At 31.9% G+C, this 72089-nt stretch overlaps 5 protein-coding genes across 9 annotated transcripts; 3 read left to right on the top strand and 2 right to left on the bottom strand.

Moving 5' to 3' along the window:
• Nucleotides 1–29275: 29275 nt before the first annotated feature.
• Nucleotides 29276–30953, top strand: LOC133672666 (cyclin-dependent kinase inhibitor 1-like). The gene is made up of 4 exons (XM_062093147.1): nucleotides 29276–29951; nucleotides 30068–30123; nucleotides 30294–30494; nucleotides 30655–30953. The coding sequence occupies exons 1-4, from the start codon at nucleotides 29619–29621 to the stop codon at nucleotides 30722–30724; spliced, it is 660 nt and encodes a 219-aa protein (XP_061949131.1). The 5' UTR covers nucleotides 29276–29618; the 3' UTR covers nucleotides 30725–30953.
• Nucleotides 30954–33968: 3015 nt separating this feature from the next.
• LOC133672955 (uncharacterized membrane protein At3g27390) lies at nucleotides 33969–38707 on the bottom strand. 2 transcript variants are annotated; one of them, XM_062093528.1, is made up of 10 exons: nucleotides 38401–38707; nucleotides 38165–38299; nucleotides 37886–37994; nucleotides 37512–37713; nucleotides 37270–37403; nucleotides 36630–36918; nucleotides 36445–36551; nucleotides 36158–36323; nucleotides 34892–35340; nucleotides 33969–34301 (listed from the first exon to the last, which is right to left on the bottom strand). In XM_062093528.1, exons 2-10 carry the CDS (start codon nucleotides 38253–38255, stop codon nucleotides 34148–34150), a joined length of 1701 nt encoding a protein of 566 aa, XP_061949512.1. In that variant the 5' UTR covers nucleotides 38256–38299; nucleotides 38401–38707; the 3' UTR covers nucleotides 33969–34147. The 2 variants fall into 2 exon arrangements, with proteins under 2 accessions (XP_061949512.1, XP_061949513.1); XM_062093529.1 differs by having other exon boundaries at nucleotides 38415–38707.
• A 10244-nt stretch (nucleotides 38708–48951) lies between these two features.
• LOC133673480 (B3 domain-containing protein Os01g0234100-like) lies at nucleotides 48952–53004 on the top strand. 4 transcript variants are annotated; one of them, XM_062094326.1, is made up of 7 exons: nucleotides 48952–49205; nucleotides 49376–49456; nucleotides 50304–50335; nucleotides 50442–50598; nucleotides 50697–50903; nucleotides 51814–51904; nucleotides 52007–53004. In XM_062094326.1, the coding sequence occupies exons 1-7, from the start codon at nucleotides 49092–49094 to the stop codon at nucleotides 52768–52770; spliced, it is 1446 nt and encodes a 481-aa protein (XP_061950310.1). In that variant the 5' UTR covers nucleotides 48952–49091; the 3' UTR covers nucleotides 52771–53004. The 4 variants fall into 4 exon arrangements, with proteins under 4 accessions (XP_061950310.1, XP_061950309.1, XP_061950312.1 ...); XM_062094325.1 differs by having other exon boundaries at nucleotides 50436–50598; XM_062094328.1 differs by having other exon boundaries at nucleotides 48953–49187.
• Nucleotides 53005–56964: 3960 nt separating this feature from the next.
• On the bottom strand, nucleotides 56965–58070 carry LOC133673499 (uncharacterized). Its single transcript, XM_062094350.1, has 2 exons — nucleotides 57431–58070; nucleotides 56965–57290 (listed from the first exon to the last, which is right to left on the bottom strand). The coding sequence occupies exons 1-2, from the start codon at nucleotides 57902–57904 to the stop codon at nucleotides 57237–57239; spliced, it is 528 nt and encodes a 175-aa protein (XP_061950334.1). The 5' UTR covers nucleotides 57905–58070; the 3' UTR covers nucleotides 56965–57236.
• A 7038-nt stretch (nucleotides 58071–65108) lies between these two features.
• LOC133672398 (cell number regulator 1-like) lies at nucleotides 65109–66126 on the top strand. Its single transcript, XM_062092802.1, has 3 exons — nucleotides 65109–65421; nucleotides 65526–65738; nucleotides 65834–66126. Exons 1-3 carry the CDS (start codon nucleotides 65187–65189, stop codon nucleotides 65911–65913), a joined length of 528 nt encoding a protein of 175 aa, XP_061948786.1. The 5' UTR covers nucleotides 65109–65186; the 3' UTR covers nucleotides 65914–66126.
• Nucleotides 66127–72089: the final 5963 nt, after the last annotated feature.

Here is a 72089-nt window from a genome sequence, read left to right as displayed (position 1 = left end):
ATGTTACCTTTTTAATTCCACTGGAATCACTTCATTTCAACCTCTAGAGCTCACGCTCTGCACAAAACATCGACTGAAAGTCAAATCTGCCAATTATCTCCAATTTACTCCTTTTTGCATCTTTCATCCAAAAGTGCCTTCTAAACATAAAACAAAGAATATCAAGGCATTTTATATATAAAACATAGGCAAAATACTAGTTAAATGTGGATGAAACTATTGAATAATATGGTTGCATCAAATACCCCCACACTTACCTCTTGCTCGTCCTCGAGAAAGGATAGGTAAAACCAAGTTGAAGTTAAATTAAATGAAATCATTATGACTAATCTTCTAATCTCCCATCAATATCCAAGAATATATGCATTATAAACAAGAACACAATTAAGAAGGATAAAGAGTATAAATTTTCATGAATTTATTTACATGCAAACTTCAAAACTTAATTAATCGTCGGGATTAAAATGAAATCTATGCCATGCCAAAGTGATAGGTCCTCTCATTGATATACACTCCAACACTCACGTGTTTAGGGCTTATGTGTTTAAATCTCTCAAATTCAATCAATGAATATGTTCTACTATAAACTTGCTCTTCAATCTCATCTCCATTAATAACATATTACAAACAATGCATGAATCAAAAGGTCGTATTTTCAGGTTGTAATGGGGATAAGGTAAAGGTGAGGTAAAAGAGAGTAAAAGAAAAAGGTTCAAACCAAAGAAAGTAGAACATTCTGAAAAATGATATTTCAAACAAGATATTCCATCAAAGCACATAAATTTTCCATCTTTAATCACCAATGCTTAACTTCTTTTGATTTCAAGCTTTTTCAATATAAAATCTTAAGAACATAAAGGAACATTTTTTTTCTTTTTCCTTTTCTTTTCTTTTTTCTATTTTTTTTTTACCTTTGGCAACTTTGTCCATCTTTTCATCAAACATCACTTCTTCTTTCTTTTCACATAATTTCCAACCATAATTCCATGAAATATCACTAGTATATGCTCTACTAATCCTTGGCCAAGGGAAAAGGAAAACATATATAAAGTTAAGGCTTATACATGGATAAAGCAAAGAAAAGATAAACAAGCTCAAAAGGGGTTTACTAAGGATAATATGCTTTAGGTTGGCTTTTTGGCTCAAGTGGTTAAAATTCCTAATGCCTTTATCATCTTTATGTATGTATGTAATATGAATGTAATCTCAACAAGATATGAAGCAAGTTCTAAAGATACATATCATTGAAAGAAGGCACAATCAAAGAATATAATGTTGAAGGCTCTAAAGCTTGCATTGGTATAACACTATAAAGTCAATATGGCATATTCTCAAAGTCAATCCCTAAACCAATTAAACCTTAAAACTTGCATGCACACTCCTTCATTCGATTTATATCTTCATCTATCTCAACTAATTCTCATACATAATACTCATATTCTCAAAAACCAATGGGAGTTCAAAAGATCAAATATAATTTTTTTTTTTTTGAAAAATAACAAAGAAAACCAAAATTAGAAAACCAACATTCTCCCAATACCCCCACACTTAAAACATAACATTGTCCTCAATGTTGAAATAAAAGAAAAGGAATATTGGAGAATGACAAAAATAAAGTAAAATGTGAAAAATAAAAGACAAGGGAAAAAGAAAGCAAATCTGTTTTTTTTTTTTTTGTGTGCTGGGTTGCCTCCCAGTAAGCGCTTTTGTTTTATGTCATTGGCTTGACATATGGCATGCTCATTCTTCATAGATTGGTTCAGCTAACTCTATAGAAGCGGTGAGTTCTACCGTCCAACCTTCATAGAAAGGTTTCAAACGATGCCCATTGACCTTGAGTACTTTGTTGGTTTCTAAACTTGTAATTTCAACTGCACCATAAGGAAAAACATTAGAAACAACAAAGGGTCCAATCCAACAAGAGCGCAATTTTCCAGGAAAAAGTTTCAAACGCGAATGATAAAGAAGGACTTTCTCTCCAACATGAAACTCCTTTCTTGTAAGCATTCGGTAATGAAGATTCTTAGTCTTTTCTTTGTAAATCCTAGCATTCTCATAAGCATCATTTCGTATTTCTTCCAATGTAATTCCAATCTTTTTGGGCACCAAAAGGATAGGCGCCACCCATTCATTGTCTATGATGGGGTGAATGACTCCTGCATCATGGGGAACAGTTTGCAAAGCTTGCAAAGCCAATGCTGATTCATGCATGTTTTGGGGAACACATATATACCTGTCCATCTCTTCTATCTTGGTAAAATCATAGCCATAGCTCAAAGTTACGCTTAATCCATCCTCACTATCAAAATCACAAACTTGCTGCACACACTTATCAACTTGGTCATAACATGTGATAGAATAAACATTGCTATAAGGATATTTCATTGCATCATGAAAATTAAATTCAATCTTTTCATCTCCTACTTCTATAGACAAAGTATCCTTACCACAATCTATCCTTGTATTGGCAGTTTTCAAGAATGGTCTCCCAAACAATATAGGAGTGCTGTTTGATGAATCACAAGAATCATGTTCCATATCAAGAATATAAAAGTCGCATGGAATGACCAAACTATCAATCTTAACTAGGACATCTTCTATCACACCAAGTGGGTAAACAAAACTACGATCCGCAAGTTGTATTACAATGCTAGTTTTATTCAAAGGCTCAAGACTAAGAGAATCATAAACATGTTTGGGCATAACACTAATGGATGCACCTAAATCGCATAAAGCTCTTTTAAAACTAGCATTACCAATAACACATGGGATAGTAAACGCACCTGGGTCTTTTTGTTTTAAAGACAGATACAACTTCACCCATACTTACCGTTTCATGACCTTTCAGTTTGAAAGCTCTCTTGGTAGTACACAACTCCTTCAAGAATTTTGCATACTTGGGAATTTGCTTGATAGCATCAAGCAAAGGAATGTTGAGTTCTACTTTCTTGAAAACCTCTAAAATCTCTTTTTCTTTGTCGTCTTTCTTTGACCTAGAAGAACTCACAGGAAAGGGCGGAATTGTTTTAAAACTGGAATTAATTGAGTGAGGAGTTACCTTTGGAGTGTTGGTCGATGTTTCAGTTTGTAGAGGAGGAGGATGTTCGTTCTTTGTACTCAATTTGGTTTCTATCTCTTCTTCTTCCTCCATCTCAATTTGTTTTGACCTTTTCTCTTCAAGTTCTTTCCCACTTCATAGCATGATCACACTAACATTCTCTATTGGATTCAATGCTTGGGAGGGCAACTTTCCATTCATTTGTGCTTCCAATTTCCCCACACTTGAAGCTACTTGCCCCATTTGCTTCTCCAAGTTGTGAATACTTGACCTTGTTTCCTGTTGAAAAGACATGACATTTTGTTGCAAGGTAACAGTATTAGAAGCCAAAGTTTTCATCATCTCACGAAGATCATCATTGGATGATGACCCCATAACATTGGAGTTTGTGTATGGAGAGGGTTGTCTTGCTTGATAATTTTGTTGGGGCTGAAATCCATGGGGATGGAACTGTCGGCCTTGATTGCCTTGTTGGGATGGGTTGCCGTAGCGTAAGTTGGGATGATCTCTCCATCCGGGATTACCCACAAATTAATTACCCTAGCTTCAAACACAACACACAAGATAGTATAGAGCAAGCAAGGGGTCGATCCCACGAGGAAGATTCAAGTTAGATTTTTATGCTAGATGATATGTAATTTGGGGGGGTTTGGACGTTATCTAGGCTAAAGCAAAAGAAAACAGAAAACTATCAAACTAAATTTAATAAAATCAGAAAATTATCAAGAGAACAAACCTTGGTCACAAGCACACATCCACCTACAGAAATCAGAACTGATCATGGAAACGAAACATCAATTTATATTCTGAATATTTATCTCTTCTTAACATTGGTTAGTTAACGGATCCGCTGTATAACTAGCCCTAACCATCAAACAACCACAGTGTCCGCACTAGTAATTTAATTCAATGGCAGCCTTAAGAACTAGATAAGTTGATTAATCAAGAAAACATAACTGTTCGCAGTCTATGTTTGATTTGATTGAATGTTCTCCCTAAGATTAATAACGTAGATCCGCCATAATTATTAAACTCAGTTGCTTCACAAGTTCATATACCACAACTCTGGTTTTGATATCAAACTTAACAATAGATTGTCTACAATAATAACTTAGAGTCCGCTCTAGCAATTAAAATAAACAATCATAGGAAAAATAAGCATAGGAGAACAAATATATTCATCATATAAACTGAAAAGAAAAGGTAAAATAAATCTCACAGTTCTTGAAATCCGAAGGTTTCCGTGTCCTTGCAACCAAGAAAAAGTGTTTAGCCTTGCATGTTTGTTGAACAACTAATCAAAAAGAAGGAAGAATGCATAATTTAGGGTTTCTTAGAGGAAGGGGGCGTTTTTCTCTCCTTGGCTGGCTGCCCCACTTCTCTTCTCTCATTCTTTTTATATCCTAGGAAACCCTAGGTCTCTATTTTACAAAATAGTCCTCCATTAAGTAGACTGTTTACATTTAAGTACTTCAATAACTATTTTCCTAAAAAAGAAGAAATAGCCTTGCATGAAATCTTCAAGCTTTGACTTAGAGGATCTAAATTGCTGAAATAAAAACTTGGATATCGGTTTAGATGCTTCGGAACGTAATTTGGACTCGTTTCTTCACGAAACCTGTTTGCTGGCAGAATTCAGATGTCATCTTTGAAAAATCATATCTCCCTCATATGACATCGTTTTTGGCTAAAATTGTGAGCGTTTATATAACTTTGAGTTATGAATCCAAAAAAATTGAGTTTTCATCAATTGGACTTCTGTAGCTCCAGATATTCAAGTTGGAATGGCCGAAGGTCAACACTGGCAGATTGCGAGATTTGACTTTGAAGGCTGCGATTTCCATGCTCTTCCTTATTTTATTTTCTTGCCTTAGATGTCCAGAAAGGTATGGATGTTACCTTTTTAATTCCATTGGAATCACTTCATTTCAACCTCTAGAGCTCACGCTCTGCACAAAACATCGACTGAAGGTCAAATCTGCCAATTATCTCCAATTTACTCCTTTTTGCATCTTTCATCCAAAAGTGCCTTCAAAACATAAAACAAAGAATATCAAGGCATTTTATATATAAAACATAGGCAAAACACTAGTTAAATGTGGGTGAAACTATTGAATAATATGGTTGCATCAATCATCATAGTCACTGATTTCCCTATCATCACTATCTTCCCAAGTAAAAACATCATTTTTTACTTCATCAATACTCTACATCCAATTCCAGCTCTCATTTTCTTTAAACACAACATCCCTACTAATGATCACTCTTTTGGCATCAGGATCATAAAGCCTATAGGCTTTAGATTCATCACTAACACCAAGAAACACACATCTATGACTCTTCTCATCTAACTTAGCTCTTTTCTTGTCATGAATATGTACGTTAGCAATACAACCGAAGACCCTGAAGTATTTGACATTTGGTTTTTCTCCACTCCAACACTCTTCAGGAGTCATTCCTTTCACGGCCACAGTCAAACTTTTATTCAATATATGTAATCCCCATGTAACAGCCTTTGGTAAACAAAGTGTAGGCATTTCCTTTTCTGAAAGCAAGCATTTAACCATGTTTAATATTGTTCGATTCTTACGTTCTGCCACTCCATTTTGTTGAGGAGTATAGGCAGCAGTAAGTTGCCTCTTAATACCATTATTGACACAGAACACATTGAACTCCATAGAAGTGAACTCACCTTCCCTATCCGTTCTTAAACAACTTATATTACACCCTGACTCTTTCTTAACAAGTTGTTTGAATACTTTGAACATTGAAAATGTTTAACTCTTTTCAGCTAAGAAATAAATCCAAGCTTTTCTACTGAAGTCATCAATAAAGCACAGTAAGTACCTTTTAAGACTATTTGATGTTGGAGTGATTGGACCACACAAGTCGGCATGTACTAGCTAAAGTTTCTTTGAAGCCCTCCACTGACTCTTCTTAGGAATGGTTGTTCTATGTTGTTTTCCATGATAACACACTGCACATGCTTTGTTTGTGACTTTAAGTTGAGGAAGTCCTTTAACAAGTTGCTTGTTCTCCAAAACTTTCAGGCTTTTGTTGTTCACATAACCATAACGACAATGCCACAGTTCTGTTAAGTCATTTTCCATTGCTATTAAACATCTTGAAGGCTGAGTAATCATAGTGGCTTGTAAGACAAACATTCTGTTCGCAGCCATCAGAGTTTGCATAATAAAGCCTCTTGTAGGATGAGATATTTTACAAGCTCTATCTTTCATGACAATGGCTAGCCCTCGCTCTTGAAGTTGACCTATGCTCAATAAATTAGTGTTAAGCTCAGGAATGTAAATCACATCTCGTATCACTTGAGTTAAGCCTTCAGTTTCAAGCTTAAAGTTCCCTTTTCCCATCACCATCATCCTTGCACCATTGCCTAATTTCACTTGCATTCTTGTCCTTTACGTAAGCCATCAGTAAAAGTTCTTCCTCCTCATCTAACTTAGCATAATTTGCATCTTTTTCCCAACTAGGACATTCATTTTGAAAATGTCCTAGTTTATGACATTTGTAGCACTCTACAGTGGCTTTGTTGAAGCTTTGTCTTCCTCTGCCACGTCCACCTCGCCAAATTCCTCTTCCCCTTCCTCTTTATAATTTGTCTTCATGAGTGATCTTTGTCGCACCCGACATCGCGGCGGCCTTAAAAATAATTATTTCATGGAAAAGAACGGATTTCTGGCATCTTGTTCTTTGATGGTGAATGGTCTTTGTTTAAGGAGTCGCCACCTAGTATTATGGTCACTAGGAACCCTAACTGGTCAACAGAGATTCTATGGTTCGGGACTGGTTACGTAAAAGGGAAGATATTATCACCCCTTAAACGTTCTGCCTGAGGCAGACTGCATTGCTAGTTTTGTCTCAAATTGCTAAACATTTATTATTTTATGTTATGATGATTTTGCTCATAATATTCCTGACTCTGTCGCCAGTGAATATTCAACTACGGATACCTCCAACTCTGGCGTTGGTAAATATTACGCAGTTATAAAACAAAATAAATTTAAATCCATATTTTTAATATTCCTGACTCTGGCGCCAGTGAATAAACAAATAAAATAAATTTATTTTTACGCATGCACATTCCTTTTTTATTTTTCTAGTTAAATAAAATAAAATACAATGAAAGAATAATATAAATTTAAACCGGTATTTTTATTCCTGACTCTGGCGTCAGTGAATAAACCAATAAATTTATATTGTTTTTTTATTTTATTCATGCATACATACTTTTTATTTTTTATTTTTTTAACCTTTTTTTTGTTTTTAAATTTTTTTATAGCTCAGCCAGCCCGGCTGGGCTCAGCAGCACTGTGCAAGTGAATTAAAATTCACTTGCACAGTGTAAAAGACGCTGAATTGAAAAGGAGAGCTTGCTTACCTGGTCTGCGAGGCGATGGAGACGGTGGCGAAGCTTTGGCTGGCCGACTACATCCTCTACTCTTCTCCTTCTTCGGCTTTCCTTTGTTTCCTTTTGATTCTGTGCCCGTATACTTTAGTTTTCCCGCAGCTCCTGAGATGACGAAGGAAACAATAATGAAGAGCCGGTTTATTGTGATGTTCTTTGAATGAATACTGGTCTTTCCTTTGTTTGCAGGGACAAAAACAGTTTCAAAGATAATTCTTGTCACTGTGTGTGTGTGCTGCCCTTTTTCTCCCTTGCTCTCTGCGTTTTTATTTCTGCGTGTCTCTCTGTTCTATTTTTTTTTGTGTGTCTTTTAGGGTTTTCTCTCTAATCGTTCTCCCCTCTTCCCCCTTTCTTTCCCCCTTTTTTCATACCCTGAGATCTGTATTTATAGTGCTAGAGTCCCTTCGCTTGTGAGAAACCAAGTTTCAATCAAACTCATTCTCTTTTTTGAAGTTTGAATTTGATTAAGAATCAAATTTGAAAGCGGATAACTATCATTATCTTAAAGACAAGGATTATCTCGAAGATAAAGATTATCTTGAAGATAGGGATTATCTTGAAGATAAAGATAAAATGATAAAAGCACATTGTAGTCCTTAATTTTCACGGAAGTTGACAAATCACACTTTTCATTGAAATAAATCTCTGATCTTTTAATTTTTCATTTTAAACCCTGTAAAAATTAAATTAAAAGTCAAAGGGCCAAAATTGGGTTATGACAATCTTGAAGACTTGTTCTTCTTCACCTTGACTCTTCATTCGTTGCTCATGCACAAAAAGGCTGCTTTGGAGTTCGTCAATGGTCATCGTAGGCATGTTGTTAGATTCTTCAATTGAACATACTACATAATTGAATTTGAAAATCATTGATCGAATAATCTTTTCATTAATTATTGTTTCATTTATATTTTCTCCATGAGCCTTCATTTTGTTGGCTATGGATAAAACATGAGCAAAATAAGTATTCACTGATTCTCCTTCCTTCATGCGAAGAACTTCAAAGTCACATCGTAATGACTATAGCTGTGCCCTTTTAACCCGTGTTGAACCTTGAAACTTTTGCTTCATAGAGTCCCAGATTGTCTTTGAGGAACTTCTATCAAGACTGGTCTCAAGCATATCTCGTTCGATTGCTTGATAAAGAAGATTCTTTGCCTTCAAGTCCTTTAGCTTGTTTTCTTCATGCTCCTTTCTTTGAGCATCGGTGAGTTGAGTACTTTCTGTCACCACTGATGAAAAAGATCATGCTTCCCCTGCAACATGCACCATGACGCCACGATCCACAACATTCTAATATTCTTTAGAACGAAGCAGATTTTCTATCAGTTCAACCCAATGATCATAGTGCCCTATAAATTTAGGCACATAACTAGTGCTGCTTCCTTCTGCCATTGAAAGAAAAGGAAAAAACTCCCAAACTCTTGTTCACTCTTGTAATCCCAGTTAGGCCCGTTAAAGGTTCTGATACCAATTGTGATATATTTAAAGACCTATAGTACTACAAGATTGTATAGATCATGAATAATACTTAATTAAACAGAAGTTTGTTGGCCTAGATAGCCATTACAGCTGGAACACAATGAAAAAGAAACAAACCACGTCTTCACATCCCGAAAACTGTGGTAACTGAATGAATGACTTAGTCGTAGCTCCTAAAAGCTAGGAGTTTATTTAAATTAAATACTACTTGCATTAATAGGACTCTAACATGTAAGTGGGGTATATTGAAAAACGTGTGTGCTTTTTTTTAAAAAATTCTTAACTATGTTCTTCACAAGATTCATGCTAGAGTAACAAGTCTTTTTTTAGGCTAAACAATAACAATGATACTTGGTTTATTGTCCATTATACTGTGGATTTTACTTTAAGGAATGTATTAATTCTAGTTGTACGTTTAAATTGATGATAATTATTTGAAATATATGATTCCAAAAAAGAACAAAACAACAACCAAATTCTGTGAATGAGGACAGACATCCACTTGTAAATTAAATTTCTCAAAATAAAATGCTAATATTTATAAACATCATTCATTGGCTTCCAACTTGAACTTTATTGCTTGATAATTTGAGGTGACCCACAAACAAAATCATGACACTGTTGACCCGTAATGCACCTTGAAAAGTTTTCCGGCAATATTTAGGATAGTGCAGACGAGAAATTTAACGTAGAAAATAAGTGTAACTACAACTTTTATGCACCTGCTGAGGCCACTGGGTTTGGAAGCTGGATATTATAGCCATCTTTTCAGAACAGACTTGTTGTATATATGGAGAAGATTTTGAGATTTTCTTTCGCAATTAGAATAATGGGGACCAACAATGAACAATCAAACTCAATGTTATATGCCAAAGATAGAGCGCAATGGGGAGTATAAATTGCTCAGTGCCAAGTGACACCTGGTGATTTCACATGCTGAGACGACCTGTCGTTTTCTGTGAGCTCCATGAGGACAAATTTTGGAATCTGATGCAGTGGAGATAGAGATACTTCCGGTTTCTCATTCTGACTGTGGGCCCAGCCCATCTTGTGGTGCCCTCGGTTTGCTATTCCTTTTAGATTTCCATCTTCTCATGTTTTTTCACCAATAAGAAGAGTTCGTAGAAAGAGACATCTAACTGAGTAAATCAACAACATAAAATCTTAAGTCTATTGTTCTTTTTTTTCTTTTTTTTAATTTTAGCTAATTAAAGCAGATTAATAATAATAAAATGTTGGGTGCTTGCTCGAGGCATCATGGTCTTTGATGCAAAAGAAATGGTTTTCTAATTTCCAATTTTCGTTATTATACTTGAAGCTCCATAATTAAAATAAGGTACTTCAAGTAAGGATTAATAATAATAATAATAATTAAAGTGGCAAATCACTTCATCCAAAAGTACTCCATGCTAGTTACCGTTTCCTAAAGGTGGATGTAAAAAAAACTAAAAATCTTCTTGGAAATAAATACAGTAAAAAAGGAAGGTAATACATTCCCTGTCAAGTCCCACACTATGCTTCGAGTTGTACATTACAGTGATCGATCATAACTTGACGTGTCAGGGTGCCTCTGGTACGTTGCATGCCTGACTTCATCCCGTGCTAGGACAGAAAATGAAGTCTGATGGGTCATACATGAGACATATAAAAAAACAAAATAGAAGTTTTAGCTAGCAATGTGAAATTTGATTTAAAAATATTTATATTTAAAAAAAAAGGATACTTATCACTTCAAACTACCTCTCAAGGTGGTCCTTCTTCTTCATGCTTCGACACATTTGAGCTTCGGATCATGCTGGTTCTATAAGCTTAAGTGCCGTGTGTTTTAATGAGTATTTGATAGGAGTACAATGACATGGGAAGTAGATTTTATTTTATTCTACGTGCAGATTTTTGTAATAATTTATGCTACTAATTACTCTCTATTATATTTTGAAGGTTCGAAAGTCTAATTTTGCAGCGGGCAACCACTGTCTCTTCAAAAAAAAAAAAAAAGGAAAATGGTCACAACCTCCTTGTAATTGCTGAGTTACATTACAGAGTACGAAATTCAGCTGTCTGCTAAGTGGCCCAGAATATCTGCTTGTAGGGCTTAAAACTTGAAGCTTTGAAGATGCGAAATATGATGCATTGAATATAATGGCGCGGTGATCTCTCAAACTGAAGTGGTAGCTGTATGATATAAACACAGTTCTTCAACCTCCATAGCAGAAATAGGCAAATAGCAATCAAAAGTTGACGGTAAAAGCAATATGGAAATATCAGATATAGCAACAAGCAGAACCAAGACATAACTAATTAACAGCAGCAATGCCTACAGAAAAGTAATTGAAGTTTTCTATGTATTTTCTTTCAAACAACTGGAAATACCAATTTATATTTAAGTTGTTGAAACCTTTAATGTGTACACCAAGTGCTCAATTGATACATTATGGCCCATGCATAAATTATTGCCAAAAAATCCACATTCTTGCCAACCCTAATCGTAAAGTTTGATTGAACAAAAACTAAAAGAAATTTATCCTTCCAGGGACCACATTCCCAGTCCTTAATTAGATGTACGTAAATGTAATTAATTGAGCTTCTTTGCCAACAAAAGGAATGCCATCAATGCAAGGAGGCCAATCTTGCTGACTCGCACACACGTATTTTGGTCAGGCCAAAATTAATACATTTTGTTAGCTGCAATAAGTTTTCACTTGGTGTTAGAACAGACCAAACTGAAATAATGTTGATGTTAACTATGTTAGTTAGTTAGCTGGAGGCTCTTTCCTTCTCCTTTAATCTCAAAGCTATTTCATAAGAAAAAATTCAGGTTGTTTTCTGCAGGACATGTAATAAAACTGATCGTTTCTTGATAAATTTATTTCTTTAACAAAACCCCATTCGCATAGCTTTGTTGCAACAACGATTTTATTGTCAGCATAACTAGTAGCTTTGACAAGAATATGGTAAATCCTAGGAAACATAATGTTAAAAAGTCCCCCCTAGCTGGCTACTATAGGTGATAAATAACCTCAGATAAGCTGCATTGTTTGATTGTCTGATAAAAAGCTAAGGTGTTATTGTATTTTTAATTATTGGTCTATCTAAGGTTTAAGAAAAGTCCTTCTCAGCAAAAAGATTCTTATCTTATCGAGTAAAAACATAATTATTCTAACGTCAATAATAAAACAAACTTCCTTTTTAATATCGAGAATATGTTTTATGTATAAATTCATAATCCAGATACTAAAAGAAAAGAAACTAAATATTTTTGGGTATGTTTAAAATAGTGACTTAGTTCTCTTGGCTTTAATAAATTGATTATTAAAGCCAAAATGCATGCTAAAATATATATTTTTTTTTGTTGTATGAAAATACGATGTGATGATTTTTTTCTTGTCTTTGAGAGACTTGGTCGTATGCATGAAAAAAAATATTTTTTTTGTTTTATAATTTTTTGCAATGTTTTGACGAAAACTGGGTATTTTAATATCAGATTTGTATCTTTACAGTATAAAAATACAAACCAATATTACGCAAAATACATAGAAAAATACACGAGAAAATCAAAAATGTTTTTAGAAAAATTTTTTGGATTTTTTTTTTAAAAATTAAAAACATTATAGGGCCGGGCTGGTGTGAACAATAGCTAGGACGTGAATTATAATTCACGTCTACTATTCACTCAGTGGATAGCGAAGAAAAGAAAGAAGAAGAAGAAGAAAGGGAAGGGGAAGGAGGCCGACCTGCGGTGGAAGCTTGGGTGCGATGAGGAGGTTTGGCCGGTGGCTTAGTAGGCTTCGGTGGAGGGAATGGTGGCTGGTGTAGGTTGCTGGTGAAGGAAGAAGAAAAGTTGCAAATGAGAGAGGCTCGGTGGTCGCGGTGGCTGTTCTGCCACTAGTAAGGATTTGAGTTCGTAAGGAGGCTACGTCGCCTTCTGTTGGTGGAGGAGAAAGGTGTATATGGGGGTTTCAAGGGCTGAAGACACGGTGGAGAGAGAAGGAAGGGAGGAAAATGTTGGCTGGAACCGCAAATGGTTGGTTTTTTGGCTGACTTTGGACCAAAATTTCTCCACCTGGAGCATGAAGATAAAATCTATTTATAGGCAGTGGAAGATGGACACATTGTATCTTTTGGTGCAAAATCTCAACCTTTGGTTCGACCCAAAAGCATCCCAACCATTGGCTCAAAGTAGCAATGATGAATTATCAGTTTTGTGCAGGAAAAATAGTTTGTTGGGTTGGCCATTTTAGGGTTGTGCCATCACCTTTACAACCTCGATTAGCCCGAACGGCTTACACTTTTGTGTAGTCGAGTGTCAGAGTATCATTTGAGTGCAAGTTTTATTTAATTTGGGGAAGAAAATAGGCGTTAAATGTCTTGGGAAGGAGACCCCTCGGGCAACCTCTTTGAAGAAGAAGATGAACAGTATTTCTGCCAATTACGCTTTAGTCCTTTAATTTGTGATTTATCTCTAATTAAACCCCTGATTAACTTCAATTCAAACCCAGATTTCAGTGTCTATTCTAATTTGGTTCTTGGTTTTGAATTTATTTCATCAAGTCCTCAATTGGCCATTACACTTCAATATTTATGCAATTAAGCCCCTGATTTAACTAAATCAACTCTTAAAAATTATAATTGACCCCTAAACTTTAATTTCTTCCTATTAAAGCCAAAATTGACTTAAAAAATCAATTTTTCTTGAAATCAAATCCTCTATAAATTCAATTAAACCTACAATAAAATTTAATTGAGTCTATAAACATCTGATTTTGGACATTTCTTCCTCAAATTAAATTTTTTTTTATCAACAGGGCTCTCATCAGTCAACGATATGCTGTAAAATTTCAATCTTTGTATTTTTGAACCTCCTCAACCAAATTCTAGCCATTTTCTAGGCGCTCTGGCATCCTCCTCTCACTGTTATTATTTTTTAGGATTTTTTTAGTCCGAATATATTTTTGATTTTTTGGAAGAGAAAAAGTGAATTTGAGGAATAACCCAAAAATAGGTTATGACAATTGCAACGAGCCACCATGTTTTTTCAATCTCAAAGGGCTGCCCGGCACTGTTCCGATTTTTTTTGGGATTTATTTTGTAAATTTCAAATTGTTCAATGTACTGATTGTTTAGTTTTTGAATTTTTATAGTTTATAGCGTGCAAATATGGATGTAAAAGGAAAAGAAATAAAAAAGCAAAATATAGTGAAAGTGGATGTGTGTGTTTGTATTTTTTTTTATACATGTCGTTTTATGATAAAATCGCAAAGAGTAAAGAAGAATTTAATATTTTGATCAAATCATGGTTAAGGATTATGAACTTACATGTAAGTCGTATTTCTAATATTCGATGAAAAGATAAAATTTTTAAAACTTCTTTAACACATCAAATCACGAAGCAGCTTACCTTAGGTAGGGTGCGTTAGGGGTGCTAATACATTTCCTAGTCACAACCAGTCCCTTACCAGTGGATCTCTGACAAGACTAGTAACTAGAGTTTCCTAGTAACCTTTAATCAAATACTAGGTGGAGACTCTCAATAACTCAACAAAGATCAATCAAACGAATGGAATGAAAAATTGCCAACAGACGCCACGCGGGGACGTGCGATAAAGCTGAGAGAAATCAATGAGATTGTGAGTAAATTAATTAGATAAAGATCTCTAATCAATTTCTTACCATCAAACGAATTTAATATTGAAAGCAATTCTCATTTACTCGGCCGTAGCCTTCAGAGTAAAATCTGTGAAATTATTCTAAGCAAACATTCAAAAGCTTAACAATTTAACTTAGTTTATTCTTCCTTAATAAATCAAGATGAGAGTTGCAACAATCAAATTAATTCCTTCGCTTCTTACTCTAATTCCTAACAACAATTATGAATTGAAAGAAACTAGAAAGCATGCATGCCATCTCAAAATAATTCACTAAATTTGAATAACAATCAATAACATAATTCCGAACAAGGAAAAATAATACTTAAATTTGAAAGAATTACAATTATAATATTACTTCTCATAACTTGCTAATGGAGATAGTGTGTATTCCGTTTGAACCGAAAGCTAAATTTTAGTTCATAGCTACTGGAAAATTGACAAAAATAAAGAAGAAAAGAATGTTACAAAGCCCATCTTTCAGTTATGTTCTACTTTATTTATTCTATCGTTTGGCTGTCAAATTTCTTCAGAATTCTTAGGCTAATTAGAAGTCCTTATGCTACTTAATTCCTTCCTTCTTTATCTAGTACTTAATGTTGGTTAAATCCCTCAGAATTTATGTTGAAAATGGACTCCGCTACTGTCACAACTCTACTGTAATTCCAACTCTACTGCAACTTAAACTTCGTTTATGACTTGATTTCTTGCAATATCTTACCATTCCAGCTATATTCTTTCATTCATGGCATCTTAGAGGCTTAATCTGAAACCTTTTTTAGGTCGTAGGTCCCACCATTTCTATGTCAGACTCTCAGCCGTAATGAGATGTTTGGCACTATTAGTTTCCTCATCAAATTATGAGATCAATCTTGTCCTTCAGATTGTAACGAGATTTTCACCTTCAAAATGATTTTATCTGACTTGGCTTTCTTCATAAAAGTTATAGTCGTGGATGTAGAAGATTTTGGGCTTTTGAACCACATAATTTCAATGTCTGAGGCTCAAGATATTCTCATTTGAATCTGTAGTGCGAAAGTAAAGAATTCTGTTGCAAATAAGATTTCGGTTTAATTTTGCAAGTCTAATTAGAGGTTCAAACAAACTTGTATTTCTGCTCATAGTACCTTCATAAAAAGCTTGATATGTGTACTTTAACTTTGATTTAGCCCAGATTCACATTTTGAAATTATAACTTGGTGAAAAACCTATCACAAAAAGCAAGGTATGAAATATAAAATGCATAAATTTGTATCTTGTAGCAATTAATTCACAAAGTCTCTTAGGCATGCCAAACTCATAAAAATAACTTCCAATAAGTTCAGATAAGCTCAAAACACATTAAAAAGCATAGTCTTAAATAAATAAAAACATATGTATATTTTGCACTTATCATTGATTTTTTTAGTGAATTGTGTTGTGGGTGAAAAAAGTTATTGATGGAGCTAAGGGTGGTCTGTCTATAAAAGGAAAAAGAAATCAAACCATTAGTGTTGACGGTAATGATGATGGGCATTTTGAGGTTGATTTACAGCTAGGTTATTAATTTTTTTAGGGGAAGGACTTTGTGGATTTTAGTGGTGAAAATGTATTTCAGATTCTCTTTGATGGTTGGAGATTTAACATATTAATGGATGGTTTATGGTGGCAGTAAGGTGGTTTGTGGTGTTTTTGGATCAAACTGAATTATGTTGGAAATTTGCTATGATTTTAGAGTAGATCAGGTTAGAAAGTGCGAGAGAGTGAAGAAAAGGTGTGTTATTCATCTTTGAACCTTAATTGGATGATGATTTGCAACCCCTATAAGATTTTGATATGTTATTCATGATAATGAGCTCTTCAACTTAGATAGATTGATTGTTGAAAACCTTCCACTTTTAGGTATTTTCAAAAGACCAGATTGATGAGAACTAGCCTTTTTCTTTGTTGTTGATGGAATCCATCCTTATAATGATGGATTTTGTGACTTTATGTGTATCCTCTAGCTGATTTAGAGAAGAGCTTTGTGATTAGCGAAAAAGTTTGAATGCGCTATGATTCCATAGATTTTTTACATCGAGATTTTCTGCGTAAGAATTTCTTTTGTATTTATTTAAATTTCACATTTTATTTTTGTTAATTGCTTCATACTATTTTTAATTGGATGAAGAGAGAAAAGAATTAGTACTTGCGATTGTGAATTGAATTATATTGGTGGCTTTTTAAAAGCAAGTTTAACTAATATATAAAAGATGAGCTAAGCAACAATTTAAGTGCATCCACATACTGACAGGTGTGAAAACGCCAAGGTTTGAGAGCAACGAATGGAAATAGAAATGATGCATTCTGCTATTTTGGAATAGGCTTGAGAAGGTGTGTTTGGGTCAATTTTGCCAAGGACAAGGGGATATCCCCACCGCAGTTGTTGTCTCCAAATGGACCACAATTGTTCTTAAATGCGTGAATGTGACAATGTGAGAGGTGTTTCACAACATGATCTTATAGCTAGGTATGGATGATGACGACCCTTTTCCAGTCTTGTGACAAAAACAGATGGAATTCCTTTTTTTGTCCAGTAGTGCCTTCTCTCCTTGTTTTGTTGGTTTGAGTCTTTTTCTTCTTTTTTTAATCACAACTGGATCACTTGATCAAAAACCCCTTTTATTTACTCTACAGATGTTCTTCAGCTTATGGTTGAGGTTCACTGTTTGGCATGTACTCCTATGATTTCTTGTTTGCCACCATGTTCTTTGTAGAAATATAGATAAGGTTTTGAACTTTCGAATTAAAGTGATTCTTGCACAATCTTCATCAAAACTCTTGATATGGCGTGTGCATGGAATCAATTTCCCAACAATCGACAGCTTCAATTTGTGCGTGCATATTGCTATAATTCCCCGTTTGTCGAGTACAAATTGGTCCAAATTACAATGCATTCGAAATCATTCCCATCATCATTCTTTCCTAGGAAAGAAAAGGTGTCGAAGAATTGCATAGCATTGACTAATTTTTGGACAATTACCTTCTTTGCTTCCCAAATCCCAACGTAAAGTGTTTAAAAACTACTATACTTTGATTGGTTTTAGTATGAAAAAAAGGAAAATTGTTTGATTTACAATATATTTAATTATAAGTAGGGAATTAAGAACAGGATAGTGTATAATAGGGGTATTCGTTATTCGAATTAGACCAAAAAATCTAGTTCAATTGATAATTTTTTATAATATAATTCAAGTAGAATTGAAACCAAATCAAATCAAACTGAATTGATTTAAATAGAATTGTTTTTTAATTTTTTACATTAAAAACTAAAAATACTATAAAACAAAATCAATCATATTATTCATCCAAACCAGAACATCTAGACAGATCAAATCATTACAAGGGCAACTGCAAAGCACTACACTAGCATTAAAACAAGATCATCAATTTTAGATCTCTCAATTTCACCAAATAATCCAGCACAACAAAATTTTCTTACATGTGGAAAATGGATACAAACATACGTGGAAAGTTAAAACAATAACTATATTTTGATGCAAGAAATTATCAATTAATCAAGATATTATGGAATTAATCAAGATTTATATAAACTGACCCGAATATTCATGTTAAAAAAAAATATATCATCAATTAATTAACTCACTCTTGATCAGTGCTAAAATAGTAAACACAACTAGCCAGATTACTAAGCTTAAAATATTATAATATTTTTTTCTTATAACTACCTTGGCAATAAACAATAAAGGAGAGACGAGATAGAGAGGACAAGAAGAGGTGGGGAGGTGCGGGTGGGCTACTGTCAAAACTTAAAAGGGAGATTGAGGTTAACAAGAAAGGAGAGAACGAGTGAGAGGGGCAGATGGGGCGGCTGAAAAAGAGATAAAATGATTTAGGTAAGGATATATTTTATTTTATACCCTGCTTTTTTTTTTCTTTTTAAGATAAGTTTGATTGAACTAGTCTGATTTAATTCAGTATTGATTTTAATTTTTTAAAATTAAAATTAAACCCATAATTTGAGTGATATTTTTAATTTTTAAATCAGTTTTTTTAGGTTTTTTCTTTTAATTTGGTTTTTTCAATTTTTTTTAATTTAATCAATTAATCGATTGTTTTAGCAACTTATTTTGATAGAAAGAAACAAATTATAAAAGTATAATGGAATGGTGATCAATTATTATCCTAATAATTGGAATTAATATCAAGGTCATGCATCCAATCTTGTTTCATCTTTCTTCTTGCTAGTTGTTGGAGGTTGATGTTCTTGAGAGGTCCTTAGATCGTTATCATCATTTCATTCTAATTCACACCTTGGGGTCCAAAGACTATGACTTCCAGTTATACAGAAAATCTTCCCAAAGCTACAGTTGTCTGACCTGCAGGATCACATATGCATCCTTTGTCACTGGTTCAAGTCTCTTGTCAATATCGATCCCGCTAAAATTCCCATGGCCAATTAAGAGCATGGCATGGCCCACAATCACCAACCCAATTGGGCAACCCACACCCACTTCATGAATGACATGTGGCGTTTTCCTAGAGGTAATAAAGTGAAGTTTTTTTAACTAATTGATCGGTAAAAAATAGATAATTGGCTAGCTAGAAGCTTGACCCTAGCTAGAGCTTTCACAAAAAAACATGTTATAGCAATGTGCGTAGGCGCCACTGAATATCCATGAAGACAACCATTTTACTTTATTTTGTTTCCTATGATGACTTTGAAAAGAAGCAAAAAATAATAAAATGAAATAAGCCGCAAAAGTCACACTTTTAAAAGGCGTGAGGAGATGACTTGAGAGGAGCTTGGGGTCCAAAAATTGTCTGAAACAAAGGTGAAAGGCCTTGATTAGGGACTAAGGAAAGAAAAAAAAGGAATGCTTTTGGAATTGAGAAGGACAATTTAACTCACTGTCAATGAAAACATGTCTCGGACGTAAGGCCCTTTTGCCCTCTCTTGGTTTCATGAAAAATCACTTCCTTCTTCCTCCTCCTACTGCTCTACCTTGAGAGACTCCTCATTTTGCTTCATTCCACTTTCATATCCTTCCTTTCTTTTATATATTTTGTTTACTTTTCCCCTGCCTTTCTTTTCCATTTCTTTAGGCAAAATTTGAAATTATGACTTTCTGTTATTTAGCAGTATCATAAAGAGGTATAAAACTTAAAAGTTTAATTTTAATTTAAAGCCTACTAGTCCTTTAGGGTTGTAAAAATATGCCCATGAGCTTGAATCTACTACCTTTAATATTTCCATTGGATCCACCACCATTTCATTGTTTTTTACTCGATTGGTTCTGTGGCTCTGAGTGAGAACGGGCCTTTATAATTAATTTGTTCTAATTCTTTATGCGGTGCATAATTTGGAGTCCCTGTGTATATCATCAATCATCATGTTGTTGATAGTGCAATATATTGTAAGACATATTCCCTCAAGCACTAACTACTTAATTATTCTTGAAAGTTGAAACTAAACATGGAGACAACACCAAAGCTAAATATTAAATAAACAAGACAACGATACTCTTGCCACTGATTATAAGGCGAAACCAAGTCTCTGAGAAATCCCTTGGTTAATTTTGGACCGATTTACATAAGCCTAGCAGCAAGATCAAGTTCTCTCCTTAAGCCACTCACAACAAATGCACAGATTGGATCACATCTTGTCTTTCTTCTAGCTAATATTATTCTTAGGGCATACATGAAATGGAGTGGATAAGTGCAAACATGAATACTGACATGAAAACTGTAGAACCCATGCATCAAGGAGGTTGAGGAAATTATTCCAGTAAGATTAGTTGGGAATATTTGGTGACCTCACGCTAATCATTCAGACCAGCTTTTGTAATTATTCATGTAGAGTTTCAACTAAAGTAATGCAAAAGCACTTTGAGATTAAAGGTGTAATCTTAGCCATATAGGAGAGGGGGACGGGGACATTACTCTTTATACGACGGCAGTCCCAAGTTTTTTAATTTATGAGAGGGAGGTGAAAATCTGTTCTGGCTTTCTGTGCCTACCCATGGCTAAGATCCATGTGGCCTTGTCTATCTCTTTCTTCTTACGATATAACTTACTTCAAAGGAATCTTGCTTTTTTATTGTTCAATCCTTTTGATTTAGAACAAGTCATAATGTTAGGCACCCTTTAATTTGAATCAGAAATCCAGCATTCACATATGCTTCATGTTAAGGGTTAATTATTGGTAGATCCCTCCTTGATTAAACAAATTCTTTTTTTTTTCAAAAAAAAAAAGTTAATCTCTTTCTCTCCCAGCTCTTACCTATCAATGATAACTTTATTAACCCTTTATTTCCATAATTGTACTCGATGTAACTTTAGGTTCCCTACTTTCATAATTGTAGTTTGAATTCTTTTGTTTACATTGAATGGAAAGCATAATTATTCCTATGTTTAGCCAAAAAAGAGGGAACAAGAAATAAAGAGGGAAAAGCAGTTTCAACCAGGCTTTCAAAAACTACTTCCTAATTCATGGAGACCTCGCACTCTTATGAACGGGCAGCAAGTATCCCTTAACTGTGAAAATGATGGGACATTATAACATTTGCAAGCTATTATATTAGCTAAACAATAAAAATTATAGATCTAGAAAATCTAATGTGTTACAATATCCAACACTAATGTTTTAAAGATTAGTTGATTATTTGCAGTATGTGATTCATAATTGATTAAATTGAGTTCTTGATATAGTCATTGTTGCCCTCTTTATCTCCCAAGCATTTTTTTTTTTAATGCCAAAAAAAAAAGAGTCTAGACTTTAAGTTTGCCTTTTTTCTTCCACATCATGCCTTTGTAATGAAAAATAAATCACGTCTTTATATCTTTTTTTCCCATAACTAGACATAATTTCTTTCTTTTATTCTGGGAAAAAAGGGAACTTTTTTTGTTGATTTTTCATTTTTTTTAATTATATTAATGGATAAACTTAGACTATTTTAAGAATATAGAGAGAAAATTAGTCAAGATATGTTTAGTTGGAATATACGGATTACAACACAGTTCTTATGTTGGCTTTTATGCATGCCTCAGCAAAATTTGATCCAATTTGGGTGTTTGGTGGATAACTTGAATTTGGATAAATTCAAAAGTTTTTTTCTTGTGTATATTTTCGCATTGATTAAATTCAATTGTGACAAACTTTATATCGAATGCTTTCAAATAGTTTTTATTGAAAACCATTTAAATGTTTACTCTCCCTTCTCTAGCTCTTACATCATTTATGATTTAATTTTCTCTCATTCTAGCTTCAAGTGAATTACTTCTATGAAAATAAGATTTTAGTCATGTTTGTTTGTTTAATTGACGAGAGAGAAAGGTAGGGATTTGAGTTTAATAGACATCTAAACCCTAGCAACATATTAAAACATAACCAACATTACAAAAGTATGTGGTTTTATTTAGCAAAAGTCTTAAAAAATATCCTAAACATTTATAAATAACTAGAAAATAACCGATCATGAAAAATAATAAAGCTAAAATATGACATTAACAAGGAAAAGGTCTAAGATATGATATGAAATTTTAAAGTTAATTTTAAAAGTTTTCAAAGTAAAATATAACAAATATAAACATCGATCAAGCATGAAGCATAAATAATTTGTTTTTTTATCAAGAATCTACATATAAAATTTAAATTTGATTCAATAGTCAAACTCAAAGTTATCATAAGTTATTTATTTAAACAACTTCAATCTTATCATAACCTAAGCTAGTTGTTCCACGTCATTAACCATTCTTTTGACATCTAAGCCTCTACTTAGGTATATATATAGCAAAAAATGAAAAATATAAAAAAGCTCATTATAGAATCACAATAATACATCACACATCCACTTCCTTAAGCCATGAACCCATATTAATTAGAAGCATCCTGACAAACTCTAAGTGGGTACATAATATATTTATTTTGTTTTTTAAAGTGATAATTAAGTATAAAAGGCCTTAAGGTTCTAAACATTAATAAGCGGATAAATTGTCAAAGATTTGATGCAGTGTTTTGAATTTGGGGGTGTAGGTGCATGAAGGTGTTGCTTTTTTCCATTAAGGAATTTGGCATTTACAATATTGTGCTTATTTTTCGACCGCAACCCACTTAACATCACAAAAAAGCTACAAAATATATCATTACAAGATTTGAGTAAATCCCGCATCACAAAGGTACGAGGAATAATTACAAGATTATTACATATCAACTAACTACAATGTATATCATTACACTTATGCAAATTTGTTTTTTTTTTTAACACAAGTCAATCATGATAGGAAATATTAACTTAACGGTTTGACTTATTGTTAAAGTAGTCTCTTATTTATTTATTTTTATTTATTTGTTGGAAAATAATTTTTCTCTAGAAAGCGGTTTTCATGGAAAGTATATTTCTGAAAAGTATATTATTATTTTTTATGTTTGGTAGTGTTATGGAAAATGAGTTTAAAAATATTTTCCAGTATTTAGCTATTCTATGAAAAATGAGTAAAAAAACAACTTATTTATGTTTTATTTTTCTAATTTATTAAAAGAATGGAACCAAAACTTACATATGAAAAGGTTGTAGGAGGATGAAATTAAAAAAATTAATTTCATAAATTATTTCAAATAAAAAAAATAGCAACAAAAAAATGAGGACTAGATCTAATAAATGAAAATGTTAAAAAATAATAAAATTGAAAAACAAATTCAATTTCATAAAATTATTTCAAATAAAACAAATATAAATCAAAATAATTGGGACCAAATTTGATAGACAAAAAAGTTTAAAGAGAATGAAATTGAAAAATAAATTTCAATTCTATAAATTATTTTAAATAAAATAAATAGCAATCAAAATAATGAGATGAAATATGATAAATAAACAAAATCAATTAAAAATAATAAGAGAAAAGTAAATAAAAATCAAAAGAATGAGGGTCAAAGTTGATATAGAAATCAAATTCTAAGTGATGAAATTGAAAAAAAAAATCAAAATAAAATGTATAGCAATTAAAAGATTAAGAACCAAATTTAAAATAATCAATAAATAAGATAATATTTTGAATTTTTCATAACTTTTGGAAAGTGTATTTCATTTAAAATAAAAGGAAAACACTTTCATAAAAACCAAGCTAAATTTTTCTTTTGACTGAAAAGTATTTTTCATTTACCAACTTTCCTAATGATTAACATATTATTCTAGAATTAAGATAACAATAACATCTAAGAGATGGTGAATTAGGTTTTTCACTAATACTAACAAATAATGCAATTTAATTCAATTAAACTCAATAAACACAATAACCAATAATACAATTAAAGTGCTTAAAATAAATAAGTAAGGGGGATAAATTACAAACTCGATTTTAACATGGTTTGACAAACTTACATCCACACCTCAAGCATCAAACTACTCTTGAGTATTGTATTATTTCACCAGTCCAAGTTCAAGATTATAATTGTCACTTGATAAATCAACATCAAGCTTCTTACATCACTTGAAGATATTCCTCCTTCAAGATTTTTCTTTCACTTAAAGATATGTCATCTTTTGGATTTTCTTGGTGAAACATCTCACTAATGCTAAGAGTTTTAATCTAACTCTTAGAAGTTTACAAAAGTGATTTTGATATCACAATAATAATTAACTCTCTCAATATAGTGGATGATACAATTCAATGTTATAATATCCCTATATCTTACAAGATAATAATTAAATGATTTAAAGGTGTTCAATTGTAGTGCATATAGGATTAAATACTTGTGCTAGAATATGAAGATCTAATAGCACCAATTAGAGTATAATTAAGGATTAATGATTCTGATGTGTTTTTTCCATTTAAAATAGCTTGTATATTATATAGGTTCATATCCTCTTATTGATTTTACCTTTAAAGAAGCTATTTATATGTTTTTAGCAAAAACTAATCATTTATAATCATTACAGTCCCACTGACAGCTAAAACAGTTGACCGATTCAGGTTGGTAATACCAATCAATCAACCAGTTCCTGTAGAATTCTCAAGCGTCATCACAAATGAATAAGCGGTTGACTGTTCATTTAGTATCACCAAATAGTCGACTGCTTCATGTAGAATTTCAGATTTATCACTTTTAACATATATGAATTCTTAGAATAGTTTTCTCAATCCTCTTAAATATATACAAAGTAAAGTGTGTGCGTTCATTTTAATTTATGTTATTGAATAGGACATAAAAAATTACATTTAGTACTAAAAATGAATACTTAGAGGCCGTTTGTTTACGCGGCTGCGGTTGCTTTTAAAGCAAACCACATAAACTAGGCGTTTGGTAATATGAAAAAAGCAATTTACTGTTTGGTGGGACCCATAAATTTTTTTCTCAAACCGCCGTTTCGCACACAGCAACTGGGAGTTGCTTCTCATGTAATTCACCTGGGCATTGTTCACAACAGTGCCCATGGTGTTGCCAGGTGAATATTTGCGACATTGTTCATGTGAACAATGTTCATTGGACCGCGTCCTACCCGGTAAATTTTTTTTTTTTTTAAATTATGTTTTACTCGAAAATCTAGTGTTTAATATTATTTAATAACACTACATAAATTAGAAGAACATCGCATGATGACGTAGTATTTATGGAATTTGATCGCAATTCCAATTTTGTTTCTGATGATATTTTACCTGATTTTGTTGCACACTCAAAAAACCATGGAAACTATAGTCCTTATCAGATGAATTTCATACATGATGAAATTGTAAATAAGTTACTGGAATAATAAAAAATATTTGATAAAAAATATTATTTATTTAATGGTGTAATAATGGTAGTTAAATCTGCAATATTTAAATTAAAATTCATCAATATTAATATATATCTTTTTTAGTTATTTTATAACCTCAATTTAAAAAGCATGTTTAACCAAACTTCTTACATCACTTAAAGATATTCCTCCTTCAAGATTTTTCTTTCACTTAAAGATATGTCATCTTTTGGATTTTTCTTGGTGAAACATCTCACTAATGGTAAGAGTTTTAATCTAACTCTTAAAAGTTTACAAAAGTGATTTTGATATCACAATAATTAACTCTCTCAATATAGTGGATGATACAATTCAATGTTATAATATCCCTATATCTTACAAGATAATAACTAAATGATTTGAAGGTGTTCAATTGTAGTGCATATAGGATTAAATACTTGTGCTAGAATATGAAGATATAATAGCACCAATTAGAGTATAATTAAGGATTAATGATTCTGATGTGTTTTTTCCATTTAAAATAGCTTGTATATTATATAGGTTCAGATCCTCTTATTGATTTTACCATTAGAGAAGCTATTTATATGTTTTTAGCAAAAACTAATCATTTATAATCATTACAGTCCCACTGACAGCTAAAACAGTTGATCGATTCAGGTTGATAATGCCAATCAATCAACCAGTTCCTGTAGAATTCTCAAGCGTCATCACAAATGAATAAGCGGTTGACTGTTCATTTAGTATCACCAAATGATCGACTGCTTCATGTAGAATTTCAGATTTATCACTTTTAACATATATGAATTCTTAGAATAGTTTTCTCAATCCTCTTAAATGTATGCAAAGTAAAGTGTGTGTGTTCATTTTAATTTATGTTATTAAATAGGACATAAAAAATTACATTTAGCACTAAAAATGAATACTTAGAGGCCGTTTGTTTACGCGGCTGCGGTTGCTTTTAAAGCAACCCACATAAAATCTGGTACCTAAATCTCATGTTATTCACATCACGAAACATGAATTGAATTTACTTTTGGCATATAAGAAACTAACTCAAAGTACAAATATTTACTGCATGGATCGGCTAAATTAAATAAATGGTAGGTTAGTACAAAAATTTTGATGGAAGGGGTCCATGATGTGTACTATTTCGAACCGTCCAATTAATTGAGCGCCGTGCGTGATGGTAAAACATACGTGACAAGTACACCTATAAATATGTATTATTAACGTGCAAGATATCTCTATTTTCTTCGTCAATTCCTCTATTTACCTTACTCTTGAAAGCTAATTGAAAACGGGATCCAAACCGTGTTTTTCATAAATTTATTTTTTTATTAAAATTTAATATAGTTTATATGTTTTGAATTATTTTGACATGTTAAAGTTAAAAATAATTTTTAAAAAATAAAAAAAATTATTAACATATATTTTAGTACAAAAAATTATTTAAAAAATAATTATTATCACACTTTTAAAGATAAACAAATAACAGTCTCCTATTAGATCTCTCTGCATCATATCTCAAAGATAAACATGTGACAGTCTCCGATTAGGTCTCTCTGCATCATATTGCACTAATTATATGACGGTCTTGAGGGTGGCTGGCTGGCTCTGAAAATTGCCAAGTCTAAAACAAGAAAATGGTCGGAATTGGAGTGGAATTTGTTTTATTATTATTTTTATTAATATAGTTGTCTAGATTAGTTTGCGTATATTTTAATTAATTTTATAAATTTTAAAATTAATAATTATATAAATTTTCAATAACATTAAAAAAATTCAAAGTTATAATTTTTAAAAATTAAATTTAAAATTTTATCATTTAAACTAGAATACCAGTGCTAAAGTGTATATTATAGGCAAGAGCAACCACCTAAACACCGATGGAAGTATTTGCTCAGCGCACGGAGAAAGGTATAGGAAGTAGCGCCTACAGCAGCTCAACGAAGGATGAGTTGTCGAGCAGATAAGATTCCATTCAAATCTATGCTGCTTTGTTTTATCTTAAAGTGCTTCTGTCCAATAGTGGACATTCAGACATGGATATAGATGATCAAACAATTTAGGTTATGTTTTTATTTCCTTTTAAAAGTATTTTAAAAATTTGTATTTTTTTATTTTAAATTATTATTTTTTGATGTTTTTATATTATTTAGATGCGTTAATATAAAAAATAATTTTTAAAAACTAAAAAAATATTATTTTAATACATTTTCAAATAAAAAAACTTTAAAAAATAATTACAACAAGAATCTTAACCACCCTTTTAATTATATAAAAATATAAAATAAAATTTCTAAAACAATATCTAAATCAAACATGAATATACGTGTCATACATAGCATCTCTGGTCCGAGCAATATTAAGGATATCCTCAAATAAATTTGTAATTAATCGAGATTAAGTCTTTTCTTGCAATAACCCTCTACATTTAAAGAAATTTATTAAGTTCTTATAAATGATGATAATAAAATTTAAATCTACAAAGTTTTTTTTTTTTAAAGAAATTTAACCATTACACCAGCCCTTTAAGTTAAAATTAATTACTGCTATAAAAATAACATTGCATGTATAATTTCAGCATGTTTTCCTACGTCTAGTTTATATTTATTTATTTATTTATTACTTTTACGAAGTAAGATAATAAGGTAACACTTCTTTTTAATATTCAAACTAGACGAAAATTAAATATTGCTGGTTGAATTAAAAAAAATCAATATATATATATATAAAGAGAACACGAAAACTGAAGGATAAAATTAAATAAATTAAAATTAAATAAAAAATCCATATTAAATATTCACTTGATTTCTAAATCGTCAAACCAAAAATTAAGTTTCATGGTAACGGCATGATGTTGCTTATAAAAAGCTAGTAATTTAAACGTGGAACATGTTCAAACGAGCTATTTTGTCTGCAATGATTTAACACTATGATTCGAATGATGGGAAAATAGAAAAAATGAAGGAAAAGAGAGGAAGAAAAGGAAACAAGTCCTCGTCTACTTTGTTTTTATTAGGGCAAGGGGAAGACACACTAATCGGGTTAACTTTGGAGAACTTGAAAAACAATTATTGTGTTATTTTCCAGTTTTCAGATTATTAGAAAAATGAAAAAACATGCGTTTTCTCATGAAAACACTTTTTATTTTCAACTAATAAATGTGTTTTCTTTGGTTTTTTATAACGTTATTTTTTATACTTGCGAGAGCTTTTTCTTACAACTTTTTATATTTTTTTAATTTTATTCATTGCTTTTTTTGTACATGTTTTTTTTTATTATCATATAATTAGATAAAAATAAAATTTAAAAAGTACTCATGACAACACTCTATCAGTGCATTATTCTTATATCTCTAACATACTATTGTCAAAATCATTAAAATATTAATTTTTAATAAAAACTTGCTTTTATGATTTTGGTGAGCTTTTTTAAAAAAATAATAAATATTCTTGAAAGAAAATGCTAAAAAATATAAGTGGTTTTAATTAAAAAAAAATCCCTTTTATCCTTATTTCAAATTTTTTATTTTTTTAATATTTATCTTGATTCTTTTTGTTTTTTTTTAAATAGCTTCTAATCTTATCCGCAACAAAATACAGGTGAGTTGATCTGCAGCAAAACTAACAACATAAACAAGCAAAAAGAATGCTTAAGACCAGCTCCTCACTAGATAGGCATCTTCGTTGTAATAGTTTATGTTTTTTTTTTTACTAGATTTTATATATAAATGTGTTTTAAATTTTGATTTTATAAAAGATAAAATGATTTATTTATCTATTTTACATGCAAAATTCATCACATAATATTTTTAATCAAACATGTATCTTTTTAAAAAAATTAAATCATAACTAAAATATTTTTTTAAAAAAAAAAACATCATTTTTTCTAACCTCATTTGCAAAAACTATAAAAGTGCCACACACGCTAAAGTTGCCACACCAACCGCACGCTTCCCCTGCTATTCATTTAGGCCATTTCTTTCTATTTCAACCGTACGAACTCCACTTCTTTTTTAACCTCAATCATTACTCTCCTTCCCTAACCTGCACTCCCCCACGTGCCTCTCCTTAATTCGCCTATAATTCGGTTCATTCTCCCAACGGCCTATCCATCCCCATAACGGCGCCGTCAATTTCCCCGTTACAAATCCCCCCCGTCAGTGTTAACTGGCTCTGTACCACCACCACTCTCCATCCCTTAAATATCACTTTCTCAATCCTCTCCGTCAAGAATCAGCATACAAAATTCAATTACAATTGGTAAGACACTCTAGAGATATTGAAGACGTTGCAATGGTGAAAGTCGCCGCCGCCGCCGCCGCCGCTCAAGTTGGGGTGAAAGCCAGAACTCGAGCTACAAAGAAAAGATCAAGACATATCAAGATCTCTATTAAAGTTAGAAGTAATGTTACTAGCAGTCGTCAAGAACGCGTAATAATGAGGTCTGACAATTCAGCTTCATATCCACTGGATGTTAATTCCGGTCACCGGATGGTGACTGAAGAGAGATGTTCAAGCCCTAGCTTAGATGATGATTTTGAAGATAATCATTCATTAATGTCGTCTACTTCTTGTTGTTCTAGCAATGGATCATGTGATGAGATAATTAAGTTCACAGATCTGGAGGTCAGAATTGCATCAATTCTCAGTTCTTGAATTCTTGAATTAATTATCAGTGTGTCCAGCTTTAATTGCTTCGAATTTAATTTAATTATTTTTATTTTTATTTATTTCTTTTGCAGGAAGAGAGAGTTGAAGTAGAAACGTCAATGTATTATAGTAGTAGTCGTAGGGAAAGGTTTGTTTGGGATATTTATTTTTGTTTTTAATGTCATTTAATTCTCGAAATTCAAAAAAATTTAAATTGGTTCCGTTTGAAACTCCTTTTCTCTAAGTTGAGTTGGTGTCGTATTTATATACGTGAAGTCTCTTGATTTAATCTTTCTTCTTTTTTATATATATGTACAGAGAGAAAACACCGACTTCAAGCGCTCTCCGGGAAGAATCAACATCAGAAAACATGGATTCAACCGCAACCCCAGCGCCATTGAAGAAGCCTAATTCCCATCGAAGATCAACGGCCGCAGCGGTGATAAGGATAACAGATGAAGAGGTTGAGAAATTCTTCTGCAAAATTGAGAAAACTGTTCCCCAACGCTTCAAAGACAAGTAAGGATTACGGATATCAACTGAATTCTAAGATTCAACTCATGCATATTGTGCATGCACGGCGTCTGCACACTGAGATTTATTTGCTCCAAGAAAACTCGGTAAATTACGGTGACAAGAAAAACTAAATGGGATTATTGTTTTTGGTTTTCCATGGCAGGTATAACTTTGATTTTGACAAAGATGAGGCGTTGGAAGGACGCTATGAGTGGGTTAGATTAAACCCATGAAGAAGAAAGAAATTAACAATGGCGTATGCTTAATTAAGCCATGTTTATTTTTTTTTAGAACTCCATGATTTTTATTTTTCTATCCTTGTTGTTTTGTGTACAGCTTCTTCTTTTTTGTTCTCTCTGTTATATTTATGATTTAGTTAGAATTCGATCAGAAGCTGAGTTTGATCATCTGTTTCTTCGCGTGCTGTACTGTGGTAGTGATAACAAGGAGAAGCTTCTTTCCTGTTTTTCTTCCTTCATTCCTTGCTCTGCAGCAAAAAGACTAAAAAAAAAAATTAAAAAGAAAAAAGATCCACTCGGGGAAGTTAATGATGGAATTGTTGTTTTCGATTCTTACATTTTGGGGCAACTGTCCATAATTTTCGTGTCTGTTTTACTGGTAAGTCCGATGCTCTCTCCTCTTTTGGATTTTCTTCTCAGCATCAAATTAAGAAATAGAAAGAGAAGGGGGGAATTCTCTTGTTTGTCGTCATTCATTTAATTCAATTCTGATCTTGTTTCTTCGGATATTTCGGAAATATATCTGTTTTAACAAGGATGAAAGTAAAAGATGGGTGGGTCGATGTGTGGTAATTTGGTGGGTGGGTTTTGGGATAGAAGGTGGCAAGTGCACGCACCATGCCTGCCGTCCAATGTTACGAACACGTGGTTGAGAATGGAAAGCTTTTCTTATCCTTGATTGCTTCTTTTATATATATATATATATATATATATATATATATATATATATATATATATATATATATACACACCCAAATAAATTTCTATATTCTTTGTTTTACTTTTCAATATTCCAAAGTTCTTTCATTTTCTTGTCCACATGTGTTTGCGTTTTTTCTTCCAAGATTTTCTTTCTTGGGCGTGTGGGTGTGTTAAGGAAAATAGGGGAAAATATAGGAGTTTTGTAAAAAAAAAAAAAAAAAGAATAATGCAAATGTCATCCAACATAGCATGATCGTTATCCTTAAATAATATTATTATATGAGAACCGTTATTGAATAGCAATGTGGCATAAATCCGGCGCCTCTATTTTATTTTATTTTATTTATTTCAATCTTCGAACCATCTTTTAGCTCGTCAAGGAAGTGTAAACGAGTCGAGCTTGAGCTCAGTTAAGCTCTTAGCTCGTCAAGGGTCATGAGCCGACTAAATTAGAATTGTAAATTAGGCGGCTTATAAAGTACGGAATTGAGATCTAACGGAAAATTAATTTTAGGTATTTTCTTAATACTTGTCATTGAACTGTTCTTTAACTCATATTGTCCGACATAAGAGGAAAGTGGTTTTTAAGGATTTTTTGTGTTTGTTTTGTGAGAAAACATTTTGCATATTCTTTTCAAGGAAAAAAAACATTGAAAAAATATTTTCAATCTAATTATTAATCATGCTAATTTAGAAAAAATATCTTAAACATACACGCAAAAAAGCTGAAAATACTGTGTAAGTACTAAATCACCGTATATTACTTATATCATCATTTAATTACGCTAGTAATTATTATTATTATTATTATTATTATTATTATTATTATAACAACTATCATCGTGAAAAACAATTTTATCATATTTAAAATGGATTAATTTTTACTTGATTTGATCAAAAACAAAAATAATACTATAAAATTCAATTTGGTTTCACTTAAATTAAATATAGCAGCAAGTGAATATTTCCACATCCTATCTTAGATTCATACTCGATCAAAAAGTTTTACTATAGTTTATAATTTTTGTTAATATATATAATTGTGATAAACTATCTCATTCTTTTTTTTACGTTATATTTTTGTTCGCCCACCAATATTCTAGTCTCTACCGTATTTGTCTCCTGTCCTCTCCCATGCATAAAAAAAAATACAAATACAGAGGAATGTCTCAACCTCGTCATTCTTTGATGCCATTTGCAGGTCAAAGGACAACACAATAACCTAGACATAGCAGGGGAGGGAGGCATGTAATCTTATTACACAAAAACTGGTACAAACTATCATTATCCAAAGGAAAATAAATATAAAAATCAGAGGTCCAAATTATATTGATTTTAATCTTTTTAAAAGGACATGAATTCCCTTCTCTGCCTAGCTAGTTACTTGATTATATATATGGTAAGATTCTTTATCTTACCATACACAGCATTGAGGGCAGTCGCCATAGCACCACAATTACACGAGTGTTTATATGCTGCTGGTAATATGGAGGACTCCACTGAACTGTAACTCTTACGTTCAAAGAGGAGGAAAAAAATACTATCTTTTGTGGACATGGGCACATAATATAATAATACTAAGGGAATGCAGATGCTGGCAGCTGGCCATCTCTCTTGGATCTGGTGCCTCCAACAAACACCCCATTTGCTGCTTTGGGGTTCACACTTTACCCGTTAGAATTCTAACTGGGTTTCTATGGGGGGAAAAACCAATAAAAAGAAGAAAAAGAAAAGGTAGCTAAGGCCATTTGATGGGATTTCCATATTAACGTTTAACTTGGATACTTTTTATGTGTTTGTGGTTGTTTTTGAATCGGTTTTTTATTAAAACTTTAAAAGAAAGTTTCAAATTAATATTTTGTAGTTTTTTTTAATTGTTTTGATGTGTTAATGTAAAAAATATATTTTTTTAAAAAATTATTTTAATATGTTTTCTAAAAAAACAAAAAACTATAACCATACTGTCATTCAACTTTAGCCCTGTAGCCCCAATCCCAAGATTTTGCACAAGCAGTGGTTTTTTTAATTAACATGCTGAAGAACTATTGGGCCATTATTTTCTTTAATTGATTTGAGAATTTTTTACTCTCAAGAAGGTCGTAATGTTAGGAGTATCAAGTAATCTATCGAGTTTTGTTAGCAACACGTTTCCAAGTAAAATCCAAGGAGCTTCGTAATTCATCTTGCTCAAGATGCAATATCAATCAAAAAAAAATTTTCCATGTTCCATAAATGCTGACCATTAAGAATAACTTGATGAGCGTTCAAGTAAAAAAAAAAGGAATAATCTAATGAAGATTATGACATTAGATCATGACCTTAATTCGAAACCTATTTTTGAAGGTTTTTCTCAATATTATTTTTTTCGCAATATCAAGCATTACCCGTTGTGTACTTGGGCATTTGGGAAGCAAGATTTATAACATGATGGGTGAAAAGAATAGCTGAGGGTATCAGAATATCAGTGACTGATTCTCAGGGATATTCCTTGCATGAACTGAGTTGGTTCTTAAAACTTGACATATAAGACAATGTGTGGAGCGGATGGCAAAGAGAGCCCTCGGCTTCAATTTAATGGAGGCTTTCAAAATCCACCAAGAGTGATGTTTTGAGAATATTATACAGCGATGTAAAGAGTACTTCTTAAATAACCCATTGCAATTCACAAAAAAATGGGCTTTTATACAACCCAAAAAGGGACAGTTGAGCTTCGGCCTATACATTTTCAATGCTTGCTACTGATCGCATGGAACTGGATCTCATAACACCCTCCTTCTCCGCATAATATGCTATCAAAGCCTTCACAACCTGGCGAAATCTCCGTCTGTAAGTGGGAAATTTCGATATACCTCTAATCATTCCTATCATCCTGCCAATGTATTCGTTATCAGAAGACAAATGGAATACTGAAGGTGACAAGTTTTTTACACAAAATATCAGAAGAGAAAGGAAGAAAACTAGTCATATCAAGTTAAAGATTGTGTATAGTTAATGTCCCGGGATAGAAGAAACAAATATATGTTTAGCGATTATCATATCTCCTTTGTGCCAACTATCTCCGTTCATGATCTCGAGATAGTAACAAAACACAACTTAACATGTTGAAAGAACTAACCAATCTCTTATATTGTTGTCTAGTCAAAATCACTAATCCAAATGTGTGTATGATGCAGTTAAAGGGCCTTGGTAAATAAGCAATGTAAAATTGGGATTCTTCTGATATGCATTTCAAAAGAGTCTATTGTTATCATCAAAAAATAAATAGAGCTTGATAAAGAAAGAAATGTAAAAATAATGCGATGTCCCTTCAATTGCTGAGAATGAATAGGAGAATTTGACGTTTTATCTATCATGTGAATGCTCCGACCTCTCACCCCGATTTTTAGGTTTTCTCGGTTATTGAAAGCAATGTATTCCTTCTTTAATAACTTGGAAAGAGGAATGCAGAAACTGATATACCTTCTGGTGATGCCCTGTATTTGAGCAGCTCGCAGAGCCTCTTGAGGCACCAAACTGCCATTATCCCAAGTCTCCATGCGTTGTGTATCATTTCCATAAAGAACTACTCTCTGCAAGAACCTTTCTTCACCTTCTTCCAGTTTAATGACCCTTATTTGCTCTTTTAGGACCATCAGCGGCTGGAAGAACCAGTCGAACAATTTGTCATTTGGTCTATTATGATGTGTTATTTCAGTACCATCGGAAAGCAGAAAACCATCTGAACCAGCTTTAATGGAATTCAGGAGGGATTGCAAAAATGAATAACAAGGCAAGCCAACACTTATAACGGATGCTTCATTGCCACCCCTGGCCTTCAAATAGTTACTGAGGTCAGCCAGTGTTATGGCACCAGAATCCAAAAGATCCCTGCCCCTCATTTCGCATGATCTCATCATTACTCCCCATACCTGTAAGCATTTAGAGCCAAACATCATAAACTTGTACGTGCATCTAATTATCTAAAGAGAACATGTGGTGAGTTTGATTACTTGGCAGCAGAAAAAACCTTAGAAAAACACCTTACTAACTTCGCCTCATTGGTATTATTTTAGGGAATAAAATACTATTTATACCCTATAGTTTTAGTGAAATGATCAGTCGCTCCTGTTGGTTTAAGAACCCCAACATTGAATTCCTATATTCTTTTATTTGATTGAAACTTACGGCAATTCAATTATGTTTTTCCTAAAAAAATTCCTGCTTTCTAGTCAAATTCTTCAATCTCACATGCTACAAACAAAACAATGCTAATCCATCCATTTACATCAACCAACATAACCATAAACCAATCAGTAAAAGAGGTCGTCAAGATATAGCAGGCCACCAAATTGCATGTACTGAATCTTCACTACTCTTTAAACCAAGTAGCCTATCTTCCTATATTTCCAAACATCTAGGAAATTCATAAATCTGTTCCTATTTAAATCCTTTGGTGCACCACTCCACTTGTTAATTTGCATATGGGGAAAACCATAATCTAGCTGCCGATCAGCCTCAAGTCCAGACTGCCTTGGAGTTAAAATCAAAGTGCCTATGATATAAACGACTGCTCCACATACGGCAGCAACTACATCTAATTGTAAATTCACCATCGCATAAGCACAAGGAAAATGACGACTTCAAAAATGAAGGACAGGATATTTCTGCTGATTAAACTCTCATTTAATTGCTCACATAACAATTTCAAGCAAAGGGCAGCGTACAGCTGCATCAGAAAAATAATACCTGAACCATTTTCACTTCTTGTACTGTCTCCCTAACTGATTTTGAATGTGCAAAGCTTGGCACAAGCATCGCAGGAGCCTCTACATGAACAGAACTAAATTTGGCAAGGCTTCCTCCGACAGAAAGCTCAGATGAGTGAGAGGTCCCTTTCTTTTGATATTTGGGCCTGGATGCAGGAAACGTGATTTTGAAAGTTAAAATATGACATCACAAAATAACAAAGTTGTAGAAGTATTGGTTTAAGCTGGAAATCCACAAATTTGAGAATGATAAGGAAAAAGGATTACTTTGGAAGGAAAGTTCCCTCTCTGAGATAAAGTCTGTCATTTGTATACTCGTCGAATTCCGCAACCATTGCAATCACATAAGCCACAGCTCGCCAGAAAGATCTTTCCTGCATCCATCAGAATGATAACGGTAAGCTCGTTATTGATGGATGACAAACTACAAATACATTGAACTATGAACCAACCTGATATAATATAACTGATGCATACAATCCAATGAAAATGCTTGAGAAAATGGTCACCAAGATGCTCCCAACAACAACTAGTGGCCACAAAAGGATTGTCAAGCCAGCAATAGGAATGCAAGCTGTTTCGAGAAACGGGCCCTCTCGGCCAATTAGATCATGTAGCAGTCGATACCAGCCCTTGAACAGCATGTATGGACTCTTAATTATAGCAATTGCAGCAAAGAGAGGAACATCCACTATTAGCCCCACCAGCCCAGCAATGATACATCCAGGCACATGAATTAACCTACAAGACAGTGTTATAAGAGTGATGACTTGGTAAAAATTAATGAACTCAACAATAGCAAAGAAGATTCCAATCTCATTTTCTATGTTGATTCGGGTTCTAACTAGCAAATAGAGCAGACTTCATTTATACACAGTACAATAACTATTCAACTCAAATGATAGAATGATCAATTATCTTTATTTGAGAACCATGCAACGAAAATCTTGAAATTGAATTGCTATGTTCATTATGTACAAGTCCAGACAACCCAGTAAATCAAAACGAAAGCAGTACAGAATACATCGTTGAGCAGAACTCAGAAAGCAACATAGTTATGAAAGATATCACTATTAAAAACAATATTATTACCTAAGAGTTCGAATTTCATTTGAAGCAGAGGATTCTCGCAACTCCTTCAAATAGAGGGGGTAAGAATGGCAGCAAATATCTGCAAAATCTGTAACTACAGTACAGCTGCCTTTAATAATTCCCCAAGTTCCATCCTAAATGTTCATAAAATTTAGTTAACAAAAACAGGCACTTTAAATATCAAGCAATGAGGACTAAAACAAGACATGAAGATGGCATTAATGCGATAACTAACAACTTACCACAACACAGTGGTATAATGTCTTGAACTCATCATCGTCATCATGCCTAAAGGCCTCAAAACTCGCAATCCAGGGAGCAAAAAACCCATACCCCAGTCCCACAAGAACTGTCCCAGCTATGCTTAAACCCAGCCATATACCAAATAAAGCAGGCAAAGCAACCAAGAGGGCCACTTTAAGAGGTATATCAAACCTATCTGTCCTTCAGATACCAAATATTGCAAAAATCAACATAAAATCTTAAGGGAAAAGAGAAGTTAAAAAAAAAACTTAGAACCAAATAAACAGAATCCAATATTCTACAACGTAAAAAACACTACCAAAGGAGCAATATATTTGAAATTTCTTAAAATGGAAGATTCTGAGTAAGTTACTTCACAAGGGTGTAGAATGTCCAGGAAATATGTGGAGGAAACATTCCCAGAATTACTGCACCATTCCCTAATATTAGTACAGAAGCAGCAATAGGCCCCACCAACAGTCCTGATTCAATACAAATCCCAAAACCCCATCATCAAATTCACATGTAAACTTTAAAATAAACATTCAAAACTAGAACTTGCATGTAATCGAACACACCAAAACCGAACCTCTTTTCCCCTAAAGAGAACCTAAATCCAGTTTTACAAAATAAATAAACAAACTTATGGTACCTTTAAGAGCTCCCAGGAAGAAAGCTGAGCAGAAGGCAAAAATCACATAGAGAAACCTTAACCAACCATGGAGATTGTTTGACTTTCCCATACCAGAATTCCACGGAAACAGGAAAGCAAACCGATAGGAAATGGCTGTAACCCAAAAAGGAATTGAAAAGCTTGTTATAAGCCCAGGAAAAAAATATTCTCAGCACAAGCCAATTATAGTAGTTAAACGAGAAAAAAGGCACAACCTTTAAAACCATACCACAAGACTCCTGTGTTGAGAAACTATTAAAAGAGAGAAAGACAAGGTTTCTTGCAAGAAGAGACAAAGGAAAGAAATCAACACACAAAACCGCCCCCAAAAAAAGTCAAAGACATCGTCAAATGCGAAGCAGAACATGAGAAAGCTGTGGCAGTTTTTCTGGTTTTTTCGTCCAGGGTGATGAGGCATGCAATGACGTCAACGCCATGAAGGCATACTTGCTATTTGCATTATTGCTATTAACACCTGCTCCACCTTAGTTTTTTGGTGCTTTGAAAATCATATGGGGCACCCGTTTGGGAGTGACGCAGTTTTGCTAAAATTCAAAATTTTAAAAAAGATTATAATTTAATTTTTTATGTTTTTTAATATATATAAATAAATTTCTTTTAAAAAAATTATTTAATATAAAATATTCAAAAAATAACTATAACCACACCCTATGAAGTATTAGAATAGGCAGATACACGTGTTATTTCCCCTTAAAAGTCGAGTACAAACCAAACATAGTACTTGGCAAATGGAAAGAAATAGAACTTCGTGGGATTTGAACTGCTCATATCTTGCCACGTTATCTTGCTAACTCTATCTTGTGTGCGTGACTGTTTGTCAGCGTGCTTCTGTAATTTAAAGTGTGTTTAATTTTATATTAAATTAATATTTTTTATAGTTTTTATATGTTAATGTTAAAAAAATATAAAAAATCATTTTAATATATTTTTAAATAAAAAATATTTTAAAACAGCACATAAATTATAATACCAAACACATAAATTAACTATATGAAAAGCGTTTTTTATAAATAAAATATATTTTGTATCAACACAGTGTCATCAACAATTTTAAAGCTAATTTTTTATTTAATTATATAATAATTAAAATAACTATTTTTTATGAATTTGAAGATTTTAAATTTAATAAGAGAAAATGCATTTCTTAAATTGAAATTTATATTCTTTATTTAGTTTTTTTTGTTAACAATATTTTTTTTATTAACAACATTATTTTTATAATTAAAATAAATATTCTCTGGAATTTCAAAAATATAGATACAACACATATTGATGAAACAAGGTTAAGGCTTGTAATTTATTACTTTAGAATGTAGTGGAAGAGAATTCATTATCAATTGATATCTAAAATTATTATACGTTTGAAAAAAAAATTATACAAAATTTATCATAAAAGAATTAAAGTTGATATTTAAAATTATTATACACTAAAAACAAAGATTTGAGAGTCTTTATTTGATATCCACGAGATCAAAATAAAAATAATTTCAACTCAAGAATGAGTTGTTTTCAAACCGAGAAGACTAATGTATGCTGGAGGATTTTTAGGAAAAGTTAATTTTTTTGTTATTTAGTTTAGATCTAGGATTAGTATAAGTAGGATTGTTTAATTTATATTTCAAGAGACTACTTGAAAATAAAATATTTAATAATAAATTTTTAAATTAGAGTTTTTTTATGGTGACTCTATTTAGCATAATTCTATATTGTTTATATTTATTGTTTTTTTCATGTTATTTTTATCTATGTCAGTTTTCTAAAACAAACACATCAATAGTAAGATTATTATTTTTTAATAGTTAGGTTGTGATAATTTGAATTCTCTCTCTCCTTTTATTTTTCATCAATTTTCTTTCTCGTCTCTAATAACATATAGATTAAAAAGTGATGAAAATGAATTTGAGGACTAAATGTATAAGCATAAAATTCTAGGGATCAAATTAAAAGAAATAAAAACTATAAGGGCCAAAGTAAACCTTAGTAACTATAATTTTCATTGTGCATGTGGGTGTAGGGGTACAATGAAAGACCTTTTTTTCTAGCATATAGTAAAAATTTTTAGAAAATAGATTTTAAAAAAATAGTTTATATATATATATATATATGATTGTATTATGAAAAATAAATATTTTTAAGTTCTTATTTTTTAAAAAATAGTAATACTATTATCAAACATTTTCTTTCTAGTTTGAAAAAAGTTAAATTTTAATTTTTCTATAGTATAGTTAATGTGATGAAATATTAATGAATATTATAATATATCATCTTGGTGTATTATAATGTATTTTTGTAGCAATATTATATAATAAAAATATTATATGCAATAATATATTAAATTGATGTAATTTCTATATATTACATATTGATATATCTTAATATATAATTTTCTACCTATAAATGTATTATTAATTTATTTTTCAATAAGATTGTATACTTTAAAGTATATATTTATAAAATAATAATGAACTGGTGTTCCATTTTAGTTTTTTATTTTGAATCCTTCAATATGAAAAGTATTTTTTTTCTTTTTATAAATTATAAAAATATTTATTCCTCTCTAAAACTTAATTTTTTTATTTGACTAGAAAATGAATTCTAAATATGGTCAAGTATAAAAAAATTCAAAAAGATATTTTCTGAAAAACAAATGGTCATTTAATTAATATTATGTTGTTATAATTATGATCGATTGGTTATGGTGAATGTTAGATAATCTGGTTATTGTGGTGGTGGATTGATTTAGCTATGATGGTCGAGGGATCATTTAACTTGGATGGTCAAGTCCTGCAACCAAATGTACACCATTCTAATAATCATGTCAGTAATTTTTTAATAAACAATTAAAGAACATTAAAAAACAAATTAGCAATTAGTGAGCATGTTTAATGGTGACTTACAATATATTTACCCGTGTTTCATTCTGAGTTATATTTTTTTTAACAAAAGATTTTATAAAAAAACTTTTTTAACATGATTTTATAGTTAAAAAAATTATAAGTGAAAATTAAAAAAATTTATGTATACATGCAATTAAATAAATTAAAAACTATATTTGTTAATAAATAGAAAACAAAACCATAAGCAATAACTAAAAACAAAACTAGAAAAATTGAATAATATGTGTAGATCAAGATATTTAATCTCGCAAGACAGGGTATTAACCTAGTTGTATTTGCTAAATTTGTTTATTAAATTAATTTTTTTATTAAATCAAACAATAATAGAAATAGACACACATATTAAATTGATTGATTGAATAAAATAAAATGGGACAAAAAAAATACTTGCAAGGCTACACATATTAGAAATATTATCTAAAAATAAAAAAAATTATTTTAAAAAATAAAGTTCATCTATACAAAAGATTAAAAAAAATTATAGATGAATCAGAAAAACCTTTTCAAAAATTAAATACATAACCAAAAATTAACTAAAATTTAAAAAGAGGCTCACTAAAATAAATAAAAAGAGAAGGAGTATTGATCTAAATATATACAAAAAAAATTGAAAAATACATATAAAAAGAAGCTTTAATTAAAAAGAAAATTACAAAAACAAAGGTTAGGTGTTGCCAGGCTTAGCAAGCCAGGCAATCCCGCCTTACCCATTTTGTTAAGGCATGTGTGACTAGGCCCTTAATTGTTTTTGCTGCATTTGGGACAAATGATTTTTTTAAAAAAAAATAACTCAAACAAAGTATCGTTTAAATTTGCTCAGATTTTGGGCATCATAGTGGCCAGAAAATCAGGGCTTAAGATTTTTTTATCCAAACACCTATTTTTCAAACAATTTTGACCTAAAACATCTAAATAAACCTTAAGAGCCATGATAAATCTATCAATAACCTTAAAAAAATCCAAAACCCATCGCAAAATCTAAAATCTACTTGAATTCAAATTTGTTTTATCATGAATTTTAAAAATAAAAAAAATTCAATATAAACTCCTCTCATCAAATGAAACCATTTGACACAACTATTAACCGTTTTAGTTGCCTAAATCAATGTCAATGATATTTTTCGCTCTCTGCCATGGAAATCCGATGATCTCTCTCTCTCTCCTCTCTGTCAATCAGGGACTAAAAATAATAGAAATGAACTTTTTGTACCAAAATTGAATTGAAAAAATATTGAGGTACCGAAATTGTATAATATGCCTTATTTTTAAAGTTTGAGGGCCAAAATATATCTTTCTTGAAACTTCTAGCACAACATTCATGTTTAGTTTATTTTTCATTCTAGTCTCCTTTCTTTTAATTTCACTATAGACTAAGAATTCAAAAGTAATCATCCTTTAATTAGAAAATAATTATAAAAAAAATTACAGTATCATCTGTAATGTTTTGTTTGTGGTTGAGCAATGATAACTCCTATAGTAACTAACCTATGCAATTTAGTTTTTAGGTAATATTTCTTGGATATTTTCTAGGACTTCTTGCTTCTAGTCAAAGTGGCTTTTTTTATCTAAAATACCTATGAGATATTTTATAATTTTATGATGAATTTATATTATACAATACAACTAATAAAATATCTTTTTTTTATTGTTTATTAACGTGTATTTTCCTAAAATCATTGTGGATGACATAGTTTAAAAAGGGTGTAATTCTTTTTTAGTTTAATCCTTGCAAGTTAGGTTGGTAATTTTTTGTCTTCATATTTTTTTTAAGTATATTCTTACAATTTCAAATAAAATTTTAAATTTCAATTAGAGGTCAATTAAATGAAATATGATTTAAATGTATAGTATAAAAACAATTAAAAGAAAAAAAACCAAATTAAAAACAAAAAACTAAGTGGAGCCTTTTTCATTATCGCATGAAAATATTCATTTTCATCTAAAAAAGCATCTGAATTTTATGTTTAAGTCCTAAACTAATGTGATCCATTTATGCATTTTGATCCCTTTGGTTTTATGCTTCTATGTTTAGGTCCTAAATTTCATTTTTTTTAATGTTTTAGTCCCTAAATTTTAAGAAAAAAGAGAGAAATTCATAAAAAAAAGTGAAGGAAAGAGAAAGAGGATAGTTGATTATTTTCTAACTATAAAAAAACTGATCTTTGTCTTAGTAGTGAGAAAAAAGTTATTAAGGTGTTTTAGAAGTTTAGCTTGCTAGAAAAAATAGATTAGGACTTGAAATATTTTTCTTCAATTTAATTTTGGGTTTTGGAACAATTAAAAGGTATTTTAAGATTAAATGGATTTAATAAAATTCTTAAGATGTTTCTTTAATGTTTACAAGTAAAAAATAATTGAAAATAGGATTGAAGCTAAAATTTAAACTTGTAAATGCACATCATTTGTCAATATAGATGATATGTTGTCTATTTCTATTAAAAAAATAGAGCAAATGATGTGTTGTTTACTAATTAAACAAACAAAAATTATTTTCCACTTAGTTTTTTATTAGCCAAGAAGTTATGTGCTTGGACTCTTTTTATATTGTCCTTTAGCTTTTTATTAGAATTGTTTTTTTTAAATTAAAATTCACTATAATTAAATTAATTATAATTATATTTAAAATATTATTCAATTTATTCATAGTTTTAAAATAAGATTATAGATTTTTGTGATAACATTAGCAATCATTTCATTATTTATTATATACAAACCTAATATATAAAAATTCTAATGTGTTCATGAATATTCAATGAAAATAAAATTTTTATTTTGATATTTTTTATTATAATTGTTTACATAATTTTATCTTATTAGTTATTCTATTTTGTTTTCAATTGTATTGGGACATGGTTTTTAATATAAATTATTAAAACTCTTTTTTCAAATCATGGTGAATGTTTTATTTAAAACAATGCTTCCAATTAAAAAAAACATGTTTTTGTTAAAATAAAAAAGAAATGCATGAATAAAATGGAGTTTAGATTGAAGGGATATATTTTTCCTAATTATTTTATATTATTAAAAATTTTACAAAAAAATATTTTAATTGCCTTTTTTTTTCTTATTCAAAGAACATGCTGCTAATAATAAAAAAAAAAACATGTTTTAGTCAAATAAAAAAAGTGCATGAATAAGAAAAGAATAATTTATGTAGCAATTTGTTTTTCTTCATAATTTAAATTTTTGCCTTGCATACAAATATCTTTTTTTAATTATGAAACAACTAAATAAAAATAAATTTTAATTTGAATATTGTCCTATAAAGATATGTCCATGCTATCTATAAGAGCTTGCATGGTGAGTATATACGTTAAACAACGATATTATTCTTTAATGGGGGACTTTGGGACACTTAATTAATACTTTATTCAATAAATTTGCCATTCGTTTGGTGAGACAGGTGGAAACTTCACCAGGTAATATTTAAGAATTATATTTTTTTGTTTAATTTTTTTATATATTTTTAAATTGTTTTTATGTGCTGACACCAAAAATTATTTTTAAAAATTAAGAAAATATTATTTTAATATATTTTCAAATAAAAAATATATTAAATCAGAATACTTCTAACCATTATTAAAAACAAAAGAATCATATAACTTCTCTACTTGCATTATTTAAAGCAATATAGTGGGCATCTAAGCCAAGGCAATGTCTTTTGACAGATAATAAAATAATATGTAATCCGTCAAGCTCATAATTCCCACCTAATTGATAACGCAACAGAATTAAAAAAAATAGTAGTGAAATTGTCATCCATGGTCATCGTAAAAAGACAAAACCAAACCTAAACCCATTAAATAAAAACCCAACCTATAAGGCCAGTCCAAGAAGACCTAATGTGGTCGGGTGATTTAATCACTTGAGGCTGCTGAAGCACCACTCTTGTCAGGGAAAAAAAGAGAGTAAAAACCGACCATATAAGTTTAATCACATGGTGATGCTTGTCGGGGCGTCCAGAATGACAACAGGTTTCTCTCCTGAAAATGTGTCGAAAGAAAAAGGGATCATATGATTACTTAAAAAATTTTAGCACAAGAGAATCCAGTTACAGGGTTAGATGTGACACATTACTCTCAGTACATTTTATTTACCGTAATTTTTATTGTTATTTGTTTATTTTTTTACGATAAGTTTTTGTATATTGATCTTATCTAAGATTTAAGATAAATTTCTCTTCATGAAAAAATCTTTATCTTATTAAGTTAAATCATAATTATTCTAAGTTTTAAAATTTAACATTGTATTTATTTTCTAAATATAACTAATTCCTAACATTTCAAATATGATAATTGTTATGGTTTTTTTGTATTTTGATCAAATCCTAATGAATAATCATAACCTAGTTATGATCTCCATTTTATATTTTTAAAACATTATAAAAATACAATTTTATCATTTTTGAAAATATGCATGAAAAACTTGTAGGATTTGGTTGTATACACAAAAACAAAACATTTTTTTCAACCTATTTTCTTGCAATTTTACCCTTGGTTTGAACCAATTGACTTTGTGAAAATTAAGTTTGGTTTTATAAAATTCTAATCTTCTAAATTAAGCTCAAATTAGGTTTCCAATTTTAATTTTCACCAATTTAGTTCCAAATAAAATTAATTCAACCTATTTAAAGTATAATTAAGTCCTTGTACCTAATTAAATCCTTTAATTGGATCCAAATCAATTCTTTAATATAATTAAACTTTAATTTGGCCCATGATTAAATCAAATTGGCCTATTAAAAATCTAATTATATCATTGGGCTTAATTTTTATATAGATTCATCCAATAATGATTTGATTTGACCTTGAATCTGTATTATCTTTCTAGTTTTGGGTACAATAGGTATAATTAGGCTCTTAATTCCATCTAAAATTGCATCTTAATTTTTCTGTATATTTGGAATACTCCTCAACATGCTTTTTCTTAAATGCCAGTTTTCTTGCTATTATTATTTATTATTTTTATTATTTTAAAAGGAAAAAGGGTAAAAGTTTTGGGAATAACCTAAAAATAAGTTATGACACTACTCAAGGACAACTCTTTTAAAAACTTGGTTTGCCAAAGGATGAACCTTAATATGTCTTTCAAGATTAACGAATTGAAAGCTCTTTTCTAAACAAGACGAGCCTAAATTTAACAGTTTAATTTTGATCAACTTAGACTTTGTTTATGTAAACAATTGAAATAAAGTTTCAATCATATAAAAAAAGATTAATTTAATTGTTTGGCTAATTATATATTTGCTTTCTCTCGTTAGAATATATCTATGTCATGAAAGCTTTCAATGATGAGGAAATATTTTTCTTTCTATTTTCTTTTTGTTTTTTATTTAAAAATCAGTTTAAAAGTTATAAATAATAAAGGTTAAATTTAGTTGATTTAATGGTTGGTTAATTAACTTAAAAATATTGCAAGGATTTTACGACTTTGTAAATTTCCAAAGGATTTTGTCCTATATTTCAAAAATACCAAAACGTTTTATTTTATTTCTTTTAATACGTAAGATTATAAACTTATACATAAGACATAATCATGATATTAAATTAAAAGACATTTATTTTTTTGTTAGCATTAGAACGGTTAGGTTTTTAATCTGATAAGTTAAAGACCTCTTTATTGAGGAAGATTTTTTTTAAACCTTAGACAGGTCAATGATTATAAAATACAATTTTTTCTTAGTTTATATCAGATAATTAAACAAAGTAGCTTATCTCAGGTAAGTCGTATTGGCGTGCTAACACCTTCCATTTACACAATCAATCCATTTCCCTATACTCTGAGATTACTTAAAGTTCCTAGTAATCAAAATACTAGGTGATGATTCATATTCCTCTTTTTTTTTCTATTGATGAAGGACAAGAATTCCTTGTCCTTTCCTAGCTTACTTTAGATAAGTTGTATTAGAAGTACTAATATCTTTCCTTTACGCAATCAATTCCCTTTCTCATACTTTAAGATTAATTAAGGTTTCTAATGACCAAAATACTAGGTGGTGACTCCTATTTTCTTTTTTTTTCTACTTATAAAAAACAAGATTTCCTTGCCCTTTTCATCTACATCATTCCTAACCATCCCGATCTTGGAGGATGATCGCCGCTACGCTGCACATGTGAAACATTTTTCTTCCATAATTTTGTTATGTAATAATTGTGTTATTATCAGTGAAGCCACCATTAGATAAATGAACCATTTGTTTGTTGTTTAAAGATATTGATAAGTGGATAATATGAACATTTAATACATGACTCATTATTATAAATTAAAAAAAAATAACAATTTGTTTGATGCATGTGAATCTATTTTCATGTGTTAGGTGACATCCTTTCTTAACGTGGTGAGGGAATTCAGGCCAGATCGACACTATCCTACATAGACCTATTGAGATGAAGCAGTGGTCCTCAAGCCTATTTTTTATATAACACGAGAAATAGCCCAAAACCTAATTTATCATTCACCATCTTTTTTAGGTCTAATGCTTGTATTCCAAAAGTGAGGATTAAGCCCAATAACCTGGCCTAAATCCTAAATCATTGTCTTAAGTCACATAGCATTTTACCATCAATACATAAAGCACATAAAAATTTATGTAAATTCTTAGTATGTAAGTACAAAAGGTATTTTCATCATAATAAATGAACACAAAGCTTTGGGTGATTTTTATCTTTTATTTGGCATAATCAGCCTCTTACCTATAAACTATAAAAAACTAGTTAGGGTTCTTAGTTATCATAAAACTAGGTGGCGATTTGTTTTTCTATTTTCACCTTTTTTACACATTAATCCACTACGATGTCCTTTTTGAAATTAATCAAAATTATGTATAAGGTTGGAGTTTATAACAGAGTTTTTAATATTTTGAGTAGAAGAGTAGCCTTAGTGGTTACTTTAAGAGGAGCGATCATTAGGTTCAATTGTGTGAAAAAACTTCATGAGCATCATAAAGATTTTAGTGAGTTATGAGATAACTGTTGTAGTGAGAATTTGTTGTTGATGACTTTCACAATCATGATGGGAAATAATCAAATTTTGCATTTGTTGTTTTTCATTATAAGAGAAAGTCATTTGGGATTTGTATAGAGGAGGCTTGGCTAGTCACATGAGATGAATAAAAAAAAACTATTGATATTATCTTAGACATGTGATAGATCTTGTATCGATTCATAAGATGAAAATGTCTATGGACACATCAACTATGTTAGAAGATGTAATGCCAATTACAAAGAGGCTGTCAATAGACAGCATCGTCTTAAAGCATTCAAGTAATGAGATAGAGTGATAATGTTTCTACATAAAAAAAAGATTATATAAGAAGCTACAACAAAAGAAATATGATCCTTACACTATGATAAATAAGATTAATGATAATATTATCAATGTTGTAAGAATAACCTTCTTATATTTTTTATATTATAAAAAATATAATCCTTACACCATAATAAGATTTTAATTACTTTTCGTATTTAAATTTAGATTTAGTTTTAATTTTTATATAAACTATTGGCGTGTTATTTTTTTATTATAATTTAGAATTTTCAAAAAACATCAAAGTTTTTTCTATTTATTTTTCATGATTTCAAAAATCAACTATTATATATATAATTCTATTTTTTTTATAGGATGTATAAGATAGATTAATTAAATAAAGATATGCGTAATATCAATATATCAAAGAAAAAAAAAGAAGAAAAATTAAAACCATCAGGCGAAATCCAGCAAATTGTGCAGGCACACTCACAAATGAAGCATGAAGAATCCAGCAATCCACGTGAAAACCACGTGGAAGAAAAAAAGGTGGAGACCTGGCCAAAACGACATTATTTGGACAGTTAAGGAGTCGTTTTGCGGCCTTTTCCAGTCGGATTACGCTAACAAAAACGATTTTGTAGCGAAAAAAAAAATCATTTTCCAGGACAAGGCTAGGCAAGGCAGGGGTTTGGCTTCGATCGAATCCTGTGGTTGTTATTCAGAAATTTGGGTGAGAAATCATGAGCGGAAGAGTGAAGAAAGAAGTTGAAGAAACAGATTTGATTAAACCGCAGCCGTTTCATGGAGAGAACCGGAAATATGTGGAAGACGGAGACGTAATTCTCGCTCAATTAGTTCTCTCTCTTTCCTCATCAATTTTTCTGTTTCTCTTCCTGTCTATCTTCATCATCTTGGTTTCTAACAGAATAACACCACCTGACGCCTCAGATCTCGCTTTTTTCTTTTTTCTTTTCTTTTTGAAATAGGTGATTAAGATGTGATTTTGGATGTTAAATGTTGGCAGGGTAAGCAGAAGAGTCCGATGGAGACTACTGCCAAGCGTCTGAAGATTAAGAGAAGATATTCGGATTCCAAACTTAAGTTTGTAAGTTAAGAAATTCCTGTTATGCTGTTGCTTAGCTCCTCTAGTTTTATGTGAGGAATGTAATGCCTGCCTGACAAGTAGGGGAGATGGGGTATTTTGTAGTTCTTGCTGATAGTATCACTACATTATGGATTTGCCATCTAATTGTTTGTTGTATGACAAGGTGTTTTCTCTAGTGTTTTTTTTTTGGACATGGATATGAGCCTTTTCCTGTCGGGGACAGTTGTTGTCCCTTTTTGTTTTCCATTTCCTTTCCTTCTTCTCAGATGAAAGACATTGGCTACAATATGGCTGCCTGTTTAACTAGACTGATTATAGATAAAGTCTTTGTCTCATCCTGCAATGTTTTTTTTTCTTACAAAACTATTACCCATCTAGTCATCTACTGAACTCAACTAAATCACTAACCCCTCATTTGCAAGTTAATTGGACCCATACGTCTATGCAGCTGGGATTTTCTGCAAATAATATAATTCAGGTGGAATTGACTTCTGGAACTTTGTTTCCTGCTGATATCTGACTTTTGGTTTTTAGCCTTTCTTGTGGTATGTTTTATGTCATTCTTATTTTGTCAACCAAAATTAATCTAGATGACTTTAGTTCTCTATTACAATGAGTGTAGTGATGGTATTGCTCCTCAAGTTGTACATGGGGGATTGTTAGTCTTGGGTTTGCAACTGCACGAATGCTGATTAGAGACTTGAGAGCACTTGGAAATGCTTAGATGCAGGATTGTTTGTAAACTTTTCCACTCAGTATCTCGCTTCTTTAGGACCATAACTAGCTAGTGATATATGTTGCTCTCTCAGTTGTATACTAACAAGAACTGTGATAAATTCTTGAACAGGTGATATCAGGTCATGCAGGGAAGTGTATCTGGTCAGTGAGGAATAGACTATGCCTTTCTTTTATTTCAGTCTTAGCTGTTTGGCTTTTGAAAATCTAACTTGTGATCCATTTGTTTCTGCTTTTGCTGAAGCTGTAGGCAGAATAGGGCTCCAGTTGAAAGATCAAACACTGTTGGAGAAACTAGGTCATCTGCTTTGATTCGGGCAGAAGAGGTCCAATCCAATCTAGAACCAGCATTCCCTAGCTTTGTGAAATCGTTGGTCAGATCACATGTTGCTAGTTGTTTTTGGATGGTAAGAGCAACAACATTGCATGAGCTTGAGTTGGTTGATAACCTCCCAAAGAAACACGGGCTTACATATGCTATGACATGGTTATTTTCATACAACAGGGGCTTCCTGGACAATTCTGTAGAGCACATTTACCACATGTGGATGCTACAGTGACTTTGCAAGATGAATGTGGGAAGGAATTCAAGATGAAATACATTGCATATAAGACAGGCTTGAGTGCTGGTTGGAGACAGTTCTGTGTTGCACACCGATTGTTTGAAGGGGATGTATTGGTCTTTCAATTAATCGAATCTTGCACATTTAAGGTGATGGTTTGAATTGATTGTTATGTTCATATGCTGACCTTTTCTTTCAGCACTCATTATATGGTATGTGTTTGGGTTAGAAACTTAGAAATTTGAATGATAAAATGGCAAAAACATAGAAATTACTACATTTAATGTGAGCTGCATGACTCCTTGTGTTCGTAAGTGTAGAAAATACCTTAGAACATGCTGGAAATGATTATCATCTGCCTTTTGGTTGGTGGGAGAATGATTCATGTTTGGAAACTAGGAACTGTCTTTTATTCTGTGGAATAAAGGCTGAATTATGGAAATAACTCACATCATATCTGATTTGACAAGAGAGTGGCAGGACGAATGACCAGTAATCCTTGTGGGACTTGAACATGAGAAACACAATACTGGGGGCAAAATTAACTTCACTACTGCCTCACCAGGTTCATTTTGCGCATGTTTCATCATCTGCAGGCTATGTGAAAAAACTCACTTTGTTGTTTGAAGTCCAAGTTTTTTGGAACCCAGTCAAGTATTGGAATTCATCTTTGACAGACCCTTTGAAAGTCTAATACCAAGTGCCTCCCCTCCTACAATACATAAATGATACCTTTGGAGAGTAACTTCTGTCAGAAATATAAGTTAACACATGAAGTTTTACTAGCCAATAGCATTAAGGTATTTTTGACTGACACAGCAACTACGAATTGAAGATGTCCAATAATATGTTTGGTGTCATGGCATGCCCTACCTACTGAGTTCTATTGAAGGAGCAACAGCTTTCCCTTGTTCAATACAGCCAAATTGTTAATTTTCCACTTCGACTGATTCCAGCAATATAAGTGGTGCAAATCATGAAGACATGCAATTTCTTTTTACTGGAGCTTTACTTTTGGAGTCACCCCCTTCATGACAAGTGTCTGATTCATTGATGCAGGTGTACGTAATAAGGGCAAATGATTTGACCGAAGTGGATGGTGCTCTAGGTCTGCTGAATTTGGATGCTCAAATTAAACAAAACATTGCAGGCAAGTTGGGTTATGGCTCTGTCTTGCAATTTTTGGTTTCCTGTGTATGTTAATTTTTAATATTTCCTTGTTGCATCTGGGTGTCAAACTTGGTAAAAAAAGATAACGCTGAAAGGGGCAATACTGCTAGTAAAAGTTCAAAGAGGAAGCGTCCCAGGTCTCTTCCACTAGCTATTGTTCAAAAGAAAAATAAGAAGTCTGGCCAACTGAGACCGTCAGTCCTGCAAGCTGGCCAACCCGCCGAGCAATCTGAAAATGATAGTGAAGAGGTTGGTTCAGAAGTTCTAGAAGGTTTCAAGTTATCGTTACCTGCTGTTCAATTTAAAGACATCAAAAGCTTTGAGGATTTCAACATTCTGGTTGATGGGTTACTTTTAGATTCGGAACTTTCAGAAGACATTCGGAATAAGTACTACAAACTCTGCTGCAGTCAGAATGCATTCCTTCATGACAATCTTATCAAGGGAGTTAATCTTAAGCTGATTGCTGGGATAATTTCTGAAACTGTTAATATTGCTGATGCAATGAGAGCTTGCACTCTTAACACCTCACGCGATGAATTTGCTACTTGGGACAAGGCTTTGAAGGCTTCTGAGCTATTTGGCATGAATGTTGGATTTTTACGCTCCAAGCTAGGTCTCCTTTTAAGCCTTGCCTTCGATTCTGAAGGCGCCACAAAAACAAGGAGGTATATAGAAGCTAGATTCAAACGAGTGCGAACTGAAGATGAGATAAGAAATCTTGAAGCAAAGCTTGTGGAATTGAAGGAAACCTATGAAAGATATGGTGCTGATGTTGAAAGGCTCAAGTCGAAAGCTGAAGGCTATGAGCTCAAGTTTCAAGAACAGGTTCTTGCTCCATGGTGATGTTTTTGTCGCCTTTTCTTTTTTCTCCCTGGTTACTATAAACAGCTTTTGTAACGTGTTTGGTTTAAGATTTATAATGTGGACAATGCTGTGACTCTTAACGTTTTTAGGAATTTATATGAGAACAATGCTGTAACATTCTAGGACTTTATATGTTGCCATTTCTAGGAAGATGGTGCATGTACATTAAGTCGCACGTGACCATCCTTTATGTTTATGTTTTTTTATTTTTTCTTCTGAGAGTTTCGAACTTGAGATTTCTTGGAAGAGCAGGGCACTAATGCAAGTTTATGTTCTTTGCTTGTTCAACAAAAACAAAGAATAAAAGAAGAGAGAAAGGACGTTATGGCTAGGCCGGCTGTAGGTTGTGAAGAATCTCGTTGCTCTCCTTAAAAGATTTGCATTTAGGTGGACTTGATGCTCTACTTTTGCTGTAGAATTTGGTCTCTAGCTGATTGTTGGTTTGCACTCATCATATTTTCTTTCCTGGTGATCGAAAGCAAGCAATAAGCAGGGCACAAGATGCTGTCCACTACCGTCTGTGCTCCTCGTTTTTCCTTACGATGTTGGCAGGAAGCAAGCAATAAGCATGGCCGAGCCATAAACTCACCGCTGCTCCATTACTTGCTATCTGCCCTTCATTTCATTATCTTCGATCTTCATTCTTCATTCTTCAAGTGTCTAGATGGCATGCAGGTAATACTGAAGTTTATCAAAAACTTCCTCGAAGGAAACACTACAAATTTATCCTCCTTTATCTGCTCACAATTGTATATGGTAGCATGAAAAATCAATTGGAATTATCAGGTTTCAATTTGTGTAATTGCGTCCCTAGATATACCAGAATCCTTCACCTGCTAGTGGTCACAACCTCCCCTGCTACATCGATATGTACCTATTACCTTCCACCATGTCAAGGGCCACTCCTAACAAGAAGTATTTTAATGAATAGTTAACTTGGGAATGTTGGTGCAGGTGCTTAAAATTGGTCAACTAGAAAAATAGTTAAAAGGCCTGTTTAAGAGACTGTGACCCTTGTTTTTTTAGAGCAATTAAGTATTTAGTAATAGAAATATGAATAAGGATTTTTGTGTGATCTTTTTTTTTTTTTTGAAAATTATGTCTTCCTTGTTCTTTGAATACCTTATGTCTAATTGCTTTATAGTTGGTATCAAAGCTTAACAATTTCTAATGATTAATTGCTTTAAATAATCATAACTGAAAAATACCACAAAACATGATGTGCTCATGTATGAAAGAATGAGGAGGTTTCATCTTAAAAAATTAAATATCCAAGAGCTTATGATAGAGGAATTGCATAGATAGTTTGTAGAATTAACCCATCAATTGTCAGTGAAAAACCTAGAGAATTATGAGGAGGGTGATGATCATTGGATTCATAGTTAGTGTGAGAATATGTTTCAAAAACAAGAGCAAAGAAGGCAACTTCTCTTGACTAGATGAATATGTTATTGAAATTGAAATTTTTGATGATTATAGGTTTTTTATGGATTAGAATTAACCATCAAAATCAAATATGGAAGAAGCTTAAGATGTCATTGAATTTAAGAGTTGAAAAAAAATCCAAAAATTACTATAAATGAGGATCTACAAGGATTTTTTCACGATAGTAAAGAATATTTTGATACTCCAAAAGAGTTTCTGGAAGCAAACTCAAAGATATCAAAGTAGGTAAAGTTTATAACTATAAAAGAACTTAACGGACCAGCCTATTCCAAACTTAACACTAAAAGAATTTTAAGATGGTTTTGGTATGATCAACAGAGGTTTGTTGCCAGAAGAAAACATCAAAGTTGTTATTAAAGATAATAATGTCATATTGAATTTTGAATTGATCACTGATAGACATATATAATTAAAAAAATGTTGATTTACGACAAGTAGGAAATTCAATATGACATTAATAATAACTTTTTTTATTAATTGTACCACTCCAGGGTGAATATTGTTAATGTGCATGGTGTTTGAAACACCACATTGACAAAAGTTAAAACTCTAGATAACAATATTCACCCTGGAGCAGTACAATTCCTACCAAAATCTTTAAACTAGCTATTAGGTCACTTGATTTTTTTACGGTATCCATTAGTCTATTCCAAATTTTTTAGAGACAAACAAGTCTTTTCAGACTTTAAAAGCATAGTGGAAAAAAAAAAACTAGAATTTAGGGCAATTTCACATTTCCACATTGATTTTTCTATTATTATTAGATTAGTTAAAAGACAATTTTGTTTTTGAACAAATATAAAATATAATTGAAAAAGTAAAGTAGGTGGCGCATGTGGGAGGTGTTTGAGCCCTTTAGATGACATGTGCGACATTTCTCATCAACCAAAACCTTTATTCTACCATGTCATTGGAAACATTACGTTGTTTTCTTCCTATTGGGACGACGCATGTTGGCATCAGTGCAATGATGGGATGCCGATGACACTTTCTTTTTACTCTTTTTTTTATCACATCCTCTTGAAATTTGCAATAATCATGTAAAATTTCAGAGTTACCCTTTTATTTATTGAAAGTTCAACTCTACTCTTTATTTTTTTGATTTCTAATATTTGTTGTAGGCCTTTTTGTACAATTTTGATTTGTTTTCAACTTCGCTCTTTAATCCTAGTTGGTGATATGTTATTTTTTTAAAAATTTCATTCTTATTTTTTTGTTAATTGATTTCTCTTTTCAATTTCATAACTTAATAAAAAATTCGAAGTTGTCTAATTTATTTTTTGTTTCAAATTTGAATCCTATTCTTTTAATTTTCCTTTTGTTAAATTTTCAATTTTACAATTCAATAAAAAATTTGTAGTTGTCCTCTAATTTATTTTTAATTTTATTTTTTTAAATGTTTTTTTATTAAATTGAATTTTCTTTTCAATTTAATCCTTCAATCAAAAAACTTTAGTTTTCCTTTAATTTTTTTTTTATTTTCATGTTGATTCCCATTCTTGTAATTTCTATTTTCTTTAGTTTTTTCAATCTTTTTTAATAGTTTAATTATTTTTTTTCCAATTCCATCTTTCAACATTTGATCGGTTTAATTTTACCCTTCAATAAAAATTTTAGTTGTTCTCTGATTTATTTTGTATTTCAATGTTAATCCTTATTTTTTTAACTACTATTTATTTTTTTGGATTTGTTTGTATAGTTTTTTTTTAATTTTATTATTTAATATTTAATGGATTGGAAATTGAGTTTTGTAGTTTTTTCATGTATGATGCTTCCAATCTAATAACCTACCTAGATATGAGTCTGAAAAATATAAATTGATATCATTTATTTTTTTAGTTATTTTCTTTTTTGATTTTATCATTTCATATTTTTTATTAAAAAAACAAGTTTTGCATTTTATTTTATTAGGTTATATCAATCTTGTTATATGAGCTATAAATTTAGCGATTTAATTGTGTTAGCTCAACTATTTTTATGTGATTGTTTTTTTTTTTAATTTAATATTTTTTCAAACATTTTTTTTATTGAAAAAAAAAACCCATCCCACACGGTTCGACGTCTAATTCTATAAATTAATTGTCAAATATATGCAAAGTGTTCCATTTTCCATTACTCGGGTAGTTAGTGATCAAAGTTGAAACTGCACCTTACAGCATGAACAGCCGGGATGTGGCTGTCATATGCATATAGCTCTCATCATCTGGCCCCAGCCCTATCTTAAATATCACTAATAAACTACTGTAGTTCTTCTTTTTTGTTACAAAATAGTTCTAATTAACTCCATTGATGAGATTTCACGAGATCCCAAGAGGGGAGAAGAATACAAAAAATATAATAAATCTTATGAAGTCTCATTTGTATGGACAAGGAGTCAAGTGAAGACAAATTAGGATAGAACATGATGAAATAGAAATATTGTTTTTTTATATATAGAATTTATTAGAAAGTTGGGGTATCCATGTGCCAAACTCCATTTCCACAGTATATCAAGAATGAAAAAGACAGTTTGAACTCCATCATTGACATGAATTCTAAAGAAACGGTACAATTTTAATTTCTACTAATTATAAAAAATAAAATGGATTCTTCTTCTTCTTTCTTCAATGCAGATCATGTTAGAAAACCCAAGAAAAATTACGAGATAGTGAATGTTCTCAGTGTTTATATATTTTTGTGAACCCAGCTACAGATCTATCGATGAGATGCAGTGGTGAAGACGAGGACTAGAGGAATTCTTGCAATATTTCAACTGCAAACATTTTGTACAAGAAAACAGCCAAAACACCAACTTGTAGGAGATGATAAGGACAGCAGAGCTCAAAAAACAAAGGAGAAATTAAGGTCAATCAAAGTTTGATAACCGACCAAACTAACACAAATTAAGATCTCTAAAAGTTTTTTCCAAACTTCCTGCTAAAAATAGAAGAAAATCACCATCATCTTCCTCTTCCAAAAAATTAATGTGATTCCACTCTAACCAAAGTACAGATCACTCACTATATTCCAATCTCCACATCTCTGCAACTTGATCCTCCTTCACTCACAATCTCCTGCAGTTATAACACAAAGTTAAATCAGGATAAACCCTAAACAAAACTGAAAGTTTTCTTTTCCTTTTTCAGAATTTTGAAATGAAAAATGAAAATAGTTAATTGCAAGCTAGTTTTCTTATATTTATATATATTCTAACCTGTGAACTCTTGCTATGTTGCACTTCCTCATGGACAAAACCGGACCTTCTACTTTCACCAACTGATCTCTCCATAGACCCTTCACTCTTATCAACTTTCTTGGAACCAATGTGGCTTCTCTTTAGGCCCAGGAGCCCTTTCCACCTTGTAGAACCTTTAGGTGGCCTCGGTGAAACTTCATCACCCTCATCATCGTCAACAAGAAGTTCATCTCTAATAGTCCTTTGCATTTGGTTGCTGCCATTATCTTTGAATGGCAAGAGCCTGCCCTTGAAGAAAAGCTCATCAGCACTCATCATGGAGTAGTTTGTCACTGAGAATTCAAAGTCAGTGGACACTGGGGTCTCTCTTGAGCTCCTTTCTTGCTTCATAATCTGTTGGGAATCAACAAAATCATTAGAAAAGGAGATTCTAGGGCTCATGGGAGGGCAATAACCTTTGTGCTCGGAGTTGTACATGTCTAAACATGCCATGGGATTTCAAAACAACATGGAAAATGAGAAAGAAAAATATTTAGCCCTAATAAATTCTATAGGGGACCCCCACACACTGTTACAACCCACCCAGTAGTGTTTGTATTTATATCTAAGGAGGGAGGGAGTCAGGGAGAGGGAGGTGGCTAGCTAGAAAGCTAGAACATGTAGTATGTTTTTTACTTTTGAATTCATGCATGGCATGACCATGAATCCATGATGTGATTTTTTTTGTCATGACATGTAATTGGTATTCAATGATGACCTGTTTTGAAGCTCTATATACAATCCCATATTTTTTTACTGTTTTCCTCGAATGTGGCCCGTGTGGGTGAAGTTACCAAGAAACTCTTCTCATCTACCATTTTCTAAAACAATAAACTGGCCAGTGAATAAAATAGTACGCAGTCTCTTCATAGGAGGAACCAACCAGGAGGCGTTAATGCATGTTTTTTTTAAAAATTAATGTTTGAATAGTACTTCTCTCGAAGTTTCTTTGAATTGAGAATGAGATTTATTGATTGGTGTTCTTTTTTACGAAGATTTGTAAAAAAGAATTTAAAATTTAAGCCCGCATTTTCTTTATCAATGTGGCCAAAATAGAAATCCGGGAAGATCCTATTCGTGAAAGATGACAAACCAACAACTAGAAATGATTTGGGAATTACATTAACTATTAAGTGATGATCATTGCTGGGTTCCATGTCTCACAATATTCTCAAGCTACTGGTAATGGCGAAAGCACTCATTTATGTAGGATTAATAATTAATTTGTTTGAACGTTTACAAATGCATCATTAACTCTAATCACCAAAAAAAAAAAAAACGCTAATTAAGAGGTGAGAACGGGGAAACAGGATTACCGATTTAAATCTTATTGAAATGATTTTCTTTTTATCTATTTTCTTACCAACTTAGCAATGTTCTTGCCATCAATGCATGATGGCACGTTTTTCTAGCTCATAAAAAATCTTGTATACATGCACAATTTCAAAAGAAGTGCATGCATGCATGTGGAGACAGGCAAAGATAAGAATCATTTATGGCCTGGACAGTGAGTAAATGATACAGATGATGGAGGGCTGTGATAAAATAAGCTGTCATGTAGCCAGATTTAGGGAGATGGCTGGTATCCATTGCTGGCATACAGTGCTACAGCTTTCTTTGTTTAAGAGATAAAGGGCGTAAATGCTCAATCTAGTTGTTTTTAGCTAAGTTAGAGAGGCGTGGAAATAGTGGCGCACAGTGATAGAGTAGTCCAGAAGGGCTGGGGTGGCATGCATTGGATAATTTGACCAGCTTTGACTTGCAAGTAAATAGGTAGTGAATGAGCTGGCCATCGATACCGACCCATCAAGGAACCACGTGATCATCAGCTCCCTTTAGCCCTTTGCTTCAAAAAAAATATTGGTATAGAAACGATATGAAAATCTCGTAAATCAAACACTACACAGCTAGCTAGCGGGGATCAAATTATTCGTAATTAGGAACTAATTAATTAGTGGCAGCCATGAAGCATATAATATAATCCAGCTAGTGATCATCTTTGTTTAGTTAATTACACCCGTCCAGGTTTAATTTCATTATCCTCAACCCTAATCCCATCTCCCAATCACTTTGTTTAATTTGTTTTAACATTAATCCATGATACTTAGAACCTGTTTTGCAATTCACGGATTTATATTATATATGTTGAATAATCTTTCAGATATTATATCCGATATTTTTGTATTATTTAAACTTTAATATCATGTAAAGATACATTAATTCCGTTACATTATTTTAATGAATATTTAATTTACAGATATTGAAGCTGATATATGACCGATGGATGAGTAAAGTTCTCCACCAAAGTTGAGTTGATATTTATAGACATTAATGTAGTTACCAGTCGACCTAGCCTCTCCTGTTGCTTGCTAGTTCTTGTAACTTCTGTGGAACAATGGGGCATTACACATTCAGCGAATACAACGACAGGGAAGAAGGGATACAGTCAGTCGCCTTTGCTTCTGGACAAGTACTCTTGGGCCTCTGGGCTAGTCTGTTTGCTGTTTAATTTCTTTTCTCTATATATTAAAAAAAATAAAAATTAAACAACAAGCAGGGGAGTCCAGAGGACCAGTAGTACTTGTCCTGAAAGTGTAGTGGCAGCATGAAAGGCAGAGATATTTTGAGTATCTAATAATTAAATAGAAAAAAATAGTTGGCAAAGCCTGGAATCAACAAATTCAACTCTTGGATTTGGAGATTTCGCCTCTTATATGGGATCTGATTAAATTAAACAAATTTGGTGATCAGCTACTCAGGGATTGCATGAGTGCAGAGGAAGAAGTTGCTTCTAAAATATATTTTATTTGAAAATATATTAAACTATTTTTTTATTTTTAACATCAAAACAATAATAAAAAAATACCAAGAGATTATTACCTTGATTTTTTTTTAAAAACAAATACAAAGATGCCATGGAAATGGAAAGGAGAGGTCTCCAACTTGGGGAGTGGCATCTTGAAGACAGATAAAGATAATAAGACAGCAAGTACACTGAGACATTTTGTACCACTGGGATAGGTCTTAGTAACATGTGCAGCGCAGGCCTGGCCAGGCCAGGAAGAATAAAAAGAAGGCCCTGGACTTCAATATTATAGTCTCTTCAATTTAACTTGTACCCAAAGGACATGGTTGTCACTCACATGGTTAAAACCCTTTTCAATCCCTCAAACGAATCCGGCTCTGCCACGTGCCGGGATCCCCACGGACCGATGCCTTGGGTGAAGACCAGTCAAACCTCTTCAATCAGACCACGAGTAGTTTATAGCTTGGTGCCTCTCTTGCTTGTGCCCTTGTAGGTTGGGACTCCTGGTTTCGCAGATTATTGTTTAGTCGCTTGAGTACAGTTGACCATCAGATCTTTCTCGGATTCCCAGCTGCCCCTTTTAAATGCTTTCTCGGTGTTGTTTGTAGCGGTTTATGTTGGAAATTTTGAGTAGAAAGAAAGGGTATTTTAGGAAACAAGGAATTAGTGAAAGGACTAAATCACAAAATAATGTAAAGTATAGGGATTCAAAATCGCATATTAAGAAAGAATTATAGGAGCAAGCAAAGCCTATGGTTTCTATTGATTGCCAACCTAATTTCGAAGAGCGTCGTTCGTACATTTGATTTTTTTTTAATATTAATTTACTAGTGTTTAATGGCCACATATATATATCTAACTTTGCCTACCGTACGGAAGTGTACATGTGGACATTGCGTTCTTCTCCTGTCTGATGGCAAAACAAATTCTATTCATCAATCCAACTTACCTGTTCCCTTGCCCTTGCTATATAGTTGATCAACTAGTCACTTGGCCTCATAGTAAAAAAAAAAAATTAAAGATATTATTAACATGTTTTTTAAAAAAAATCATAAATTCAAAATATAATATATATTTGATGACTCATTTTTTAAATATTAACATAGTTACATATTAGATTGATTGTGACTAATTCTAGCAAACCTATAAATTTCATTATAGGGGTTATAAGAATGTGGTTACCTTATAAAAAAAATCAAAATAAATTATAAAGTATAATTTAAATCAATCAAATATTAAAGGATAAAAATAAAAATTAAATTTAAAAAAACTTTATAAAAAAACCACTTGAATATATTTAGGTAAATTTATCAAACTTATAATTTAAATTATAAAAACAATTTCGTATCTATCTTTTCAGACCAGATAAATAGAAATTCTTTTTATTAGAACTCCTTTTATAGAATAGAACTAACTGACAACACCAGACAAAAAACCATTCCCCCCACCTTTTCCACTTTGATTATTTTTCTTTTAATCTTACCATTCCTTAATAAATTAAAAATAATCGGCTATGAATTCAGCCATAAAAAATCCAATTGAGAAGGAAAAAAAAATTCGATGATCGAAACAAAAAAAAATTACTATAATAATCTATAATAATTAAATTGTAAAAGGGATATAAGAAAAACACCATATTCATATTTTTTGAAGTGTTATAATAATTTTTAAAACATAAAAAAAATAATATTATTTTAATATATTTTTAAATAAAAAAATTTTAAAAAATAATTATAATCACACTTTCAATATATAATTAATTCGTAGAGACTTATCCTTCCATTCTTTTGTGCGCGCGATCTGGGAAAGGTTAGGTGGTATCGATAGGGATTCGAAGGTGTCTTTCCAGATGATTTACCAATTTGGGCTTATTATGGTTAGGCCTGAGGATATCAAAAGGCTGGACCTGGTATTGAGAAGCGTAACCAGATCACAAGAATCTCAGAGATAATGGTATCTCCACTAAGCGCAATTACGTAGTAAAATTGATTTCTCCGAAGAGTTAATGAAAACGTTAAATTACATGACATCGAAACAGGATTATTTATTTATTTTTATAATAATGGGCATCAAAAGAAATAATTATTCCATACAAATGATGTTCAAGAACAAAGTTCAAACATGGTGAACTTGCACAGATCGACATGCCATCATGAATCCATCAGGGAGAGAAACTTTGCAAATGTTCCCAGTCCTCTGGTTATGAATAACATGCCGTTTTAAACCCCATTAAAAGACTAAGTTGTCACCTCGTGAAGGACTAGCATACGTCCATCAAAGACAAATGGTGTCGAGAACAGAAGGAAAAAACTCAACCACAAATTAATGGAAGCTGATCATTCCATGGGAGAATCACGAATTATTAATCATCACTTGCACAAGCACAAAGAGACAAATACACACCTTCACCACCTACCATGGCTTCGATGAATTTTCATGTGCAAATGTTGTTGAGCATAGTTCACAAGCTTCTCGATTTCTTCTACACCTTCTATTTGACCATTGTGATTGGTATCAGCTATCTTCATGACATGCCTAGCCTTCCACCAAGGAAACCAGACCCTCAAGCTTTGAATAGCCTCTTTTAGCTCTTCCTGGCTAACACGTCCATCGTTGTCCATTTCAAACTGACGAAGCCAGGCTTTGAAATCTTCCACCGTCATTTCACGGTTGGGATTCACCTGAAAACAACACATTATGGCCATGTTGTTTTTGGAATATGGAGTACTGTTTGCTAATGGCAAAATGTTGTAGTTAGCTGTTCTGCTTGAGAATTACGTACGATCGAGCACATAAAAGGAGATAATTGCTTCACCAAAAAAAGAAAAGAAAAGAAAAGAAAAAGGAGATAATTATGCTCGAGTGTGCTGTAGTGGAGCACCGAATATATTCAGTCCTTTCCATTTCTTTAGTTTTGGTCGCATCTTTTCTTAATTTCCATGGTACTTAGAACTCAAGCTCACAACTTTATTCTCGTAGTGAAATGCATGTTCTCTACCTGGTCAGACTAACTAATAGTAGAATATATATAGCGTACAAAATGTAAAGGAAGACTCATTTTGATACATGTGATGAATGAGAAATGTTGAAGAAACTTGAGTCAAAGAAGGCACCTCGATATGATTTATCATATTGCAATTAAAAAAAAATAAAATAGCTTGGTGTAGTATCGAATAATTTTTTATTGGCCGGAAAGAATAAAATCATGATAATTTTAATAGACTTCTATATAATATAATAAAGAGTTAATTAATGGTCTCAGATAGTCGAGATTCGTTACTGACTCTTTTATAAAATAATATACTTCAAATTTTAGCTCCAATATTCGTACGGAAGAAAGAAATACTTCCAAATATAAAGTAAAATGAGGCATAACACTTGTACATAAGCATAAAATAATTAACATCGGCGAAGTTGCACGCTCATATTGGCATGCATTCCCATAAAATAATTAAAGACGTCGGAGAATGTAATCTTTGTTCTTGCATGCCCTTTGCCCTCTGCCCTCATTCTAATTAAAAGAAAAAGAAAAGAAAGAAAACGACATGCACTTTTAATAACAAGCACATAAATGTTGTGGAGGTGGACAAAAGCAGCCCTACCTTCTCAGCCATATATAAAACCATTATGAAAACCTTAGTTATCATACTAAATCTTTCGTCTAACCCGGCTACCATGTATCTTTTTAATAAAATAATATTGTTTTAAACAAAAATAAAAGAAAAAACTAATATGATATTGTTTTGGATAAAACATAAAAAATAAAATTTTAAAATTAACTTAGTTGGATCTTACTTGGATTTAACTAGATCAATAAAAACACATATTAACTTGGTAAGTTATTCAAGTTTGATTTGATAAATATTTAAAATGATTCAAAAGAAATCTAATTTAGATCAAGTTCTGGATTGATAAATTATCGTATCAACTTGTCAAACTAAATTGAGTTTAATAACTTTGCTTGAAACTGTTATAGTCGATAATGAATTATAATACAAGTCCCTTTTATATTAATTTTGAGTTATCCAGCAGAAAAGTAGATAATAAATTTTGCTCTTTTATCATAAACAATTGTCAATATTATGTCTTTGTCTTATGGAATTTAGTAGATGTAAAATAAATGAATACAAGTGTATTTCTCGATAAGGAAAAAAAATGGCAAGGCGAAACGAAAAGAATTGAGAAAGGGAGAATCATGCTCATGTGTGAAATCCAAGTATGATGATGATTGCGACTTTGGTTGCTTGGATAGAGAGTCATCAAGAAACTAAACTAAAAACTAGTTGGTCCTTCTTCTTGAAAGATTCTTCGCAAGAAAGAAATGTATATGCATCGATAAAAGATACACACACTCATTAATTTCCATGCACCTCCACCAGGCACCAGCTATGAATTTATTGTAAAAAATTATTGTTTTTTTTAGATAATTGTTATAAATGATCTTTAATTAACATATTTCCTCTGTACAAAAAAAATAAAAAGAGAGCTTATAATGTTAATAATTTGAAGTTTATAATGACCCCCACCACCAATCGTTCTGATGTTAATTACTAAAGATTCCAGCAGTCTCGACAGCCCACGACCACAAGCCAACTTTCAGATTTTCTTCCGAGAGCCATGATTTTTTTCAGTTTCCTTAGAGGAGAAATTATATGAACTGGCTTGAGATTTGGAGCGTAATTAAATGAGCTTTGTGTGACATGAAGAAAGGAAAGAAAAAGTGTAACCCAACTAGGATGATTTGCTTTGATTGGGCTACCCAAATCTGGTCAAAGATTGACAGCGATTAATCTTGGAACTTTAAGTAATATCTAGGAGCGATAAAACTATCCTAAGCTATCAGAAAAAATGACTTCGTTTTTAGAACTATAAGGTTTCTTAAGCTCAGTTCTCTCTTCACATAACTGGAGCCAACAGCAACTTGAAGAAATGCATCCTCCAGTATATCAAGACAACCCAAAATACGCACCCCAAGGGTATCCAATGAACATCTCTACTAGACAACCTTACCCTCCATATATCTCCTCAGCCACCGCCACCGCAACACGGTGGTCTACTGGTCTTTGCCATTGTTGCGATGACCCGGCAAATTGTCTCGTTACTTGCATGTGTCCATGTGTTACCTTTGGACAAATTGCTGAGGTAGTCAATAAGGGTTCAATATGTAAGCCCTCATCCAACGAAACCTGTATATATATAGTGAATTTCTCAAGTTAAAATGCTGCCTTTTAAGTGACGGAATATTTGTCTTTTGGCCTTTTCATGCAGCTTGTGCAGCAAGTGGTGCAGTTTATGGTCTGCTGCTGGGTTTTACAGGATTGTCATGCTTGTACTCGTGCTTCTATCGGTCAAGATTGAGAGGACAATATGACTTGGAAGAGGCTCCTTGTGTAGATTGCTTGGTTCACTTCTTCTGTGAGCCTTGTGCACTTTGTCAGGAATATAAAGAACTCAGGAATCGTGGTTTTGATATGGGGATTGGTAAGTACGAATTACCTCTCTTACAATACTTAAGAACTAACATTAATCCTATTAGCTGATACCATTGTACTCATTTGACTGTGTTTAATTTGAAGGTTGGCACGCTAACATGGATAGACAAAGCAGGGGAATTACAGTTGCTCCTCCAGTTGTTGATGGGGGCATGAGCAGATGATATTGAAAGAAACTACTCCTGTATTTCTACAAATATTTTCTCCATCCATCCATCTAATTTTCCCTCGCTGTTCGTATGATATATCTTGAACTTTAATATAATGTACTGTGCTTAGATGCTAGCTGTTTGGATTGATTTGGTTCCCCAAAACATTTTTCCTTTATGCAATAATCAACATGAATGCAAAGAGTAAATTTGAGACTGATCATTAAATACTATGAATTCTAAGATGGAAAAGGAGAAGGATATATAGGTTGAAGTTCGATGACGACTCTTGAAAGGTTGGTGCTGGTACTATACATAAAAAAAAGATCTCTGGTTGAAAGGCCTAGCTCGCCTAGATGCAACCCAGGTAAGTGGAGGAGGAAGATCTGTCTTGTATTTTTCTACATATTTTTCTCTCACCTATTTTTCTACATTATTTTATTTGAGTATGCTCTACACACAATAAATTTTATCATACAATTAAATAAATAAAATATTGAAACCCACACTTTTTATTGGAACAAAACGAGAATGAATTATCATTTTCTAAACCAATAAAGCTCGCTTGCTTATTTCACAAGTAACGATATTTTCAGCATAGTTACCTAGCTGAGTGAGCTATGAAATAGCCTTGCCGCCTCTAAGTCACACCTTTATCTTGGGAAAGGTAAGTTGTGGAACAAGTTTCTATAAAACTTAATCGCCAACGAGAGGTAGGAAGACTCATCTCTAAACCACATACAAATGAAAAATCATCTCTTCCATCAGCTAAATAATTTTTTCATGTTATCCTTTAAACAACAAATAGTCTAAAAACTAACTTAAGTATCAAAAAGTTTTTTTTTTTGGGTGACCTCAAACCAACATCATAGCTCAACTCGTTGTTAGCCATGAAAAAACCTAGAGGGATTCATTGAAGTTTTTCATTGACTTTATCAGTGGAGTCGTCTATATAAATCTTAAAAGAAAAGTTTTGTTTGATTACTATCCAAACTTTTTTCCATTCCTTTTATCACTTGAGATTTTTCATGGTTGATAACATAGAAACACTAGGTGGAAGAGTTACATACTTCCATTATTTTCTTCAACCCTGTCGAGTTCCAGCAACTTTCCTTGTTCATTGACCACCAATTTTTCAACAACCTACTCCTCTAACATCTTCGTTGCATAGAAAACTCCATTTCATTAAAGAAAAAAGAAAATAAGCGAATTGAAGTGGAGAAGAGTAAGCATAACACCCATATCGTTCCAAGAAGCAAATATCATCACTAAAACAAGATCTTTATAGATCAAAAAGCAAGGTCATGAGTTAGAGTTGTCAACAATAAACCTATTATTTATCAGAATCCCATCATAGTAGTCCAAAGCTAAAAAACCCATGCATGGATGAGGACAAAAAAACCTTGATTTTGTTAAAACATGTTGAAAAAACATCTCATTAGAGATTCTATAGTTACAAAGATGAATTTGAACAACTACAATGGCCTCTTTGATCATAGAGAGCACATTCAAAATATTAGAAACAATCTTGAATTGGTGATCCAAGATACTAACATTATATGTAAAATTCTCCCCGTCACTTTTTATGGGTCGTCCCAAGTTTTGAGGTCACAGTATAGAGCCAATCTCTATAATTAGCTTTGTTAACATGTGTCATAAACTAATTGATCACTTTAGCATCAATATAAATATGAAGAAAAGCTTCACAAAGCTTTTTAACATCACTTAATGAGAAAGAGAAAGCACCATGGCTTAAAACGATTTGATGAGAAGATGTCAAAAATGAAAAACTTGCTAGAATCTGTGGCGATAAAAGCATTCATTAGTGGTGTGCGTAATTACTCTTTTTGGAAGCAACTATATGCTCTACCTTACAAGTGTCTTCTCAATATAAAGCAAACTATATATAATTAGTTCCAGTAAAATGCTATGCTTTAAAAAGGAAATAAAGAGTCTTGTAGCTAAAGACTATCTCCAATAGTTTATGAAAAGAGAACTAAAATACCATGAGAGTTTTGTAGCTAAAGACTATTTCTAATAGTTTATGAAAAGAGAACTAAAACATCATGAGTAACCAAAAGAAAAACCTGATACTTTCAAGTTTCTTTCTCAAAAATCAATATGATATTGGGAGTCTCAACTGATAGAAATTCCACTGGAAAGAATAAGGCCTATATGAAGCACATACTCGCATAAAAATACAAAATCCTTGGCATAAACTTATTATGTTTACTCTTGAGGATGAGGAAGAAGTGACATTTTCTCATGAAAATGCTTGGTTATCTCTACTGTCCTACATTAACTATAATATGCATAAAGTGTTTGTTGATGATGGAAGTGTTATGAACATCTTTTCAAAGGATGCCCTGATACAAATAGGCATGGACACCTTTAAGTTAATTCTAATAAAGAATCATCTAATAGAGATTAAGGAGAGAAAAGTGTTAATGAAGGGTGCCTTGGATTTTTCTATGACCATCGACACATACCTCAACTATTGTACGCTTCCATATATATTCATGATGATCAAAATCTACCTAATGTATAATGTTATGTTAGGAAGATCCCTTCTCCATGAGATCAATGCAATAATCAACACTAAGAAATAATCGAACATAGGTTCTCCTTAGTTTCACAATAAAAAATTAGACAAGTGAGCTAGTAAATAAACTATTATTGAATGGTTTAAAGAAGAAGATATTAAAAGATAAAATAGAGTAGAATGAATTGTTTGATGAGATTTTATCGGCATACAAAACCACTTAAAAGAACTCAATGGGCAAGACACCTTTTCTCTTAACATATAGGATTGAAACTGTTATCCCCGCTGAAATAAGTTGTCCCAGTTACAGGGTGTTACACTTATTTATGTATATAAAAAATAACAGGTTGAAGGCCAACTTAGATTTGATTAAGAAAGCTTGACATATAGTTGTAATGATAAATGAAACTTGTAGACATTGAGCCGCCCAATACCATAATGCTAAGGTGAAAAACATGTGTTTCAAAGTATGAGACATGGTATTGAGAAAACTAGAGGTAACATAGAATGTTAAAGGAAGAGAAAAGTTAGTACCAAAATGGGATGAACCATTTAAAGTAGCATGAATAATTAATGCTAACACTTACCACTTGTAGGATGAGTAAAAGAAAAATCTCCCACACCCGTAGCACTTCAACCACCAAAAGATATACTTTTGTTAGAACACCACCAGGTCTCTGAACCCCTTTTTATCATTATATGATGAATTCATTTTATGTTTACTTTAAGAAATTTTATGTCATTAAAGCCTTTGTATCACCCATCATGTTTCAAGTTATCTACTTTCATGATTGGGTTTGGCACCATATTTTATTAATTATCTCTAAGTTATTTTCACTAGGATTAGATTGTGTCCAATTATAGATTTGTATTCTCATTAAGAATTGTCTCCATGATACATTTTAAATCTCTATATCTTTATGCCTTTATATTCAGTGTCTCCTTACTAAATTCCATATAATATCCTAGTTTCAACAACACATTTTATTTTGAACATAAAGTTATGATACAAAAAGATAAAATAACAAAAACTACATATTTTTGTTGAAAATATGTTTTATATTTTATTTGAAAACACATATAACATGAGCTAATAAAAAAATACAACACACAACATAGCTCTTGACCATACAAACAGATATGAGAAAAGCTGGGAGCTAATTCTCTCTTATTCATAAGAAAATTATTCCTTGCAAGTTGCTGCTTCGGCATGATAGGGAAAGATCCTATCATAGTCAAGAACAAGAATGAGAAAGGCATGCAAATTTTTCATAATATTTCTCTTGGCCCTATTATCAAAATGGACATCACCCATAAAAACAATAGCTCATCCTCAACATTATTACATAAAGTAGTTATATTTCCATGAATGACCATAAACTTCTGAGGACCATTCCTAATCTTTTGCAGCCTGAACAATTCTTCCTTAAAAGAAACAAGCACATCAAAAGCAGTGTTTAATAAAGTTTTATCTTCTGCAACATTTCTTTTAGTTGTGGCTAGTTCATCCTCAATACTAGCCATTTCACCGCGTCCTACCATCAAGTCAGAAATAAAAGTATCTTTATCTTTAATTGATATATGGTATGCGGTTTCTATCTCACGAAGCCACCCCTAGAGTTTAGTACAAACTCTTATAGATTCTTGAAGCTTCCTCTTAACAAAGGTAACATGACTATTTAGATTTTCCTTTTTAGTTGCATCCATTTGAAAGGTTTGTAATAAAAAATAACAAATAACTAAAAAAAAAAAAAACACACACATACACATATAAAAGAAGAAAGGAAATCATAAAAAAAAGAATAAAAAAAAAATTTTAGAAAGCTTATTTCGAAAAGCAACTATTGAGTATGACCTAAATGATCACTAAAATTATGTGTAAAAGTGATTCATTTCATGAGGAGTCTAGAAAACACAAGATAAGGTTGTTAGGGTCTCTTCGTATTCATTCCTTGGAAACAAGGATTATATATATATATATATATATAAAGCCCTCACTTTATTACTCTCATGTTCAGACAGTATAATATTTAGGGTTTGGGAAAAACCAATGGTCTAAAATTGAGAAACACCTTATGTAGTGTTTTCTAAGATAGAAGGAGAAAATTTAGAAAAGCTTATTGATTGGACTTGTAAACGATTCCATGCAATGTTATATTTATAGTGGGAACAGATGAAGCTGTAGGAGATATATGAGTGGTCAAATTGGTGGGTGAAGTGGCAGTATGCCTATACTTGGATGTCAATCTAGCAGAAGCATGATCATATATTCTTTGATCTATCTCACCAGAAAGGGTCTCTGATTTCTCTTGAGTAGTCTCTTCTTCACTATCATTGACTTCTATTTTTCTCCTTGATCATCTCCTACTCCCACTAGCATTACTTATACATACGCTTCCACCTAAAAAGTAAGGACACTAGAAAATCAAACATATTAAACCCTTGTTTCATACCCTCAAATATATTTCTCCACTCACTTTTTACTACCTAAGAGCATCATGTTGTATCTTTTCTAACTAGAATGGAGTTGATCATAAAAATATCTGTTGGAATTGGTTAAAATAAGAATTAAATTACAATATGGCGTTGGGCATTCTTTAACTAAAACTAGACCCCCACTTCTAATACTTTCCTATCAATATATCATCTCCTACGTACCTCACAACTATCCACTCACCCCTCCAATTAGATATGGATTCTAATCCTTTGAAATATGTTATTTAAAGGACTATATGGGTAACAACGAAATATGAAGAACCAGACAGTGTCTTTGCTACCATCTGCACATCCCCTCATCTCATAACAAGCTTTAAAAATATATATCGATGGAGTTTTTATATAAAGGATAGAAACTTCTCAAAAGCCACAAGTATCACCTAACTGTTTGGGTGAAGTTATCCTATAGTTTGTGAATATTTTTTTTTCTTTTTTTGCAAAACTAGTCAAAGAAAGGTTATAACCACATTTGAACATATAGAATGGCACAATTATTTCAAGTTATCCACACCTCCTACCATAGCCTTATAGGTCATACCCAATATTTCATTTGTTATTAGGTTAATCATATGGGTTGTGATTGTAACTTTTCATATGTTTTCATATGTCGTACCCTTGTCATGGGAACGTGATGTCGTAACAACCCTTCCCAGGCAAGGGTTTGAAAGGTCTTTTTGGTTGGTTGAAGAGTCTCCACCTAGTATTACATATTAAGAATCCTAATTATTTTTTTTTCTAGAGATTCTAGATAAGGAACTAGTTGTGTAAAGAGAAGATATTAATACCCCTAATATGCCTCACCTAAGGTAAGCTGTATTATTATTATTATTATTATTATTATTATTATTATTATTATTATTATTATTATTATTATTTGTTATGGTCTAATGATGTCTATTTCTATTAGTCTATTATAATGCATTTTTTTACAATGAACAAAGCCTGGTTTTATCGGTCTGGGAAGGTGAAATATCCTTAATTATCGTCGAGGCTTTTTTTTTAGGTAAAACTTGATTTTTTTGGATATTTCAGATGAAATTACTTGTTAATTTTATCCTTATATTAAAAGTGAATGAGTTGTATTATTTACAATAATATTTTGGATATTAACCACTTTTAGTTTTTTTTATCCTTATATTAAAAGTAAATAATA

Source organism: Populus nigra, chromosome 14 (genome assembly GCF_951802175.1).
Source record: "Populus nigra chromosome 14, ddPopNigr1.1, whole genome shotgun sequence".
In the NCBI taxonomy this organism is placed as follows: domain Eukaryota; kingdom Viridiplantae; phylum Streptophyta; class Magnoliopsida; order Malpighiales; family Salicaceae; genus Populus; species Populus nigra.
This window is presented reverse-complemented; position numbering and strand designations above follow the sequence as displayed.

Bases quoted from the DNA above. Each gene is read 5' to 3' on its own strand.
- LOC133672666 (XM_062093147.1), top strand. From the start codon at position 29,619: ATGGTGAAAGTCGCCGCCGCCGCCGCCGCCGCTCAAGTTGGGGTGAAA. The intron at 29,952-30,067 runs GTCAGAATTGCA...TTTCTTTTGCAG, and splicing joins TTAAGTTCACAGATCTGGAG to GAAGAGAGAGTTGAAGTAGA. The intron at 30,495-30,654 runs GTAAGGATTACG...TTTCCATGGCAG, and splicing joins CCCCAACGCTTCAAAGACAA to GTATAACTTTGATTTTGACA.
- LOC133672955 (XM_062093528.1), bottom strand. From the start codon at position 38,255: ATGGGAAAGTCAAACAATCTCCATGGTTGGTTAAGGTTTCTCTATGTG. The intron at 37,714-37,885 runs GTAACTTACTCA...TGGTATCTGAAG, and splicing joins ACATTCTACACCCTTGTGAA to GACAGATAGGTTTGATATAC. The intron at 34,302-34,891 runs GTATATCAGTTT...ATACATTGGCAG, and splicing joins ATACAGGGCATCACCAGAAG to GATGATAGGAATGATTAGAG.
- LOC133673480 (XM_062094325.1), top strand. From the start codon at position 49,092: ATGAGCGGAAGAGTGAAGAAAGAAGTTGAAGAAACAGATTTGATTAAA. The intron at 49,457-50,303 runs GTAAGTTAAGAA...ATTCTTGAACAG, and splicing joins CGGATTCCAAACTTAAGTTT to GTGATATCAGGTCATGCAGG. The intron at 51,905-52,006 runs GCAAGTTGGGTT...TGGTAAAAAAAG, and splicing joins AATTAAACAAAACATTGCAG to ATAACGCTGAAAGGGGCAAT.
- LOC133673499 (XM_062094350.1), bottom strand. From the start codon at position 57,904: ATGGCATGTTTAGACATGTACAACTCCGAGCACAAAGGTTATTGCCCT. The intron at 57,291-57,430 runs GTTAGAATATAT...TTATAACTGCAG, and splicing joins AACATAGCAAGAGTTCACAG to GAGATTGTGAGTGAAGGAGG.
- LOC133672398 (XM_062092802.1), top strand. From the start codon at position 65,187: ATGCATCCTCCAGTATATCAAGACAACCCAAAATACGCACCCCAAGGG. The intron at 65,422-65,525 runs GTAAGCCCTCAT...CTTTTCATGCAG, and splicing joins AGTCAATAAGGGTTCAATAT to CTTGTGCAGCAAGTGGTGCA. The intron at 65,739-65,833 runs GTAAGTACGAAT...TTTAATTTGAAG, and splicing joins TGGTTTTGATATGGGGATTG to GTTGGCACGCTAACATGGAT.